The sequence below is a fragment of the Capra hircus genome, chromosome 10 (assembly GCF_001704415.2).
Source record: "Capra hircus breed San Clemente chromosome 10, ASM170441v1, whole genome shotgun sequence".
Classification (NCBI taxonomy): Eukaryota; Metazoa; Chordata; class Mammalia; order Artiodactyla; family Bovidae; genus Capra; species Capra hircus.
Window position 1 is genome coordinate 9,515,192 of NC_030817.1, and position 72,089 is coordinate 9,587,280.

Sequence of the window (72,089 nt, forward strand, 5' to 3'; positions counted from 1 at the left end):
TATTTTACCTAATAATGGCTCCGAAGTAAAAGAATACCAATGCTGGCCATTCAGGTATTTTCTTGTGCCTAGTTTATAAATTTAAACTTTACCACAGGTATGTATGTATAGGCAAAAATGCGGTGTACATAGAGTTCGGTACTGTTCATGGTTTCCAGCATCCACTCTGGAGATCTTGGAACACATTCCCTGGTGGATAAAGTGGGCCTCCTGAGTATCACTTCTCTAAAGAGACTTTCTCATATAAAGACAGAAAGAAAAGAGACAGACTATCACAGCAAAGAGAAGACCATCCAGGAATTTAAAATATTAAACATTGAGCCTAGATTTGGTTTGGATCATAATCTGGCCCACTGACAAGTTTTCACCAAGTACAGAGCTCAAAAGGTGCAAGATGATGATTCAAAGCCTTTTCCTGCACAGAAATCACTTTCTGAGTTGCTCTGTGGGGAGAAGAGCAAGGTGAAGTGAGCCCAAGTGCTTTGCATGCTTGATTCGAAGTGGATCTGACAATGACACACCCAGGAGGCGTCGGCATCAGCAGCCAGAGCGGTGCTGCCGCACAGCAAGCTGGAGGCACGGAATCTATACCGACAGAGAATCAGTCCAAATAGGATTAATTTAAGACTGCCTGTCACTTGTGACTCTTTGAGCTAGCTGTATTCGGAGGACTGACTGGGATTGCAAAATGGCCTTGAACTTGTTTTTTCTTATAACTAGCAGCTGTATGATGCATAGCAGTTGGTGATGGACAGGGAGGCCTGGCGTGCTGCGATTCATGGGGTTGCAAACAGTCTGACACGACTGAGCGACTGAACTGAACTGAACTGGACCGAGCAGCTGTATGAACTCGCCATTCCCCGCCCCCCAAATTTACATGTGTGCTCCCTCACTTTAGCTATGTCTGACTCTTTGCAACCTCATGGGCTGCAGCCTGTCAGGCTGCTCTGTCCATAGGATTCTCCAGGCAAGAATACTGGAGTGGCTTGCCATGTCCTCCTCCAGGGGATGTTTCTGAACCAGGGATCGAACCCGCATCCTTGACATCCCCTGCATTGGCAGCTGGTTTCTTTACCACTGGCACCACCTGGGATTTGCAATATTTAGCACATAGGAGGGTGAAAAATTGAAGGAAAACTAATAGAAGGTAAGTGGACTGTCCACGGAGGTAGACTCCCTCTTACTTAAAGAGGTCCCAAAGGCATGTACTTCAAGCCATATGCTTACAATATTAGTTCGCTTAGGAAAGAAATTTCCATTTTTAGAGTTCATATTGATATGGTAGCTTCTCAACAGCAACTCAGCTGTAATCCCTTGAAAAATGAGAAAGTCAGCTTCATTCCAGGAGTGATGTTGGAAGTGGATTTCTGGCTACTCTTCATGAAAAAAGAAACATATATGTGTTCTATAAGCAATACAGAAAAAAATGAAAACCTATCCCAGAATCACAAAACACTAGAAATAAAAACAATCCTTCAGATTACCTATTTCAGTCTCCTTATTTAGTAAGTGAGGAGCAAAGCTATAGAGACATTAGAGGACAGACCAAGATTACAAAACGAATAGAGGAAGGTATTACGGAGTAGTGGTCTTAGAAGTGTGTTCCAGCGTCAGACATCCTTGGCGGACGTCCTAGCTCCATTCATGACTGGCTGTGTAACTTTGATGGTGCTACTCCAGCTTTCTGCATGTCCGATTTCCTATATATAAAAGAGAGTCATCGTTTCTACTATGCTGAGTAGGAACTATGCATGAAAGGGCTTTCTACTATGAAGCCCCACTGAGGCTCCTATGAAGATTGAATAAAGTACTTGGTATAAAATGGTCTGTACAGTTGCAAGACAGATGGCAATCAGTTACCCCTAAGTATTCACAATAGTCGTAATAATATCACAATGATGATGCCAGCTTCATCATTTTTTTTGTTATGTGATAAAAATAAGAGTTAGTTCAGAGATATACATCTGTGGCCTCTAAAACTCACCAGAAAATTCAGAATCAAAGTTGACCGTAGTCAACTACAACCTAGTGGAAGGCTTTTCTACTGAAAAAGCTAAATGCATTACTGGCAAAATAAACTGCCAAAAGAAAGACTGAAGTACTTTCGGGAGAACTGAAGAGACTGAGGACAATCAAAAGATTAGTAACATGTGGAACAATTAAAAGTAAGTGGACATGGAGTTTTTGACAGATGATAGCCTAACAGAGGGCTCTAGTGAATTGTCACAGAACCCTTTCTTTAGTTTTATTCTAGATAATATATTCATAAATACTTTCAATACAGAAGACAGTGCTTATTAATTAGGACAAGGAAGTTAAATTGATGAGGTCAAGTGTTAGCAGGCTGCTGCCAAAAGATAAGTCTAGAAAGAAAACAAACCCTTAAAAATCAACTGCATTAACAAAAGGAAAAGAAGTTTTAGCAGTAGCACATGTCAGAAACATTTATGGCAGTTTCAGCTACCGTTAAACCTAAAATAATGCAAAACCCAAAAAGCATCAAATTTATAGACAACAAACCCATGCATCTGTTGAAAAGTATGAGTAAATATTTTATGAATTTGAAAAGCTGGATGACTTTTGCCTCTCTAGAATAATATCATAAAGCAGAAATCAGAGTCCCCAGGAAATAAATGTTTAAAAAAGTGGAAGGGATGAAATCAAAGCTGACAGGTCTCAAAGAAGAAAGTAGACAACAAGTAAAACCAACACAGTCTTAACAATGAAAATAAAAGGCACACGAGAGTGGAAAAGAAAAACACTGAAGAAAATATAATGGCAGAGAGGATAAAAATAAATCAAATTTACAAAACGAAATGGAAGAAAGAATAAAAAGAAATCAGCAAGCAAATGACAGAGAATCAGACAAGGGAAATTCACAAGACCAGGGTCTCCAAGAAAGGAAACAACTTACTAGGAAGAAATATAGAGTCATAAGTCAATACATTTTTCCTGAAATAAAAGTGAGTTTGAATTTCCATGGTGAAAATGCATACTGTTGCTGGAGAAACTGACCCATAATAGTGGATAGTAAGACACAACTGGAAGTCAACATACAGAATCCCTTCAGCAGCAGAGAAACAGACTAAAACATGGATGTTAGGGAAATCTACAAGATCATTCAAATTCATAAGATTGTTGATCACCATATAAAATTAACTTATATTAGAAAACAGAAGCCAAGGGAGTTATATTAAGTCAACTGACTATTTAGCTATAAAAGCTACAGGCAAATAGTGTTAAATAAATGAGAGCTGAGTAAAAGTTGTTCCCATGAGTCTTTCTGGGGAAATTATTAGAGGACAAAGTTCAGCCTCCAAAACTGACTAGGGGAAAACCATAGCAACTGGACAAGGGATAGCACTGGATAGTTAACAGCTGGGAGTCAAAGGATATCACTGAAAGCTGACAGATTAAATTATAGAATATAAGAGATTTAACTCTACAATGATAATAATCAAAAAAGACTTTTAAATTGACTAAAATTGAAGGATATAAGGGACAGAGAAGAGAGGAAAGGAAGTGGAAATATGTCAATTAATCATCTCTTTTATAACAGATTGATTTTTTTAAAGAAGTATTTGTTATGAAGCTTTATTTTTAAGGATTGCAATGCTTTCTACATATCAGAGTTACACATGTAATTTTACAGGAAAATGAAGAAAATGGAACACAGAGTAAAACAAACAGAGAAAGCTATGAATACAATGAAAAATCATGAATGATTTTCATAGAACTAATGAAAAAAATCATTATTTCATTAAAATTTTTAAAAGTAGATTACAGAACAAAGTCCAGCGCTTTGCACCACACACATTCATATTTCTATTAATGAAAACAGAAACCTATCAATAACCTGATATCGCTTTTCTTACCCTTCCTTCGCTGACTCTACTAGTGGCCTCCCTGCATTCTGGAAGATGCCAGTTCTCCTATTACCACATCAAGGTCTTCAAACTTGCTGTTTGAGTTGCTTTCTCTGCAATCTTCCCATAATCAGCCACCTCTTATTCATAATCTCCACGTCCTTATGTTCCCTATCCAGAGAAAATATTACTCAGCCAGTGTTCAGAAATAAATGAATAAAGAGAAGAAAATATATTTATTTTTGTGTGTGTGTGTTATATTGGCTTGTATAGAGACATAAAATTTTCCTAGGTTAAAGAAGAACGTAATAATTGTTATGTTCAAGGCAAAACAAAACTAAGAAATTAAGAGGCATTTATGGGTGAAATTCATGTTTTTAAAATCTTTTTATACTGTGGAGATCTGACTCATTTGCCTATATTATCTATTTTTAAAAAAGCATTTTGGCATGATAATGCATTGTGATGAGAACCAAAAGAAGGGCATGGAACCCAAAGCAAAGTTGTTAAGGTTTTCTTGGTGAAAATGTATTCTCATACAAGTTTTAGACTAGAAAAAGGGATTAGCCAGGAGAGATGGAAGTGGTGAATCACCAGGTGGAAGACAGAAATGAAGACAATTTTAAAGTCAAAAGTCAACATTGTATGTGCAAAGGTAAAAGTCATTCGGCATAACTGGAACGGGAAAGAAACAGACTGTGGGAAGATGTGAGCCGGGGGAACAGGTAGGCCAAGGACCCACACTGTGTTAGCAATATCATATCTCATTCTGGGGGCAATAAGAAGCCACTGTTAAGAGTTCTAGGAGAAGGCAATAGCACCCCACTCCAGTACTCTTGCCTGGAGGATCCCATGGACAGAGGAGTCTGGTCGGCTGCAGTCCGTGGGGTCTCTAAGAGTCAGACACAACTGGGCAACTTCACTTTCTCTTTTCACTTACATGCATTGGAGAAGGAATTGGCACCCCACTCCGGTGTTCTTGCCTGGAGGATCCCAGGGACGGGGGAGCCTGGTGGGCTGCCGTCTATGGGGTCGCACAGAGTTGGACACAACTGAAGTGACTTAGCAGTTAGAGTTCTAAGTGAAGCCTTTAAAAATGGGAGGGGGATTCAGGATTGGGAGCTTGTATACATCCGTGGTGGATTCATGTCAATGTATGGTAATACCAATACAGTATAGTAAAGTAAAATAAAGTAAAAATAAAATTTAAAAAAAATGAAAAAAAATAAAAAATAAAAAAAGAAATAAAAGGACTATAAGCTTAAAAAAAATCACCATCTATCAGAAGCTGGCTGATTTTTTATATAATTAATGTCAACTGTTATAACTTTGTTTTAATTCTAATAAATCTTTATTGGAGAATAGTTGCTTTACAGTATTGTGTTACTCTCTGCTTACAGCAAAGTGAATGAGTTATACATATGCACTCTTTTAGAGTCTTTTCTGATATAGGTCATTACAGAGAACTGATGAGAGTTCCCTGCGCTATACAGTAGGTTCTTACTAGTTACCTATTTTATATATAGTACTGTGTATATGTCAGTCCTAATGTCCCAGTTTATCCCTCCCCCACTTTCCTTCTTGGTAACTGTTAAGTTTTTTTTCTACATCTATGACTCTATTTCTGTTTTGTAAATAAGTTCATTTGTGCTCAGTCACTCAGTCATATCTGACTCTTTGTGACCCCACGGACTGTAGCCTGCCGGGCTCCTCTGTTCATGGGGATTCTCCAGGCAAGAATACTGGAGTGGGTTGCCATGCCCTCCTCCAAGGGATCCTCCCAACCCAGGGATTGATCCCAGTTCTCCCACATTGCAGGTGGATTCTTTACCATCTGAGCCACCAGGGAAGGCCAAGTTCATTGGCACACAACTGTTATAATTGATAATACCCATAAGGTCAATTCATCGATTCAGTTAAAACTCTATGACTACTTTGGAGAAATGTATAAACTTAGATCTTCCACCCATTTTTTTATTGGGTTGTTTGCTTGTTTATAGTTTCTTCTGCCATGTAAAAGCTTTTAAATTTAACTAGGTCCCTTGTTTATTTTTGTTTTTACTTTCCATTTCTCTAGGAGATGGATAAAAAAGATCCTGCTAAAATTTATATAAGAGACTATTCTGCCTATATTTTCCTGCAGGAGTTTTATAGTATCTGGCCTTACATTTAGATGTTTAATCCATTTTGAGTTTATTTTTGTGTATGGTGTTAGGGAGTATTCTACTTTCAGTCTTTTACACATAACTGTTCAGTTTTCCCAGCCCCTCTTATTGAAGAAGACTGTCTTTTCTCTATTGAATATTGCTCCTTGTCTTAGGGTTTTCCAAGTGGCTCACTGGTAAAGAATCTTCCTGCCAGTGCAGGAGATGTGAGTTCAATCCCTGGGTCCAAAAGATCCTCTAAAGAAGGATATGGTAACCCACTCCAGTTTTCTTGCCTGGGAAATCCCAAGGACAGAAGAGCTTGGGTGGCTACAGTCCATGGGGTTGCAAAGGATGGGATAAGACTTCAGTTCAGTTCAGTTTAGTTGCTCAGTCATGTCTGACTCTTCGTGACCCCATGAACCACAGTATACCAGGCCTCCCTGTCCATCACCAACTCCCAGAGTCCACCCAAACCTATGTCCATCGAGTCAATGATGCCATCCAACCATCTCATCCTCTGTCATTCCCTTCTCCTCCTGCCCTCAATCTTTCCCAGCATCAGTGTCTTTTCAAATGAGTCACCTCTTCACATCAGTTGGCCAAAGTATTGGAGTTTCAACATCAACATCAGTCCTTCTAATGAAAACCCAGGACTGATCTCCATTAGGATGGACTGATTGGATCTCCTTGTAGTCCAAGGGACTCTCAAGAGTCTTCTCCAACACCACAGTTCAAAAGCATCAATTCTTCGGTACTCAGCTTTCTTCACAGTCCAACTCTCACATCCATACATGACCACTGGAAAAACCATAGCCTTGACTAGATGGACCTTTTTGACAAAGTAATGTCTCTGCTTTTTAATATGCTTTCCTCTTGGTCATACCAAGGAGTGAGCGTCATTTAACTTTATGGCTGCAATCACCATCTGCAGTGATTTTGGAGCCCCCAAAAAATAAAGTCAGCCACTGTTTCCCCATCTATTTCCCATGAAGCGATGGGACTGGATGCCATGATCTTTGTTTTCTGACTGTTGAGCTTTAAGCCAACTTTTTCACTCTCCTCTTTCACTTTCATCAAGAGGCTTTTGAGTTCCTCTTCACTTTCTGCCATAAGGGTGGTGTCATCTGCATATCTGAGGTGATTGATATTTCTCCCAGCAATCTTGATTCCAGCTTGTGCTTCTTCCAGCCCGGCGTTTCTCATGATGTACTCTGCATAAAAGTTAAATAAGCATGATGACAATATACAGCCTTGACGTATTCCTTTTCCTATTTGGAACCAGTCTGTTGTTCCATGTCCAGTTCTAACTGTTGCTTCCTGACCTGCATACAGGTTTCTCAAGAGGCAGGTCAGGAGGTCTGGTATTCCCATCTCTTTCAATTTTCCACAGTTTATTGCGATACACACAGTCAAAGGCTTTGGCATAGTCAATAAAGCACACATAGATGTTTTTCTGGAACTTTCTTTCTCTTTCGATTATCCAGTGGATGTTGGCAATTTGATCTCTGGTTCCTCTGCCTTTTCTAAATCCAGCTTGAACATCTGGAAGTTAACAGTTCACGTATTGCTAAAGCCTGGCTTGGAGAATTTTAAGCATTACTTTACTAGTGTGTGAGATGAGCGCAATTGTATGGTAGTTTGAGCACTCTTTAGCATTGCCTTTCTTTGGGATTGGATTGAAAAGTGACCTTTTCCACTCCGGTGGCCACTGCTGAGTTTTCCAAATTTGCTGGCATATTGAGTGCAGCACTTTCACAGCATCGTCTTTCAGGATTTAAAATAGCTCAGCTGGAATTCCATCACCTCCACTAGCTTTGTTCTCAGTTATGCTTCCTAAGGACCACTTGACTTCACATTCCAGGATGTCTGGCTCTAGGTGAGTTATCACACCATTGTGATTGTCTGGGTTGTGAAGATCTTTTTTGTACAGTTCTTCTGTGTATTCTTGCTACTTCTTCCTAATATCTTCTGCTTCTGTTAGGTCCATATCATTTCTGTCCTTTATCGAGCCCATCTTTGCATGAAATGTTCCCTTGGTATCTCTAATTTTCTTGAAGAGATCTCTAGTCTTTCCCATTCTATTGTTTTCCTCTATTTCTTTGCAATGATCATTGAGGAAGGCTTTCTTATCTCTCCTAGCTATTCTTTGGAACTCTGCATTCAAATAGGTATATCTTTCCTTTTCTCCTTTGTTTTTCACTTCTTTTCTTTTCACAGCTATTTGTAAGGCCTCCTCGGATAGCCATTTTGCTTTTTTGCATTTCTTTTTCTTGGGGATGGTCTTGATTCCTGTCTCCTGTACAGTGTTATGAACCTCCATCCATAGTTCATCAGGCATTTAGTCTATCAGATCTAGCCCTTTAAGTCTATTTCTCACTTCCACTGTATAATCATAAGGGATTTGATTTAGGTCATACCTGAATGGTCTGGTGGTTTTCCCTACTTTCTTCAATTTAAGTCTGAATTTGGCAATAAGGAGTTCATGGTCTGAGCCACAGTCAGCTCCTGGTCTTGTTTTTGCTGACTGTATAGATCTTCTCCAACTTTGGCTGCAAAGAATATAATCAACCTGATTTTGGTGTTGACCTTCTGGTGATGTCCATGTGCAGAGTCTTCTCTTATCTTGTTGGAAGAGAGTGTTTGCTATGACCAGTGCATTCTCTTGGCAGAACTCTATTAGCCTTTGCCATGCTTCATTCTGTACTCCAAGGCCAAATTTGCCTGTTACTCCAGGTGTTTCTTGACTTCCTACTTTTGCATTCCAGTCCCCTATAATGAAAAGGACATCTTTTTGGGGTGTTAGCTCTAGAAGGTCTTGTAGGTCTTCTTAGAACTGTTCAACTTCAGTTTCTTCAGCATTACTGGTCAGGGCATAGACTTGGATTACAGTGATACTGAATGGTTTGCCTTGGAAATGAACAGAGATCATTCTGTCATTTTTGAGGTTGCATCCAATTACTGCATTTTGGACTCTTCTGTTGACTATGATGGCTACTCCATTTCTTCCAAGGGATTCCTGCCCACAGTCATAGATATAATGGTCATCTGATTTAAATTCACCCATTCCAGTCTATCTTAGTTCACTGATGACCATTCTGACAGAATGTGGTCTACTGGAGAAGGGAATGACAAACCACTTCAGTATTCTTGCCTTGAGAACCCTATGAACAGTATGAAAAGGCAAAATGATAGGACACTGAAAGAGGAACTCCCCAGGTCAGTAGGTGCCCAACATGCTCCTAGAGATCAGTGGAGAAATAACTGCAGAAAGAATGAAGGGATGGAGCCAAAGCAAACACAACACTGGGACTGGTGGTAGAAGCAAGGTCCGATGCTGTAAAGAGCAATACTGCATAGGAACCTGGAATGTCAGGTCCATGAATCAAGGCAAACTGGAAGTGGCAAACAGGAGACGACAAGAGTGAACATCAACAGTCTAGGAATCAGTGAACTAAGATGGGCTGGGATAAGACTTAGGGACAAAAAAGGCAACAACAAAAAGTGACCATAGGTGCTTGGGTTTGTCTCTAGACTTTCTCCAAAGAAGACATACAGATGGCCAAGAGGCACATGAAGGATGTTCAGCATCACTAATTATTAGAGAAATGCAACTCAAAACTACAGTGAGGTAGCATCTCAGAATGGTTATAACATAACTAACACAAAAGTGTAAATCAAAGGTACCCCCATAAAAGTTTTAAAAAAAAAAAAACAATCCAGGACTAGTTGTGGCAAGAACGTGGATGAATTCAAACTTTTATACTATTATGCTGTGTAAACTGATCTAGCCACTTTGAATAGCAATTTAACATTATGTATTTGATTTTATTTGAAAATGGAAAGTTCATACATCCACATAATTTTATGTCTAAGTTTATGCCCAAAGAAAGTACTCACATAAAAATAAAAGTAAAATACATATAAAAAAAAGCAAGTAAAATACACGTAACAAAAGCAAGTAAAGGAGGTCATTATAGGATGATTGTAATAGCAGGCTATGGAAAACATCTGTCTCCATGAACAGAGGCATAGATAAATCCACTATAATGAAATATAAGAATTGACACTTTTGAACTGTGTTGTTGGAGAAGAGTCTTGAGAGTCCCTTGGATAGCAAGGAGATCAAACCCGTCAATCCTAATGGAAATCAACCCTGAATATACATTAGAAGGATTGATGCTAAAGCTGAAGCTCCAACACTTTGGCCACCTGATGTAAAGAGCCAACTCATTGGAAAGGACCCTGATGCTGGGAAAGACTGAAGGCAGCAGGAGAAGGGGATGACAGAGGATGAGATGCTTGGATGGCATCACCCACTTCATGTACATGAGTTTGAGCAAGCTCCAGAAGTTGGTGATGGATAGGGAAGCCTGGCGTGCTGCAGTCCATGGAGTTGTGAAGAGTCAGACACGACTGAATGACAGAGCAACAGCAACAAATAATGAAATGCACTGTGGTTGATTTATAAAATATTACTCACAGGTAAAAAGGATAAATGAAAAGTCACCTTAAAGATTGTTCTCTCTCTCCCTCTCGTGTGTGTGTGTACACACACACATATACAATACTTACATCAGTCTAGGTGAGTGGAGTCCAAATATCCTGCATTGCTCTTGTTGCTGTAACAAACTATCACACACTTATTAGCTCAAAATAACAAAAATTTACTGTTCTATAGTTGCAGAGGTCAGAAGTCTAAACATGGTCTCAGTGGGCTAAAATCAAGGTATTGGCAAACTGCCTTTCTTCTGGAAGATCTAGAATAGAATCTGTTCTCTGGCCTCTTCCATTTCTAGGCTGCCCACATTCCTCGGCTTGTGGTCCCTTCTTGTTTTTACAAAGCCAATACCAGCTGGTCAAGTCTTTCTCACATGGCATCACTGACTCTGACTCCTCTGTTTGTCTTTAAAAGATCCATGTGATTACCTAGATAATTCAGAATAATCCCCATACTTTAAGGTTATTTGATTACTAACTTTAGTTCCATCTGCAATGTTAGTTCTACTTTCCATGTATTAATAATATAACATACGGTTCTGGGAGAATAGGATGTAGACATGTTTAAGGGGTCCTATCTGTACCTACCAAATGCTTCTGACAATGAATACTTTATTGCACTATGATTCATCATCATGAGATGAGACATGTTCAGTACAACAGTAGGTAATTGGGAAATGCTCATTTATTTAGATATTACACAAAGTAACTCTGGAAATCAGACAACACAGAGTCAATAGCAACCTCATCATCACTATCCGTTACCTACTTGAAATTCAGGGTTTTGAATCCAAGGTTTATAGCACTTAACTAGGCTCAGCGAAGACCCAAGATGACCTTTTCAGGGACTTGCAACTGAATTGTAGATGTGGTCAAGTAAAGCCAAAATAACATCCACAGACATGAGCAAATTGCATTGATCCGTGCAGATGAGACTGAAAACAGCACAAAACACCTTTCTTTCCTGACTTTTCAGGCAATTGAAATGCAATTGCTAAAATCGAGTAGGCAAAGAAATCAATGCTTGCTGTTGATTTTTCAGGCTCCTAATACTCTGGGAAGATTTGGAGAGTTGCTGTTCTATCAAACCATTCATAAATTAATGACTGTGCACTCATTTCCATTTAGAATGTCTGTTTAAATACTAATTTGACCTCTGAGTGTTTGGGGGGTTGGTTGAGTAATGTACGTAAAATTGTCATTAAAATTGCATATGAAACCAAGTTAAAACGAAGCTCTTATATCTTGTTGGCTGATTTTCTTCGCTGAAATCATGAGAGGAAAGAAAGAAACGGCAGTCAATCATCAATAAGAAGAGACAGAACAAGGAAATTTTAATGTTTGTTATAAAAATATCTGAGCCTTTCAATTCAGCTGAGACAATTACTCCCCTCCTGCTAAAAACCCTTTATGATATATTTTTAAATATCATAGAAAATAACCCTCTTAAAAAAATGAGGCTTCTGACTGCCTTTCTGTTTTTGCACCATGAATTAAGGGTGTGGAGTGTGTAATATAAATGTCTTCAGAGTTTCACAAGAAACACTCAGTAGAGATCCTTTCAAATTTGTTGGGTGGTTTACCTCCCACCCTGAGGGGCTGAAAATCTCAAGCCTAGGAAGCAGTTACTGGTTTACTGGTTAATCCACAGCCTTTAGATTCAGAGAGAGCTCATTTGACCCATTTCATTTCTCAAAATTGTTTTTTAATTTCCTGAGGACAGAAGCATTGTTGTAGTGTGTTGAGAGCATCATACACTTCAAAATGCTGAACCCTCTCATTGTATTCAGTAATTCATCTCTGTTGGAAAGGCAGATCTCCTTTAGAGGGGCATCAGTGGAGGTTTGAAGGGTCAAAAGTCCCAAGTTGAGCCCCTGTTCTGTTGTTTGCCAGTCATGTGACCCTGGAGACCTCAATCCCCATCTCTGGGCCTCAGCTACTAGTACCTATTTAAATAAGAGATTGAACTCTATTTTCAAAGATCCTGTCTGTTACAAACTGCTATACCATTTTTAAGTTATCACTGTGGGTGGTTAACACTAGTAAAAATATGCATTATCATTTATTATACAATGAAAAGGTGGCTTTGCTAATTAGAGGAACATTAGTTCGTTCATTCATGAAAATTTTGAACAAAACAACATGTTTGGTCCTTAACAGCAAATACTCAAGAGGGTTTTACAAAGACATATGGCTTGTCTTTTAACCTGCTTATTGTATAGCACTCTATTCTCAAGAGAAGATTCACTTAGACTAAGATTTTGGGAGGAAGCCTACCCAGATACATGTTATAAAATGCAAAAGCTGAGACCATTGATTTTTCTTTTCCAAACTCCGAAACTTTCTTCAGGCTGTCACACTTCATAAATTTTTCTCCTCTCCCTAGTTATCTTTTCAAACCTTATTCATCCTTGTAGGCCTAGATGGAGTCCAATCTAATCAATAAGACTCTGGATGAATAGCAATGTTTCCTGCATTACTACAGAATTTGATCATAGCAATGCCAATCAAAACCACAGTGGTTATCACTTGTATGGGTACAAATTAGAAGGTGTAGGGGAAACATAAAAGAATAAAACATACACACTGCTTTCAAAGAACATATAATATAATTAACATAAGACATGGGCACATATGACTTAAGTGAATACGTGAGACCTGAAAATCATTTTATGGATACTTATTGTTAATTATAAAATTAACAATAAATGGTTCAGAAATTTTAAAATATTTTTTTATTATTGAAGTAGTTTCCTTTTGCAAATAAAATAGCTTTACCAATAGATATCAAATAAAGTTAGAGAGGTTGAAATGAAAAGGAAAAACCTAAGTTTTCTCTCTAGGTAGTTTGCCAAGCACATCCTTATAAACTGAGCACTCTAAAGAAAATGATTTTAAAACCACAAGGCAACAGGGGTTTGACACTTTAGGAATAAAAAAGGAATACAACTTACATGGTAAACAGAGGAAAAGTCTTCTTAGAAGCAATGATATTGAATTCAGATTTTAAAACATGCATGGATGATGGGTAGATTAAAAGAACTGTGTGGAAGCTTTATTGGTGAATAAAGAGAACATGAAAAAAGCATTGAGGGAGGCAACTCAAGGAGATTTGGAAATAAACAATTATACTGAAAGGAATATTTTGTAAAATACATTATCTTTCTCTTGGCATTTTCATGCCCAAGACTGTCTTTAGTCATTTTGGGGCTACTTTGCTACTTTAAGGGGTAGAATCAATGATAGACGAAAACAGAATTAAAACTGTTCACACATAAATACAAATAAGAAGAGTCTTTCATGTTTTTAAAACAAAAATGTTAGTTGTGAATCAAGATAATAGTCTTTAAAGCTAAACTTTGAGGGGGAAAAGTATTTACATTCCCTTAACCACCATTAGCAGATAAAATATTTAGATCATAGACTTGGGTCTGTGCGTGCGTGTGTTTATGTGTATTTCTCTTGTCTAAGACAAGCTATTCCTTTTCCCCTTGTTAATAATAGATTAGGTCATGGGGTATGCAGTGGTAGGGGGAGTTGCCTGTTGGGTAAAAGCAGTAAATAAGATATCTGTGTGAGTTTTGATAGACCAAAAACAATCAGAGGTCGTGGCTATCCCCTGGGTATAACATGAGAGGTTGAGCACCTAACATCAGCTCACAAAATCGAATAAGAGAAATCGAACAAAAGAATCCAAGCAGATGAGCCTGAAGGTGTTTCTCATACCCTAGAGGTCTACATATAGATGCTCAGAGAACCCAGAAAATCCTGGAGACAAGGATCAGACACGGTGTGTTCAGCAAAGGTCCTTCACTGTGCAGGACTGACCGCTATTGGCCAAGACACAGACTTAAGAGCTGTTTATCCAAAGGAGACATATGGATGGCCAAATAAACACATGAAAAGATGCTCAATGTTGCTCATTATTAGAGAAATGTCAATCAAATCTACCGTGAGATATCACTTCACACAGGTCAGAATGGCCATCATCAAAAAATCTATGAACGATAAATGCTGGAGAGGATGTGGAGAAAAGGGAGCCCTTTTGCACTGTTGGTGGAAACTTAAATTGATACAGCCACTATGATGAACAGTACGGAGATTGCTTAAAAACCTAGGAATAAAACTACCATATGACCCAGCAATTCCACTAGTGGGCATATACCCTGGGAAAACCATAATTCAGAAAGATACATGTACCTCAGTGATTTTTTTTTTTTGGTGGCACTGTTAACAATAGCCAGGATATGGAAGCAACCTAGATGCCCATTGACAGATGAATGGATAAAGAAGCAGCGGCACATATATACAGTGGTATATTACTCAGCCATAAAAAAAAATGAATTTGAGTCAATTTTATTGAGGTTGATGAACCTAGAGCCTGTTATACTGAGTAAAGTAAGTCAGAAAGAGAAAAGCAAATATCATAGATTAATGCATATATATGGAATCTAGAAAAATGGTACTGATAAACCTATTTGTGGGCAGGAATAGAGATGCAGACATAGAGACTGGACTTGTGAACACAGCAGGGAAAGAAGAGTGGGACAAATTGAGAGAATATCATTGAAACATCTACTTTACTATATATAAAATAGAAAGCTAGTAGAAAGTTACTATAGAACACAGGGAGCTCAACCCTGTGCTTTGTTATAAACTAGACGGATGGGTTTGGAGGTGGGTGGGAGGGACGTTCAAGAGGGAGGGGACATGTTATAATTATGGCTGATTCACTTTGGTATGGCAGAAACCAACACAACATTGTAAAGCAACCTGTTGTTGTTCAGTCCCTCAGACATGTACAACTTTGTGACCCCATGGACTGCAGCACGCCAGGCTTCTCTGTCCTTCACCATCTCCCAGAGTTTGTTCAGACTCATGTCCATTGAGCCAATGATGCCATCCAACCATCTCATCCTCTGTCAACCACTCTCCTGTCCTCAATCTTTCCCAGCATTGGAGTCTTTTCCATTGAGTTGGCTCTTTGTGAAGCAATTATCTTCCAATTAAAAATAAATGTTAAGAAAAAGAGCTGTGTGCCAGTATAACACACACAAAAAGCCAGATAGGACCAGTTTAACTTAGGAGGGACCAAATCAGCCTTTGGACAGCAAAGAACAGCAAGATCAGGAGAAACTGTGTAGACACCAATAATTTGTGAATTCACACCTCCTTCTCCAGAACAATAATGCACTTTACGAACCTAGGTGTCACCAAAAGGATACAGAGAGGAAGGAGCAAGCACTTCTCTGAAGCTTCTGAGTCATAAAAAGAACTTGGATTTACTGAATCAAATAAAATTAAACCTAGTCTTCACTAGCAGAAGACTTCCATGTAATTACATGCTCTGATGCCCCCAGAGATGGTACAGGGACTGGGCCAAGGACTGGGGCAAGTATGGGGAAAGGAAGATGAATTATAAAATAATGAAGAATCAATAATTTTAAAAAAAAATAAGCAGTTAGTCACTCAGTCGTGACCAACTTTTTGACTCCATGGACTGTAGCCCGCCAGGCTCCTCTGTCCATGGGATTCTCCAGGCAAGAATACTGGAGTGGGTTGCCACGCCCTCCTCCAGGGATCTTCCCCACCCAGGGATCAAACCCAGGTCTCCTTCATTGCAGGTGGATTCTTTACCATCTGAGCCACCAGAAAAGCTATTGACAGTGAAGACAGGAAAGATGGGCTGAGTTGTGGAAAATCCAAAAGTAGATGTTACCCATTTAAAATGACGTCCATTTTCTGCAGCCCTCTGGTTCTTCCATCTTCTCTATCCTCCGTGTCACAACCTGTCACTTAGAAAGGGTAATTTTTCTATTACTCTGATTATCTTTCCAAGAATCCACCAAGTAATTTTTTGTCCCTTCCCTCATCAGGTAAATAAACAATCAAATGAAGATTTTTTTAAAAAAAAGTGAAAAGGGAAAGATGTAAAAAGCCGTGAAGGATCTGAGTGAACAAGTTACCTGTCCCAGTTTCTTGGGTACAGGTGTAAGACTTGGGACCTCTGGGCCGGTGAACAAGGACTTTATTAATAGCAGCCAGAGGATCAGCATTTTTACTGCTCCTCTTCACCCAAGTTCCAGCAGAGCAAAGAAGAGGGCCAGGTTGACACCTACTCTCATAGATTGCATTACAGGAGAGGAAGCTCCCAAGCTCATGGAACTCAGACCTTTTATACAGGACAATATCATGCCTGCCTTTTGTCCCAAAGGAAGTTAACATGTTTATTATATTACATAGTAAACAAACTTTCATTGTCTCTGAAAGGAGACCCTATCTCTACTGTTCATTGTTCACTTCATAAATATTCTTGGAAAGGTAGTCTGGAACAAAGATAGTCTGCTCTAAAGATGTGTGGAAAAATGAGAGATCTATGGAAAATTGTTTCCCAATGTAAGGCTGTGACCCTCTCCCCGCTAATTATTTATTATATATGATGAAGGTTATCCTCTCCCTGGGCTTTCCAGGTGGCTCTGTGGTAAAGAATCTGCTTGCCAATGCTGGAGATGTTGGTTCAATCCCTGGGTCAGACAGAACCCCTGAAGAAGGAAATGCCCCCCACCCCTCAACAGCATTCTTGCCTGGGAAATCCCACAGGCTTTCCAGATCCCACAGAGGAAACTGGTGGCCTACAGCCGATCGGGCCATGAAAGAGTCGAACACAACCTAGTGATCAAACAACAACAACATCCTTTACCTGCCAGAGGTAGGAGTTGTTAAACAACACTTGAGGAGGAGTTATTTTTTCAAACCACAAAGTGTAACATCACTGGTCTGAGTCAGTTTGGGCAGTTATATCAAGATAACATAGACTGGGTGACTTCACAACACACACTTATTTCTCATAGTTCTGGACATTGAGGAGTCCAAAATCAAGACCCTAGTAGATCCAGTGTCTGGTAAAGATGCTTTTCCTCGTTGCAGACACGATTGCTCTACCGTTACATGGCAAAGAGAGACAGGAAGCAAGAAAGCTTGCTGGTGCTTGCTCTCTCTCACTCATGAGCGGGCACACCACTCTCACCCTCTCTCTCTCTCTCTCTCTCTCTCACTCTCTCTCTCTCACACACACACACACAATCTTTCTCTCTCCCCCACTGTTTCTCTCTTGCTCTCTCTCTCTCTCTCACACACACACACACTCTCACTCACTCTCTCTCTCTCTCTCACTCTCTCACCCACTCTCTCTCTCTCTCACTCTCTTTCTCACACGGGCACACACACACACACACTCTTTCTCTCTCTCTCTCCCACTGTTTCTCTCTCTCACTTGGTCTCACACTCTCTCTCTCTTGCTCTCTCTCTCTCTCTTGCTCTCTCACTCACTCTCTCTCTCACTCACTCTCTCTCTCTCTCACCCTCTCTCTCTCTCTCTCCCTCTCTCTCTCACTCTCTCACACCCCCACACACACACTTTCTCTCTCTCTCCCACTGTTTCTCTCTCACACACACACTCTCTCTCTCTCTTGCTCTCTCACTCTCTCTCTCTCTCACACACGCTCTCTCTCTCATTTCTTCTTATAAGCGGGGGGGGGGGGCCTTAATCCTGTCATGAGGGCTCCAGTCTCATGAGTCAATTACTTAATTACTTTCCAAAGGCTTCACCTGCCAATATTATCCTATTGGGGTTTAGGGTCTCAGCATATGAATTTTAGGGGGACACAAACATACGATCCGTAATATCTCTGAAATTCGACAACTGGTTGAAAAGGAGACTAGGGAAAAAGTGATATTTCATCCATGCGAGAAAAGTGAAAGAAAGTGAAAGCGACGTCTCTGAGTCGCGTCCGACTCCCTGCGGCCCCATGGACTGAAACCCACCAGGCTCCTCCATCCACGGGGTTTTCCAGGCAAGAGTACGGGAGTGGGTTGCCATTTCCTGCTCCAGGGGATCTTCCCAACCTAGGGATTGAACCTGGGTCTCCTGCATTGTAGGCAGACGCTTTACCGTCTGAGCCACCAGAGAAGTGGAAATGATATTTAAACTTTGTTTGTTATATGACATATTTATCTTAACTGCTTAACTGGATTTTTTTGGTTCTCTTTAAATCCAGACTACATATTCAAGTAGCAATTTCCCACATCCCTCTCCCAGGGCTGAGTGCATAGAAGGTAATAAATACCCTTGCTGGTACAGTGACTTAATTTGAGCCTGGTAGGGGCACAGCATTGCTGGGAACCATGGATAGTGCTTTTAATGTCTGGCTGCAGGAGCAGAGTGTAGAAGACCTGAATTTGCACACACTTCTTCATCACTTATCTCATTCCCCAAGAAAAGTAATCATCTCTTTAACTGCACTGTCCTTTTGGGCAATTTTGTTCATATGCAAGTTACATTTATAAAGATCAATATCTAAACTGTTTAGGCACATAATGCTTAAAAGTTAACCTATAAGGGGATTAAGCTTTAAGTGTGCAGCAGCGCTCTCTGCTTTTCAGGAACTTGGAAGCTGTACTTTATTTTTATAACTTGTATTTTTATATCAACAGTAGCTAAACTGCATAGCTGCTTTATAACTGCACACAGTAATTGTTAGAAATTGAATTCCAATACTGATGTTTCCCATTCTTAATGTTAGTCATGTTTTCTTTTAATTAATTAGATAAATAATGTTTGTAACAGGAAAAAGCCTAAAGCAAAATCTGATTTCAGGTACCAATCAAAGGGAGAGACAAAACATTCAATGCTCATTGTGTGCACAATCTTTCTTTTTAAGGTCAAGGCAGCAGATGAAACTACAGTGTTTTTTGTTGTTGCTTTGCTTACTAGAGTCAGCGTTTTCACTTCCAAGCAGGCAGCATCCCTTATTTAACAGAAAAGTTAACCTTTGCCAAATGATGGTAGAAATAACAATATAATCTTAGTTAATTTAACTAATTCTGCTTCTTTATGATCTCCTTTGATTCCTTCAAGGAGTTTGAACTTCAGGAAAAAAGGAATATCAGGGACTGACATTGCATAGCAAAGTTAAGGTGAAGGACTGAATAACTCCAGTAGAATAAGTTCTGTGTATTTCATGGTGACTTATTACTTTATTTGTTATGATACCCAGTACTTTATGAATATAATCAACTCTTCAGCACTGAACTGATGCTGTGGCAAGTGGGATTTGTTTTTGTTTTTCTCTGACATTCCCCCTTCTGAAATTAGCTATTCATATTCTAGCTCTCATTCAGCTTTATCTCATTAAATTATTTAGCAAGTCATTACTTTTAAGGTTTCACCTCCTCCTTACATAACAAGCCATTATGATTTCTCTAAGCCCTGTTTTTACTAAAACACACTGGCCCTTTTGTGGTAAACACAGCAGAGTGAAGACTGAATTATTACAACTCAGACATTTATTTAAAACTCCATTTCCTTGACAATGTATCATTCTTTACCAACAAAGACAATGAAAATAAATTCTAAAAGGTTGTAAAATCCCAGTCCTGGAAAGCCATTCTGCTAGAAATGGATAAGCCTTTCCCATGTCATCAGGATACTGTGCAAATATATGTGTATGTTTGTGTGTAATTTCTATAACTTGGCACATAAGAAACAATAAAACTTTGTGCAAATGAATTTACTCATAATGAGATCTTATATAATGTGCTTTCTGCAGTACTGTTTTTTTTTCTCCATATCAATGTCACTATGAATTCTTGAAGCTCTGCTCTATTCTGAATGTTATTATGTTCTGACTATCACTGCTCCATTTTTCCCTGGTGAGAGAGGCAAGAGGTCCAAGAAGGAGTGTCCCCTTCCTTCTCTTGCTCTCAGCGCATGAAATGCTTGCCATTGTCAACTCAATCCGGTGCCCCAGCCACTGTCATATTCACAGGCATTGCGGTGTGCGATTTACGAGGTTTACATAAAGGTTATGTGGAATAAATCACTGGCCTTTATCTTTGCCTGGTACCCTCTTTGCATTATTTATGAGCAAAGAACAATGCATCACGCTGGACTCCATGTTAGGCTGCTATAAATCACCTCGTAAAACATCCTTTTCCTGGAGATCCTGACATTAGAGTGAAGAGGCAACTCCCTCTTTTTGAGAAGAGCCATGCGGCATGTTTCAGATAATACATCAGAAAGACACTGATGGTACCTATTAATAATCATCAATCTTAGGAAGCAGTACAACCCACAGAGAAATAAATGCTCTTAATTCTGCATCCTACAAGGACTGGCACATGTCCATCCTCTAGACACCATTCAGTCATTTACTCAATAGCCTTTTGTTGAATGCTTACGACATTCCAGGCTGCACCGTTTCAAATGTTTGGAACTCTTCAGTGAGCAGAGAAACAAAACGTATGGTTTGGGCCTCGGTTCCTCCACAAAACGTCCCAAGGTAATAGCTTAAAGGTATGAAGTTTAATTTCACAAATGAACCTACAATAACTGGCATAGGGAACTGGAGGAGAAACACAGATCAGGAGGAAAGTTAATTCTAAATTGCATCATTGAACTGATTTCCCCCCATCATTGAACTGTACCCAGTGAACAACTGGAACACAATTCCCCCAGGCATCTTCTGAGGAGCCCTGTGTGGGCACCTCAGAACTGTTCACCTGAGACAGAGACGAGCAGTTCTCATCCCTAATCTCTGAGGGTTATGCATGCCATGGAAATTTAATTCACTTCTGTGGTGTCACATGGCTGAGCAGATTCCCATAGGAAGCCCATTTGGAAGCAATAGAGAAAATCCAGAGCCAAAAGCAAGAGATTGAGAGTGTTGGTAAGGCAAGGTGCCATCATGTTATACCTGCAAGCACCCGTGTGCTATAGTACTGGCTGGAGCGAAAATATGAATCAAAGAGGTGGGATGCAAGAGGTGGCTGATGCAGTCCATGCCCTTGGGGAGCCTGTATTCAAGTCATTTGCATTTTATCCAATCCAGGTGCTTTATTCGGGGCTTTCCAAAGCAAATAATGGAAATTTAAAAAAAAAAAAAACCATGGCTGCACTCATACAATAGATCTAGACCAATATATATTAAGTCTTGTTAATTTAACTTAAATTCTGTTCATTTAAGAATTGCCATGTGGGAAAAACTACAAATATAAAAAAGTTCATGCTATTTATTACAAAGTTTTATCACAGAGAAAGATTGAAGATTTTAGAATAGATATATGTCTAAGAAAGCCATCTATGGTGTGTTCATGTCTGAATAGCTCTTGTTTTATTTTATAGGTTCTACAGGATCTGAGAACAGGCTTACTTAAAAACAATCTCAACTGAGATCCTAGGTCATAGGTACTAATTGCTACCAAATTCTAAAATGCAAGCCTTCAAGTAACAGAGTAAAAAGCGAATTTTAACCCTTTCCTGAACATTTACATCTATCTACCCTTTAGAGTCTGAAAAAGCAAGAGATAACCTTAAGGAAAGAATTTTTTTGGAGAGAGTTGTCAGAGTGTTAGGACTCCTTCCCTGCTGTGGGAGGGAAATCAGAAAAGACTTTAATTTTTCAAAACCAAGGAAAGAGGCTTCATTGGTATGCCTTAGAGAACTTTAACTGTTCTCTGTGGATCTTGGAGACACAGTAGACCCTAACATTCCTGAGAAACCTAAGGAGATAGAGACCATGGTTGCCTACCTTCCCTGATTATGAAGATAAAGACAGTGGGGAAAAAAGTTGGAGATCTGGGTACAGGCTCTAGTCCCAGAATTTTCAGGTATAGTCAGAGACCTGGTAAAGGTTTTATTTTGATTCTACCCAAGAGGGTTGCCTGAATTGGGAAGGTGTCCTCAATCAAAATAATGTCTTGAGTCTCAGGAGAAGTAAAATTTTAGACCAAAAACAAAAAAGCATTTACCACACCAAGGAAAATACATTTAAAACATCCCCATCAATGGGAACAGAAAAAAGAGTCTTTAGAAACTCTACAAAATCACTTTGAGGAAGAAAAAGCGTTTTAAATATTTACCAAATGTATAGGTTCTCCATGTGGAAGACCCTTAAAGACCTAAAGTCTAAAAAGTATGTGGCCACTGTAATCATTTACAAATGGAACCAAGATGGGTTATCTTCCATAGCTGGATCATGTGGTACTAGCAGGATGAATCATGGACCCTACAGACAATGAAGGGGAGAAGGAAGAGAAAGAAAGAAAGAAAGACAGAAAAGAAAAACTAAAAGTTGGAAGCATGTTCATGGACTGACAGTATACCTGGAATGGAAGGCAAGCACTAATCAGAGAACTTCTCTTCTGTTCCTGACATTAATATCATGAACTTTTCATAATAAATGTCTCATAATAAACTATACTTGCAAACCTTCCAGATATCATAGAACATGACATCAAGATCACACATAATGAAAAGCAAAGATGGAAGATGAAGATAAACAAGCATAACGATGCTTAAAGCTGGAGGAGGCTGACAGGCTACCTGACTATATCATCCTAGGACCAGCCACCCAAGAAAGGGAGACCTCAGATTATGGACCTAGGTACATGTTCTCTAGCAAACAGTCAACTTACCTTTGTACTCAAGGATGAGTAAAGTGATCAAATATAAGCCCTTAAATGCTATTTTATATCAATCTTTCTGCAGAGTTTCTAAATTCTTAATGGATGAAATGTAGTAAGATTGAACTATCTTCCTAAACATGAAAATTGTGGGAGGAGGCAGCAATTTCAACTGACTTCAGTTGTTTCAAGTGAGTTTATATCACCTCCCTCATTTGCTGTCTGATCATAACTCTTTAATACCATGAAAAACTGGTGACCCAAGTGGATGACACACCATATTATCGATAAATGAAACCAAAGCAACCAGCTGAAAAATGAGAACTTAGGAAATCAACAATTTGCTTTTGCTTTGTGACATCAAGTGACTAATTTGAATGATTTTCTCTTAAAGAGCAGAGTAGAAACTGTGAGGGTGAGAGTGCTATACTGAAAACACACAAGGCCAACAAGGGTCAACTGCAACCTGTTGTACAAAGACAATCAAATGACCAGATAGTCTGTCTTTGGAGAGAGAATTAGCTTCTGTTTTATCCTTGAAAATTTACTCAGACTTTGCAGATATATCAGACACTCCCAAGTGCCAGATTAATCATGCTAAGAGATTTTGCTAAAATAAACAATCTCTGTAAAGAAAACATTAGCAAAGTTTAGGAAGGAGAGAATTTCCGTTCGCTCTGAGAAGTCTCTGTTCTGGTGTTCAGACTGTGATGGATGATGACCAGCCCCTTAAGTGAGCAGAGCCCAACCAACTTTGTGATTTGTCTTCCTTTTTCTAGAAAGGACTTAGCAAAGAGAAACTGATGGAAGTTGTGCTTTTACCTGGATTTAGAGTAGGAACTAGATTGGATTTTTCTTTTAGGATCAAAAAAAAAAATTCCAGAAACCACAGATTAGGACTTTGTTTATATTTGTTTATTTGAATTCTAACCTACTACTATACTCAGTAAATAGCTTTCTTTAAATTGATGGAGTCCCGCAGCAGTTTAACATTCTAGGTAAATATGATGTATAACAGAGTCAATTAATTACTACAGTTTCATTTTACCTTAATTACCAAATCTCTGGTGTGAAATATCAACAATTTATGATCAGCATAGACTAAACTTAGGTCATTGTAACTATTACCAACCCCTAAATTTAATTTTACAGACGAGAAAGAGATCATTAAAGTTTGTGCCTTAATTTTAATATCTTATTATGTGATGTGTATAGTGTTTTATCATTTTGCTTTCTTCTCAGTTAATGTTTTCCCTAATATGATTAACTCATTTTATAGACTTTTAGAATTAAAATCTATGTGGCCAACATCATGAGCCATTGTTCACAGCATCTGGGCTTCTGGCCCTTGTTTTCTATTATATTTCAGTAAAGATGAAGTTAGTCCTGAAAAGCTACAATTTTTTAAGGCACAGACAATTGGACTCTCATCCTCCTACCATCCTTTCAAAAGTATAAGATTACAGTTTCAGAAGTCATGTCCTTTAAAAAAGCAATTCCTGATAGAAAGGGAGAAGAAAAAATCATTTGTAGTATCTTTCCAAGGTTCTAAACAGGGATGGGGGGAGCATCCTAATGATGTAAGTCACAAAGAGCAGTAAACAAGAACCACATCTAATGTGTATTTTTTATCTCCAGCACTGACATAATGATTGAAACAAGCCAGACCACAAGGGTGGCAAAAATGATGACTTTGATTCAAAGAGGCTATTTTCACTTCAGTTTACTGTAAATCAGAAAGCAAGCAGTGTAAGAAGTATAACTAGATAAAGACACAGATGAGTAGAGAGCTCATTCGGTCTTCCCAAAATCTTCAACTGCGTAGAACATCGGTGTCCAATGCAGTCCTGATAGAGGGAAAAAAAAGAAATCCCCGTTCAAAGCCATGGGCTTTCGCCTTTTATGTGGTGGAGATGAGCAAAGGGCTCCAACTTCTGCTTCTCCAAAGCAGTTCCAACTTTTCATTCAATGTCTTTCCACCAGGAAATTCTTGCTGTGACCCAAGTACATACTCCAAAACCTGCAGCAGGCCTAGTCAGGGTGCACTACACCAGCCCTTTCATATGCCTTTTTTAAAAAAAATATAAACTTATTTATTTTATTTTCTTTTTTTTTATTTTTTAAATTTTAAAATCTTTAATTCTTACATGCGTTCCCAAACATGAACCCCCCTCCCACCTCCCTCCCCACAACATCTCTCTGGGTCATCCCCATGCACCAGCCCCAAGCATGCTGCACCCTACATCAGACATGGACTGGCGATTCAATTCTTACATGACAGTATACATGTTAGAATTCCCATTCTCCCAAATCATCCCACCCTCTCCCTCTCCCTCTGAGTCCAAAAGTCTGTTATACACATCTGTGTCTTTTTTCCTGTCTTGCATACAGGGTCGTCATTGCCATCTTCCTAAATTCCATATATATGTGTTAGTATACTGTATTGGTGTTTTTCTTTCTGGCTTACTTCACTCTGTATAATTGGCTCGTTTCATCCATCTCATCAGAACTGATTCAAATGACTTCTTTTTAACAGCTGAGTAATACTCCATTGTGTCTATGTACCACAGCTTTCTTATCCATTCATCTGCTGATGGACATCTAGGTTGTTTCCATGTCCTGGCTATTATAAACAGTGCTGCGATGAACATTGGGGTACATGTGTCTCTTTCAATTCTGGTTTCCTTAGTGTGTATGCCCAGCAATGGGATTGCTGGGTCATAAGGTAGTTCTATTTGCAATATTTTAAGGAATCTCCAGACTGTTCTCCATAGTGGCTGTACTAGTTTGCATTCCCACCAACAGTGTAGGAGGGTTCCCTTTTCTCCACACCCTCTCCAGCATTTATTGCTTGCAGATTTTTGGATCGCAGCCATTCTGACTGGTGTGAAGTGGTACCTCATTGCGGTTTTGATTTGCATTTCTCTAATAATGAGTGATGTTGAGCATCTTTTCATGTGTTTGTTAGCCATCCGTATGTCTTCTTTGGAGAAATGTCTATTTAGTTCTTTGGCCCATTTTTTGATTGGGTCGTTTATTTTTCTGGAATTGAGCTGCATAAGTTGCTTGTATATTTTTGAGATTAGTTGTTTGTCAGTTGCTTCATTAGCTATTATTTTCTCCCATTCAGAAGGCTGTCTTTTCACCTTGCTTATATTTTCCTTTGTTGTGCAGAAGCTTTTAATTTTAATTAGATCCCATTTGTTTATTTTTGCTTTTATTTCCAGAATTCTGGGAGGTGGATCATAGAGGATCCTGCTGTGATTTATGTCGGAGAGTGTTTTGCCTATGTTCTCCTCTAGGAGTTTTATAGTTTCTGGTCTTACATTTAGATCTTTAATCCATTTTGAGTTTATTTTTGTGTACGGTGTTAGAAAGTGATCTAGTTTCATTCTTTTACAAGTGGTTGACCAGTTTTCCCAGCACCACTTGTTAAAGAGATTGTCTTTACTCCATTGTATATTCTTGCCTCACTTTCACCGCTACTATTCAACATAGTTCTGGAAGTTTTGGCCACAGCAATTAGAGCAGAAAAAGAAATAAAAGGAATCCAAATTGGAAAAGAAGAAGTAAAACTCTCACTGTTTGCAGATGACATGATCCTCTACATGGAAAACCCTAAAGACTCCAACAGAAAATTACTAGAGCTAATCAATGAATATAGTAAAGTTGCAGGATATAAAATCAACACACAGAAATCCCTTGCATTCCTATACACGAATAATGAGAAAGTAGAAAAAGAAATTAAGGAAACAATTCCATTCACCATTGCAACGAAAAGAATAAAATACTTAGGAATATATCTACCTAAAGAAACTAAAGACCTATATATAGAAAACTATAAAACACTGATGAAAGAAATCAAAGAGGACACTAATAGATGGAGAAATATACCATGTTCATGGATCGGAAGAATCAATATAGTGAAAATGAGTATACTACCCAAAGCAATTTACAAATTCAATGCAATCCCGGTCAAGCTACCAGCCACATTTTTCACAGAACTAGAACAAATAATTTCAAGATTTGTATGGAAATACAAAAAACCTCGAATAGCCAAAGCAATCTTGAGAAAGAAGAATGGAACTGGAGGAATCAACTTGCCTGACTTCAGGCTCTACTACAAAGCCACAGTCATCAAGACAGTATGGTACTGGCACAAAGACAGACATATAGATCAATGGAACAAAACAGAAAGCCCAGAGATAAATCCACACACATATCGACACCTTATCTTAAACTTATTTATTTTAATTGAAGGTTAATTACTTTACAATATTGTATTGGTTTTTCCATACATCAACATGAATCCACCACAGGTGTACACGTGTTCCCCATCCTGAACCCCCCTCCCTCCTCCCTCCCCGTACCATCCCTCTGCGTTTTGAATTCAGTTTATAACTCGCTATTCTCAGCAGACACAGAGTTTTTACGTCTCCACCCTTGCTCATACTGCTCTAATGCTGTTATAAAACTCCTGCTCATTTTAATTTACATTTCTCACCATTCAACACACAGTTTATTCACCCCTATTTCTAATCGAAACAATTGTTCCTTCCTCTCTCTTGCAGCTTCAAATGAAGCTTGCATTTCCTTGGCATCAATTTAATCTACCTTATAAAACACATATTAAATTAACATTAAAATGCATTCCAGTATACACTGCTGCTGCTGCGTCGCTTCAGTCGTGTCCGACTCTGTGCGACCCCAGAGATGGCAGCCCGCCAGGCTCCCCATCCCTGGGATTCTCCAGGCAAGAACACTGGAGTTGGCTGCCATTTCCTTCTCCAATGCATGAAAGTGAGAAGGGAAAGTGAAATCGCTCATTCATGTCCGACTCTCAGCAACTCCATGCACTGCAGCCCACCAGGCTTCTCCATCCATGGGATTTTCCAGGCAAGAGTACTGGAGTGGGGTGCCATTGCCTTCTCCACCAGTATACACTAGATAAAGACAAATACTGTTTGATTCTAATTATACGAGGTACCTAGAATAGTCGAATTCATAGAGTCAGAAGATACATCAGTAGATGCCAGGGTCTGGGGTGGGGGGGAGGGGAAATGGGGAGTTGATATTTAAAGGGGACAGAGTTTCAGTTTGTTCTGTGTTGAGTCGCTCACTCGTGTCTGACTCTTTGTGACCCCATGGACTGCAGCACACCAGGTTTCTCTGTTCATGGGGATTCTCCAGGCAAGAATACTGTAGTGGGTTGCCATGCCCTCCTCCAGGGCATCTTCCCAACCCAGGGATCGAACCCAGGTCTCCCTCATTGCAGGCAAATTCTTTACTGTTTGAGCCACCAGGGAAGCCTCAGAGTTTCAGTTTAGGCAGGTGAAAAATTCAGGCGATGGATTATGGTGAGCATTTCACAACAATGTGAACGTACTTAGTGCCACTGAACTGTATAGTTAAATATGGTTAAAATATAATATTTTATATTATGGGACTTTTACCCCAATAAAAACATTTAAAAATAAAAATAAATAAAGCATTTATATGATTATATCTTTCCTTCTATGTACACAATAGAAGATCCCTAACAGCACTAATCTCTGTAAACAAGACTGTGCCTACATAAAAGAGATGTTCTTAAATACAAATAAATTAATGAGTTCATTCACCCCTTACCATCAGAAAGGTTTGGAATAGGGTCTGATGGAAGCAGCAGGAGCAATAAAGGAACTTAATAGCATCTTAACCTTTCTTCATGGTGAATCTAGGTTCCAGTCCTGGGAACCAGGCCTCAGACACTATCTTTAAAGCTCCACGCTTCTTTGAGTACTTGTTCCTCCACATTTCTGTCAATGACACACTGAAAATGTAAGTATGGGTAGTAATGCTTAACAAAGACCTCCAATTGATGTGTATGTGTTCGTTTTCCCCCACTTTTAAAAAAAATTTTTTTATTGAAATATAGTTGATTTACAGTATTGTTAGTTTCCAAAGTATAGGAAAGTGGTTCGGTTATACACATATATTTTTACATTCTCTTCCATTACTGGTTATGACAAGATATGGGGTACAGCTCCCTGTGCTTATACAGCAGGTCCTGGTTGGCTATCTGTTTGTTTTTGTTTTGTTTTGTTTTGTTTTATGTTGTAGTACATATATTTTAATTCTAAACTCCTAAGTTATCGCTCCCCCTTTTCCTTTTGGTAACCATAAGTTTGCTTTCTAAGTCTGTGAGTCTGATTTATAAATAAGTTCATCTACATCAATTCTTTTAGATTTCACATATAAGTGATATCATATGGTGTTTGTCTTTGTCTGACTTATTTCACTAAGTCTGATAATCTCCAAGTCCATCCATGTTGCTCCAAATGGCATTCTTTGTTTTGATAAATTTCTAACATAGAGAAAAGTTAAAAGAAAACCACAGTGATTGCGCTATATTTTCAGAGACCAGATTTACCATATATTAACATTGTGCTATACTTTTCTTTCTGGAGAAGGAAATGGCAACCCACTCCAGTACTCTTGCCTGGAAAATCCCATGGATGAAGGAGGCTGGTGGGCTACAGTCCATGGCATAAGAAACAGTCAGACACGACTGAGCAGCTTCACTTTCACTTTTCATATTTTTCCTTTCTTCCCTCCTTCTTTCCTTCCTTTCCCGATTTCTTCCTTTCCTTCATTACTTCAATTTATCTCTCTACCTTTCTTTTTGAACACATTTTAAAGTAAATTGCATATATCATACTTCACTCCTAAATGATTCAATATGTCCTAAAAACAGGTTTATTATTCTCAATAACTACAATAATCTGTCATATGCAAAACAATGTATAACATACTGAAATGTGTACATTTTCCTCATTGTATTTTCCCCAAAATGTACTTTACGGCTTCTAGCTTTCTTTTATTATTTTTTTTAATCCAGGATTCAAACATGAATTGTGCATAGCATTAAACTGCCATGTTTCTTTAGCCTTCTTTAACCTAGAACACTCCCTAATCTTTTTTCCTAATTTAACATTAATATTGAGGAGTTCAGGTCCATTTTCCTATAGAATTCTACAATCTAGATTTATCCAGGTTTTCCACACGAGGAAATTGAAGTTAAAGAGTTTGCATGAGAATAGTTCAAAAGTATTTCCATCACTGTCATGAGATATTTGATGTCAGACTGAACAGTCATTTGATTGACTCTGAGTTTGATCACTGGAATGACGTTTGCCAGAATTCTGTATTGTAGAGTTACTTATCTCTATCTTGGATGAATTACAAATTTGTTGTTTGGTACATTGAGACCATGTGAATATTCTGTCCCACAATTACTTTTACACAGTAGTTTCAGATCTGTTTAGGATCCTTGCCTGAAACAATTATTAGAGTGCTGTTTTTAAAATGGTGGTTTTTAAATTCTATCATTTCTTCTACCTTCATTAGCTGTTATTCTTCTTTGAAGAAGAGATATTGTCTCCTCTTTTTTAGCATCACTATGACTCCTGGATTCTTTTTCTCTGATTGTTTTTATTGTTGTTGCTGCTTGGTTTATTTTACTGAAGTATAGTTGATTTACAATGTTGTGTTAATTTTTGCTGTATACCAAAGTGACTCAGTTATACATATATATACATTCTTTTCCATTACGGTTTATCATAGAATATTGAATATCATTCCCCGTGCTATACAATGAGGTGAAGTTGCTCAGTCGTGTCCGACTCTTTGCAACCCCGTGGGCTGTAGCCTACCAGGCTCCTCCATCCATGGGATTCTCCAGGCAAGAATACTGAGTGGGTTGCCATTTCCTTCTCCAGGGGATCTTCCCGACCCAGGGATCGGACCCAGGTCTCCCGCATTGGAGGCAGATGCTTTAACGTCTGAGCCACCAGGGAAGCCATGTCCTACAATAGGACTATATTGTTTATCCATCTGGATTCATTTTTTATTTAATAAGTTATAATCTATTTACAATCTATTGCCATCATTATACTTCTCAATGCTCAAATTATTCTAAATTCGATCAGTGATTTCCCCTTCAAGTTGGATGTTATGTGTGTATTTTTTTTCACTAGTCCTTGAGCATTTCCTTGATATTCATGTTTATTATATAATGAGCTTATACCAATTTTACCAGTTCAAATTCAAGACCACAGAGTTCTTTCACTCTTTCTCCTATTTTATATTTGTAACTTTCTTTACCAAATGAGACACCTAATTCCAAAGAATATCAACATATTTCCTTATTTGTTCTATCCAATACAAACAAAACGTTTTCATAATTAAACATCAATCTCATCATAAAAACTAAGACGAATAAAGAGGTTTCAAGAGCTGTTTGTAATTCTTTATATCTTCAGGCACTAATTATCAGAGGTAAAAATACTATGATCAAAAGTTACTTGCATTATTTTTGCTAAGTGGTTATATATCAATCAGATATAGTTAGATTTATTTGTTTTTTTTTAATATTCACTTTCAGGTACTTTTTTCACTTTTTAGTTTAATTATTAAGTATATATTTACATGTTTCAAGTGTCAAAACTATCTAAAAACATATGATCAAGGACATCTCACCACCATCCTTATCCCTTTTATCCTAGTCCTACCCACTCCCCATAGATGCCATTTTCAACAGTTTACCTTTACTAAGTTTTTCTTTTCTAAATAAGCAATATTGGTGTTTCACCTTTCACATGCAAAAAGTAACATGGACTCTTGAATTCTGATTTTTTTAAACTTAACAATGGATTTGAGAAATCAAAATCACTCCATATTAGTTTATACAGAATGTCTAATATTTTTCAGCGGAGAAGTTCTCCATTGTATAGCTCTAACTTAGATTATTATTCAGTGAATAATGTATGTCTCCTCTGCTTGAACAGTTGTTTCCAATATTTTGCTATCACAAATAATACAAATACTGCCAAATGAGCAATATTGCGCATAACTATGGGAGAGCATCTTCAAGGAACATTCCTAGATCTGGCATTCGGAGTCACAAAATAAATTCATTTATAATTTTTGGTAGATGTTTCCAAATTCTCTTCTATAGATGCTGTACCATTTTACATTCTTATCAGCAATATACAAGTATCATTCTCCAAAGACTCACCAGTAGACTATGTTATTGAACATTTGAATTTTTGCCATGAGAAATGAGAAATAATTATTTCAGTATAGCTTTAATTCGTGTTTCACTTATTATGAGTGAAGTTGAGCATCTTCTCAAATTTTTCAAAGACCATTTTTATTGACTTTTTGTGTGACCTAAAATAGTTTGTTTTCCATAGTTCCTGAAATTAATAAAAATGTGGGGTATTTTTACTATATCTACTCTGGATTTCTTAACATGGCTTCAGAGAAGTTCCAATTTCCCTAGTAATATTGTATGTGTTGAAGCATTGTTTCAGAAATTCTCATGATGTCTCAGAGAAAAATTATATTCACTGGAACCATATGGAGAAGTTTCCACTAGACCTTATGGCACACTGATTCTTTTGCTCACATAGAAATCATTCTTTTAAGTACACTGATAAAGGTGCTGTGGGAAGCATTTGGAGAACTGGATCGATGCAGAGAGGATGTTCAGTTCAGTTCAGTTCAGTTCAGTCTTCAGTCGTGTCCGACTCTTTGCGACCCCATGAATCGCAGCACGCCAGGCCTCCCTGTCCATCACCAACTCCCGGAGTTCACTCAGACCCACGTCCATCAAGTCGGTGATGCCATCTAGCCATCTCATCCTCTGTCGTCCCCTTCTCCTCCTGCCCCCAATCCCTCCCAGCATCAGAGTCTTTTCCAATGAGTCAACTTTTCGCATGAGGTGGCCAAAGTACTGGTGTTTCAGCTTTAGCATCATTCCTTCCAAAGAAATCCCAGGGCTGATCTTAGTGTCCCCTTTATCAGCTGATTCTTTGAAGCCAGCTTCATATCACCACTGCCAGTTTGATCATAATGAGCTCTCTCTCTCCCTACATGATCTGATGGAAAATCACATATACATTAACCTCAGTCCATTTCCTTATTTATTCAAATAGGTGTTGAATCTTTATAGAGTGTGTGTCACTAGCTCTTAAAATATCATTATTCTATATTATATATTGTGATCACCTACATTTGAGATTGCCTCTCTAGTCTGCCAAGGGTGAGTACAGACGTCAGTCTTGTGAAAGGTCTGCAGTATGTCAGTTTCCCCTCCACTTCCTGCTCCACCTCATTAGTTTGAATCATTTAAAGGTCATTGACTTGTCACTGAAGGTCACATAAGCGTACACCATTAGTTAGACTCTAGCACAATTATTCTGCTTTTATCACAACCCATCAAGGGACAAGAAGTCTGAAGATTTTATCTTTATGAAAACCATCCTGCCAGGCAACAAGAACCAGACAAGCTTATGAGGTCACTTAGAACAGCTTGGAGACCAGTGAGGAGTAATGATATTAAGATATAACACTTGAATTATTTATTGAAGCAAATTTTATGTGCAAAGTATTCCTCTCCTTAAAGCAAATGCTCTGACTACTGAAGAATCTTCTTAAACCAAATGTCCTAACAACTGAAATGCCATTTTCTCAGGTTACAAAAAGAGCAAGAAATGTTGCTATGTTAGATAACTATTGTTTAGGTTGTCAATTCCATTCTCCACTTCCTTCTACCTGCCCTGTGTCCCGCATGCTTGTGTTTATGCCCTCTTCCCCACAGGATCTTGGCTGGAATCAGTAAAAGCAGATGATTGGCAGGAGCTCTGGGTGGGAGGCAGAGAATGTGGTAGGGATCGTGATTCCCCTGGACCTAACCCTAGAAGCTCACAAGGGGCCAGGTAGGGCCCTGGAACAAGGTCATAGCCCTATCAGTGGGCCCTCTATGCCCAGTAACTGCTTTTTCCACTTAGGTTTCAGATGTAGAAGTAGCAATAATTCCTGCTGTTATCAGCTCCAGGGTGAGTTCACCATTCCTGTAGGTGACCCTCGTTTGGTGAAAACTCCCTGCATTTCGCTCCCTGCAAATTAATCAGCTGGAGGGTACCACCTGTTTCCTAGAAGGACCCTGACTATCCTTGTTACCTGTGTCATTCTGCTATTCTTTTCATACCCAACAGGACGTTAACCGAAAGCCACATTAACCCTGACCTTGCATTACTTGAAGCAGAGTAATTTGTGATTAATGTTTTCTCTTAAAAAGAATTAAGTTTTCCAGTGAAAACATATCAGGGCTTTTGTGTCATTAAGCTGGATGCTTTTCAGTGACAGGAGACCTATATGGATGTACAGAAATGTGATGCATTGTGATTGCAGCATCCCAGTCTGCTTTCTCAATAAGAATTCTCTGAATATAAGTCCATACACCGACTTTCTGAAAATGAAGTATCTCTCTCCATTGGTTGACTTTCAGGATTTTAGTTCCCCAACCAGGGACTGAACCAGGGCCCTTGGCGATGAAAGCATGGAGGGAATGCTGCCAGGGAATTCCCTCTCCATGCGTCTTCAAGGACTCTTCTCAAAACCTGTTTGTGTTCTCTCTACCATATAAATAAAGTCAAATGTGTAGTTGAAAATGGATTTTTTAAAAGTCAGGTAATCATTCCTATATCTTGTTAAACTTAACATCAGGACATGAGAGAACACCATCGCTGAAAAGAGTATACAGAATAATATTTCACATTACACTGCTGTTTCAGGTCATCATTATAAGTGCTAATTATTATATGCTGTTGTACTGAATAAAAACTACTGCAATGAACAGATTTTTCTCTACATTAAATGACCCAGCATACATGAACCATGTTCCATCACTTCTCATGTCTTTTTTTTTTAAGTGTGTAATGTCCTTTCATTGTCAGTATTATGGTTTTCTCCCAACACTACACTAATGTCTCTTTTGAAAAGCAGTCATGTGGTTTAGAAGAAGGGGCTGACTTTGACCTTTCCTGCAGTTTCAGGGGGATGTCTAGTCAGGGTAATTCCACAGCCCTTGTTTCGGCATGACAGAGTCAGGACTTGCCAATACAGGTGTTCAGTCAGTCGTGTCCAACTCTTTGTGACCCCATGAATGTAGCCTGCCAGGGTCCTCTGTCCATGGGATTGTCCAGGCAAGAATACTGGAGTGAGTTGCCATTTCCTTCTCCAAGGACTTGCCAATATCCTGACCAAAACCACTGACTGATTCAGATGTAGCAAAATCAGAAACAAGTTCCTCATAGGCACTGAATGTGAATGAAGAAACACACCATTGACACCAAATTTCTGAACTCTGAAAAGCAAAGCTGAGGATGAAACCAAATACAGTATCATGGCACTAGTAGGGCTATAGAATTGACATCTGATTGAACGTGACTGAAGACTACCCTACCAGAGGGTCTCTCCAATTACACAATTCAGTAAATTGTTTTATCTGGTTTGAGTTGGCTTTTTGGTGTTTACTTTCAAAATCACTGAAAGACCTTTCTCTCAATTAACTGCAGCTCTTTCCACTGTCTTGCTTGTCATTGTGTTAGACTCTAGCATCATTTTCTCACTGCATTTCATTCTCCAATTGGCCTTCTTTTTGCTGTGAATTATAAAGTGGGACCATAAAGAAAGCTGAATGCCAAAGAATTGATGCTTTTGAACTGTGGTGTTGGAAAAGACCCTTGAGAGTCCCTTGGACTGCAAGAAGATCCAACCAGTCCATTCTAAAGGAGATCAGTCCTGGAAGCACTTGGAAGGACTGATGCTGAAGCTGAAACTCCAATACTTTGGCACCCGATGGGGAGAACTGACTCCTTAGAAAAGAGCCTGATGCTGGAAAGATTGAAGGCAGGAGAAGGGGACGACAGAGGATGAGATGGTTAGCTGGCATCTCTGATTCAATGGACATGGGTTTGAGCAAGCTCTGGTGATGGACAGGGAGACCTGGCATGCTGCAGTCCATGGATTCGTAAAGCATTGGACATAACTTAGTGAGTGAACTGAACTGTAGAAAGGACTAGTCAAACTTGAAAATGAAAGTTTACTTTATATGTAGCTTCCAAGATTATAGGAGAAACTCCAGGACTTACTCTACAGAGCACCATGGAATAGTATGTGAGCTTGTGATAACTAATACCTAAGATAACTAATGACCTCACCACTTGGAGGTCATTTCTACACACTTCATACATATGCTCAAGACTGCTGAACCACTGGACACTTAATTCCTAGCTACATGGGAAGTAACTGTACTTATTGACTCTTTCAAGAGCACATGTATGTGTGTGGTCTGTGGAGAAATTTCTCCCTGCCACATTCAGAAAACTGGAATAAATATAATGGATTATTCCTTAAATGGTAGGCACTTTTCTTTCTTAGCATTTATTTGTTATTCATTGGATTCATTAAGAAGTCTAATGCTAAAGCATTTGTAATAGCAAAAATTGCAAATTCACAGCATACTGCTTGAATGTTGATGCAGTGATACATCTTTCAGGGTTCATGCATTTTGTCAGAACATTGTTTTAATAAATTAACAACACCAGAAAAAATAATAAGAGAAAAAAATCTTGTCATCTTGGGCATTGTAATTCTTGATTCCCTCAAAGCCTGACATCTTAAGCATTAACAATAGGGAAAGTTTGAATTTTAATGTCACCAATTCAGAGATGACCCAAGAAAAGAATTTTTCTTTCTTATGAGTTGAGAGGTCAGAGTTCATCAATATCAGCTTTGCTCATGAACCAAAAGTGCCAACCTCATTGATACAGTTCAATTTTCCAAAAAAATATTCTATTCAATTTCTTCTGTGATTTCTCCTGTAATATATATTCACTCTGTACTTTATTCTTTTTCTTGTTGTTTTTGTAATCCTCAACTGCTAACTTTGGTAGTATCCATTTTGGTGTACGTATTCTCTTAGGTAGATATCTTGAGAGTGGGAACAACAACCCCTTTTGTTTCTAGCAACACTTTTTAGGACTTCTAATGTATAATATATCAGCTATTCTCTTTTCTGGGAACGCTGGAGGGTTACAGTTCCATAAACCTTTGCAGTTGTGGCTGCTCATGTGAATATTTATAACTAATAAAATGTGATCAGAAGTGATACTGTCACTTCTTGGCTGAGACAATGAAGACCATCTATGTGCAATTCTCCAGTTCCTCTTTCCTCACTGCCCTGAGCCAGGAAGCTGTGTGTCCAGCTGATGTTGTAACTGAAAGATAACAGAGTTGCCATACCCTGGGATCTCTGACTAAGCCTCTTTATCTGGTATAGTATGAATGTGAAGTAAATCTCTCCCATCAAACCATGTTCAGAGTTACCTTCACAGCATAAGAATAAATTATCCTTATGAATACAACCGTGCATATGAGAAATCATTACCAATTTATAGTTGAATTGACTTTTAATTAAGTCAGTCCTATCTACTATATTTCATTTTGAGCAAAGTAATCAGGCCAGCATATTTGATTTTCCCCTTTTCTTTAGTACAGGCATAGCTGTTTGTCCTGGGTGAAAGAATTCTTTGAAAAGCTCTATCAGAAGCTCTCAACCTGGAATCAAATAACATTTCAGAAACCTTGAGACCTAAGCCTGTTGTTGTCTATGGGCTTCTTCATCTATTCTTCCTAATACAGTAGCAGACCATGCTTTCATCATGTTTCTAAGAGTCCAGAACCATAAACAGAGGAGAACTTCTAGGTCAGGTGAAACCTAAAATTTCTACAGAAAAGGACCTTAAAATCTTAACTTATGTAGAACAACAGAAAATTTGAAACTGCTTTTAGTCTAACACTCTACTATAAATACATTAAATAGTTAATTAAACTAATCAAACATTTGCTTACTTCTCAAAATTTTGTTTGAAGTAGGTATATATGAATGATTACTTCTAAAACGTTTCAAAAACATGTTTTGACCTCATTGATAAAAGAAAAAATATCAACATATTGATACAAGAAAACATACAGATCCTAAGAAAAATCCTTAAATCATTCATTTTGAAATAACCAAAAACTCACTCTACCTTGTCAGATAGGTATAGCATTGAACCTGTTTTTGTATTCATTCATACAGTCTTGATGGACTAGCTTATCATGTTAATGCATAATCATTAGGAGATTGATACCCACCTTCAACCTCCTAAATTTTTACACCAATAGGAGTCCCCTGGTAATCCATTTCAACTCTTTCTAATCAGCATTCAATGGCAGATAAGTTGTTGATTCACATAACTCAATGAATTTAGTCCTTAGCACAACTTCCAAAGATATTTGAAAATAATAATTCTGCTACAAGACACTCAAAGGCAGTGGTACTGAAGCTACTCTCTTTCACCTGAAAATTTCAAGGAATAAATATATCAGACTAAGTCACTTTCTCTTTTTGTTTCCTACTTTTAATCTCTACTAAGGGCATGGTTTATAAACAAAAACAATAACAAAAATCTGTTTCCTGGTTATCTGGCTCCAGTATATACGCCCTTGCCTAATTTCATAATGAATATTTTGAATAGTGCTATGACTTTAACTTTGCCTATTTCCACCCACTTCTGTGGATTCAAACTGGTCTCACGTCCATGATGGTCAGCCTAGAATCATACCCTTTTCCAAACGAGCTCTGAGACCAGCAACACTTTTGAGGTCCTCTACTGTGTACTTCCTATCCAGTTTTTCCTTTCTTTAGACTTTATAAACTAGATGAGCAATTACTTAGTCAAAAACGTTGTGCTATGCAAAGTATGTACTTTTTTTCTTTTCATATCAATGAATTCATTTATTGACCCACACAGTGAATTAATATATCAAGATTTGCGATAATGTTACTCATATGTGTCTGCTTTTGATTAGATGCAGTTGCAAAGTCATTAAGAATAAACATCTTGTTATACTTATATCTGTCCCTTACAAGCTCTAGTACATTACCTTGCATTCAGCATATCTTTGATAAACATGCCCTGAATTTTAGTTACAGATTGGATGGCTAGATACATAAATGTTACCAAATCAATGGAAGTAAGAATACAGTGTGTGATTACTGAAAGGATGTTTGAATTTAGGAAGTTTGCTTCAGATTTGCCACTAACTAGCATTAATGGCACCCCACTCCAGTACTCTTGCCTGGAGAATCCCAGGGACAGGGGAGCCTGGTGGGCTGCCATCTGTGGGGTGGCACAGAGTGGGACACGACTGAAGCAACACAGCAGAAGCAGCAGCAGCAGCAGCATTAACTAGCCCAGAAATCTTATTTAAGTTTGTTTCTCCCTCTGGACTTCAGATTCATCATTTATAAAACAAGGTGCTAAGGTTACATGATCTTTCGTTACCCTTCTGGTATTAAAATCAGTGATGTATAATTATTCATTATATTTAGTACTATAATATTTCAATTACCTCTCTTTCTTTTCATTGTTTGCCTTAAATGTCTTTAAGTAACTGATAATTTTTCTTTCACCAATAACCCTACTCAGGCTGAAACAGAAACTCTACAGAGGAAGATCAAGGAACAGTCCATAACTTTGATCTTTAGTCTCTAGGTATAACACAGCCCAAGGATAAGAAGCAAAGAAAGGCAATGTCAGACTAGGCAGCCTTGAGAAAATGGATGATCTGCAGGGGGTAGAATCTGGAGTTAGCTACTTTGCAGAGAGTTTCTGAACAAAAAGTTGGGCCTTTGAAGTGAAGAAAGTTGTAAGGAAGAGGAAGTAGATGATTCACCAAATGACAGAAATGTGGTGAGGAAATGGATTAGATGGGTCTGTATGTTGGAGAATCTATCACTGGAATGAGACATTCTGAAAGGCCATGAGTAGAATACATTAAATTGTCTTCATTCTTATTTAGAATGAAGGAGTTTTATTTTCTGATACTACAGTCATGATGGAGGCAGTAATGAGTGGTAGTTAACAGCACAGGTTTGGGATTCAGTTTAATCTGAATCCGAGTCTTGACTCTGACACATACCACTTAGATGACTTTCTAGCAAGTATCCCAGGCATCATTTTCCTCATCAGTAGTAAACACGGTCACCTCATGGGACAGTGACAGGAATTAAATGAAGTAAAACTAGTATAGTTCTTAGCTCCGTGTCTGGCACATTAAGTGCTCAATCATTATTAACTACTACTAGACATGACGAAGAAATTAATGATTCCTGTAGTTTAAGGGCCTTTTGTACCTAGGTGACTATAGCCAAGTCAGATTGAGTCTGGATACAAATGTACCAAAACCAGCCCAGGAGAGCTAGCTTCAAGGTCTAAGGAGCAAGACTGCAGATGTTCCTTGGGCTGAATTTGCATTAAAACTAGGAATGAAGCCCTCATGGTTCAGTGGAAAACAATCTGCCTACAATGCAGGAGACGTGGGTTCGATCCTTGGGTCGGTTGGGAAGACCCCCTGGAAAAGGGAATGACAACTAACATTTTCACACTTAGGAATTAAAAGCAGCTTAACTAGTGAATGACACCTGGGTCTAAACTGGGGAATTTGCTATAAGAAACCTCCCTTTTGTGTTAGCTCATTATTCTTCTATTAAGCAATAAGTAATACATTGCTCTATTCAACCCAGTTTTAGATACGGTAGACAAAGTCATCAATAGCTTGTGTTAGTTTTTATAGGTTAAGCATGGAGAACATTTGGTCCCATCTCTCAGTTCTCTTTTTTAGCTGTCAGAGGATTAAGAAAGAAAGGGTGTGTGTGTGTGTGCGCGTGTGTGCGTGTGAGAGAGAGAGAGACAGAAACAGAGACAGACACAGAGAGAAAGAGAAAGGGTTGGGGTGAGGGCAAGGTGGCAGTTTTGAAAGCCACTAGAAACGGAAACACAAATCTAGTTGATGATTTTATTATCCTTTCCCCTCCCCCCACCAAAATATTTTTAAGAGTGTATTGAAAAATATTTCATTATATTCTAACTAAGGCAGTGATTTACATGTTAATGACCAGGTGGATATCCAGAAATTTAAAAACTCCTGTGGTACATTTTAAATGCTTTAAAGCTATATATATTTAAATTTGCAACATTAGGTAATGTAATTTAATTCCACTTAGAATGTGGTGAGGGAAGAGACAAAGTAAATATATAAGCAATAACACATCTAATTAAGATATCTTTTCTCCACAAATGGCACATTTTTAGACATAGATGTGATATTAGATTTGAAGATGTTCCTTTATGTGTCTATAGGAGGAAAATTATACATTTTTAAGATCTGTGGAGAAGTCCCTAAAGAGTGAGTTGGTTTCTAAAGTACATTTATATCTCATTTACTTTTTTTCCTACTATAGCCTTATGCTTCAAAATGCACGCCTGACTCCAAATCATGTCACTCAAGTGCCAGATTCAAAAAGGAACAATGAATCATTCAACATATAAGAAAACTTGAAGAATGATGTTCTATTTTCAGGATGCTAAATCCTGGTTTCACTACAGATAATGCAGAAAAACTCAGAAATGAAATGTCTTCATTTTTATTTTTTAAATCTTTCTTCGGTTCAGTTCAGTCACAAGATTGTGTCCTACTCTTTGTGACCCCACGGACTGCAGTATGCCAGGCCTCCCTGTCCATCACCAACTCCCAGAGTTTACTCAAACTCATGTCCATTGACTCAGAGATGCCATCCAATCATCTCATCCTCTGCCGTCCCCTTCTCCTGCCTTCAATCTTTCCCAGCATCAGGGTCTTTTCAAATGAGTCAGCTCTCTGCATCAGATGGCCAAAGTATTGGAGTTTCAACTTAAACATTAGTCCTTCCAAAGAACACTCAGGACTGATCTTCTTTAGGATGGACTGGTTGGATCTCCTTGCAGTCCAAGAGACTCTCAAGAGTCTTCTCCAACATCACAGTTCAAAAGCATCCATTCTTTGGTGCTCAGCTTTCTTTATTATTCAACTCGCACATCCACATATGACTACTGGAAAAATCACAGCCTTGAATAGATGGACTTTTGTTGGCAAAGTAATGTCTCTTCTTTTTAATATACTGTCTAGGTTGGTCATAACTTTCCTTCCAAGGAGTAAGTGTCTTAATTTCATGGCTGCAGTAACCATATGCAGTGATTTTGGAGCCCCACAAAATAAAGTCTGTCACTATTTCCACTGTTTCCCCATCTATTTGCCATCAAGTGATGGGACCGGATGCCATGATCTTAGTTTTCTGAATGTTGAGCCAACTTTTTCACTCTCTTCTTTCACTTTCATCAAGAGGCTCTTTAGTTCTTCTTCACTTTTTGCCATAAGGGTGGTGTCATCTGCATATCTGAGGTTATTGATATTTCTCCTGGCAATCTTGATTCCAGCTTGTGATTCCTCCAGCCCAGCGTTTTTCATGATGTATTCTGCATATAAGTTAAATAAGCAGGGTGACAATATACAGACTTGACGTACTCCTTTTCTTCTGTGGAACCAGTCTGTTGTTCCATATCCAGTTCTAACTGTTGCTTCCTGACCTGCATGCAGGTTTCTCAGGAGGCAGGTCAGGTGGCCTGGTATTCCCATCTCTCTCAAAATTTTCCACAGTTTATTGTGATCCACACAGTCAAAGGCTTTGGTATAGTCAATAAAGCAGAAGTAGATGTTTTTCTGGAACTCTCATGCTTTTTCAATGATCCAGCAGATGTTGGCAATTTGATCTCTGGTTCCTCTGCCTTTTCTAAATCCAGCTTGAACATCTGGAAATTCACAGTTCACATATTGCTGAAGCCTGGCTTGGAGAATTTTAAGCGTTATTTTACTAGCATGTGAGATGAGTGCAATTGTGCGGTAGTTTGAGCATTTTTTGGCATTGCCTTTCTTAGGGATTCAGATGAAAACTGACCTTTTCCAGTTCTGTGGCCATTGCTAAGTTTTCCACATTTGCTGACATTTTGAGTGTAGCACTTTCACAGCATCATCTTTTAGGATTTGAAATACCTCAGCTGGAATTCCATCACCTCCACTAGCTTTGTTTGTAGTGGTGCTTCCTAAAGCCCACTTGACTTCACATTCCAGGACGTCTAGACATTCCAGACATCGTAGGTGAGTGATCACACCATCGTGATTATCTGGGTCATGAAGATGTTTTTGGTACAGTTCTTCTGTATATTCTTGCCACCTCTTCTCAATATCTTCTGCTTCTGTTAGGTCCATATCATTCCTGTCCTTTATTTTTATTTATTTATTTATTTATTTATTTTGCCTCATAGAATATGTTTTATTGAAACTGTGCTTGTGATTTGCATACTAGCTCAAAAATCCAACCCGGGAACACTAATAATCTTTGCATCCAATAATTATTATAACCTACATAGGGAAACAGTATCTCCAGCTGCTCAGTAATTGGTCAGAATGAAATTTAACATTGGATGTCAATCTACTTTTTAAAACACGTTTATTTGAAATAAATGAGCTTTGTTCACAGCTCTTCTGTTCCTTTTCTCATAAAGGCTGTCACTTCTGTTTCCTTTACATTCTGTCCTGTTTTCTTCATGATAGGTTATTTTAGAGGGATGACCATTTCCCCCCCACCACCCACAGAAATCCCCACATCCACCTCACACAAATGCAGGTGACCAAATTCTAAAGAAGAGGGACTGCAGATCGGATTTCCAACCTCTTAGTCGAGACAGCACAGTCTGAAACAGAGGATATGACAGAAAAATGTCTCCAAAGATGAAGAAGGGCACTGTTGGTTTCCAGAACAGAGCAGACTTGTTCAGGAGGCCCCCAAGCCTCGGCCGATCACCAGGATCCACTTGAGCTTCCTGCTTGGGAGGACTGTCGCCCCGTCTAGGACATCAATTCCTGTCCTTTATTGAGCCCATCTTTGCATGAAATGTTCCCTTGGTATCTCTAATTTTCTTGAAGAGATCTCTAGTCTTTCCCATTCTGTTCTTTTCCTCTATTTCTTTGCATTTATTGCTGAGGAAGGCTTTCTTATCTCTCCTTGCTCTTCTTTGGAACTCTGCATTCAGATGCTTATATATTTCCTTTTCTGCTTTGCTTTTTACTTCTCTTCTTTTCCCAGCTGTTTGTAAGGCCTCCTCAGATAGCCATTTTGCTTCTTTGCATTTCTTTTCCATGGAGATGGTCTTGATCCTTGTCTCTTTTACAATGTCATGAACCTCCATCCATAGTTCATTAGGCACTCTGTCTATCAGATCTAGTCCCTTAAATCTATTTCTCACTTCCACTATATAATCATAAGGGATTTGATTTAGGTCATACCTGAATGGTCTAGTGGTTTTCCCTACTTTCTACAATTTAAGTCTGAATTTGTAAATAAGGAGTTCATGATCTGAGCCACAGTCAGCTCCTGGTATTGTTTTTGCTGACTGTATAGAGCTTCTCCATTTTTGAATACAAAGAATATAATCAATCTGATTTCAGTATTGACTTTCTGGTGATGTCCATGTGTAGAGTTTTCTCTCGAGTCGTTGGATAAGGGTGTTTGCTATGATAAGTGCATTTTCTTGGCAAAACTCTATTAGCCTTTGCCCTGCTTCATTCTCTACTACCAAGGCTAAATGTGCCTGTTATTCCAGGTGTTTCTTGACTTCCTACTTTTGTATTCCTGTCCCCTATAATGAAAAAGACATCTTTTTTGGGTGTTAGTTCTAAAAGGTCTTGTAGGTCTTCACAGAACTGTTCAACTTCAGCTTCTTCAGCGTTACTGGTTGGGGCACAGACTTGGATCACCATGATACTGAATGGCTTGCCTTGGAAATGGACAGAGATCAATCTGTCGTTTTAGAGACTGCATTCAAGCACTGCATTTTGGACTCTTTTGTTGACTATGATGGCTTCTCCATTTCTTCTAAGGGATTCCTGCCCGCAGTAGTAAATATGCTGGTCATCTCAGTTAGATTCACCCATTCACGTCCATTTTAGTTTGGTGAGTCCTAGAGTTACTTGTGCTTTATCACATACTGCTTGTAAGAAAACTTCATCCATATTCAAAACAAATCTTCATATTTAATATGTTGATGGAGAATTCCGTTTTCCTAAAACTACTTTTATGACTTTTTTAAAAAATTAAGCCCTGAGCAAATATGCTAACTGACAATGTAAATTGTTTTTTTTTGTTGTTTTCAGAATTTTTGTTTCTTGTGTGTAACAAACAAAAAGTTTAACCAAATGGATCTTATTTTTATTAATACCTGTAGATGATTTAGATGAATTGTCTTTTTCAAATTTCCAGATTTAGGAACAGTTGGAGCAATATATTTATAATGTTGGAGGAAATCATTGGCTCTGGCTTTAGAAAAACAAGGAAAGATGAAAACTTGAAACAATAAACTCAAGTTTCACAGAATTGTAAAATTTTTCATCAATAACGTTGCCACCCAGGAAGCACTAATTAAAGATCATTATAAGGACAGACAACAAATGCACAAAATTATGCTAAAAAAAGATGCATAGGAACACTACTGAGAAAGCAATCTCAGAAACAAATTAATTAGAACTATGGAAAGTGATAGGGATTTTATTAATAATAACATTATTGTCAGATAATGTTATAATTAAAGTCATTCATTATATTTTTTTCATAAAACATTCTGCACTTCAGCTTACCTTATCTGTTTGAGTTAATATAAAAATAAAATGTTGCAGAAGAAAAAATAACAGATTGGAAGGTATAATTTTTTAAAAGAATTTTCTTAAGAGGAGATTGTTTTTCTTACTTTATGCTGAGTTTTTTATTACATTACAATTTTGCCAGGTAAAAAATAATTTAAATACTATTTTCATATTCATTTGCCTCTTTCTATTCCCATTGATCATTCTCTTTCTCTTTTCCTTCTCTGTCTCTCTCCAGGCACTTTCTGCTTCATTTCAGAATTTTTTTAATAAATTGAACTAGTCATTGACATGACCAAATATATAAAAGTAAATTTTTAATGGTTTTAATGGTCAACAATAATGCCCAACTGGGAAATATTGGCAAAATTGCAAGGTTTGATCACCCTACATGATTTTTTAGCCAGCATTTGCATTATTCTGAAATTTAACCATTATAGAAGACATCTTGCATATTAATTTTTCTCTCTGCTACTAAGAAGATGGTAAGAACAGATGATTCTGAAGGATGATACTTTTACACTATGCAAGTTACTTAATTTTATAAATAGAATTTGTCTCAGTGGCCACTTAAGGCAGTAATATGAGACATTTCTGTTGTTTTCTTCATCTTCTTTTTTAATCTTTAATGACTTTTGTTAATTCATATGTTTCTTTGGCTGAAATTTCTGTCTTAAGTATCTTAATGCCCTTTGTGTAAGTAATTTGTTCCTAAGGACCCCTCGGTTTTAATTTGCTTTGTGTCTTACTGAATAATAAGTATTTTGTAATACTGAATAGAAAATGTTTCAGAGACTCAGAATCTTCAGAAACAAAATCTTCTTAAAGTTTGGCTACACAAGTAACAATGTCTTAAAATTCAGCACAACTTCATTCTCAGGAATAGGACATCATATTCAAAAGAGGTTAATTAAGTTCCACTTCATAAATTATATAGAGTTGGCCAAAGAGCAGGACTATAAAATAACAGAAAATTTCACTAGAATTTTTGTCACTGATGTATCAACAAATAACTTTTGGCAACACCCACTTTAGTAAACATTTTGAGGATATTTGATCAGTTGCTTTCTCCTTATTAAAAAATCCAAGGCTTTTTTGATGGCAGCATTCCATTACTTATCTCCAAAATAGCAGTGTTATACCTTTGTTCCTTATCTGAAAGTTGTCTGTTTTTAACCATATAGCCATATTCAGTGCTTCCTGTTAAAATTAAAGGCGTTACCATTAATTAAAACCCTGCTACCTGGGAGGCTACAGTCGATGGGTCACAAAGTGTTGGCCATGACTAAGCAACTAAGTGTACATATGCCCAGCACTGACTAGCTCCTTTTAAAATGGTATAATATTAAATAGCAAAATGAGAACTCTCCTTCCAGCAATGAAATCATGAAAGAATCAGCTCATTCCTTTCAGCAGAAAACAAGTATAAAATGGATTGAAATTATTCAAAATAATCACTTCAAGAACTAAAAATGACCAAAGGCAGGCCACAAATGGAGAGGTGTTTATTCATGAAAAATGACTATTTCATTGGTTAAGAAAGGTGAATTTATGATCTTTCCATGCTAGATTGTTCCCATCTCCAACTCAGAGGACGAAAGCTATAGCCTCACTTGCCCAGAGGTAGCAATTTGGTTTAAGGCTAAAGCACAGCAACCAGAAACCAAAGAGGAGTTTGGGATCAAGATAATCATAGGAAAGCTGAGATAAGCTCTACACATACCCCTGGGTGACTTCTAAACTATGCATGCAAGCCTTGGAGAAATGTGAAAATTTGCTGTGTCTTAAATGTATTCCTCACTCCACAGCTCATGAGGGCACAGGATAAAAGATGTATTGGCTTTTGGTGTCTGAGAATAGTCTCTGTCTAAATCACTGGCTAACTGCTGAACTACACAGACACAGATTAGACCTGTATGGACAAAAGCTAAAGAAAATTGAGCAAAGACCACAGTGTAAATCCATCATAGAGGTAAAGGATTTTACATTTGGAGACCAGGAAATTTAATCGACTACTGAAACATGCATTCATTGAAAGGACCGATGCTGAAGTTGAAGCTCCAATAATTTGGACACCAGATGGGAAGAGCTGACTCACTGGAAAAGACCCTGATGCTGGGAAAGACAGTAGGTTTGAGGAGAAGGGGATGACAGAGAATGAGATGGTTGGACATCATCGACTCAATGGACATGAGTTTGAGCAAACTCCAAGAGACAGTGAAGGACAGGGAAGAGTGGTGCACTGTAATCATGGGGTCGCAAAGAGTTGGATACGACTGAGTGACTGAACAACAGCAGCAAAAACAAGCATAAAAACAGCAACTCTCAGAAGAATAAGACAGAAGTAAGAGTCACCACAATGTATCATCTAATCTCAAGCTTTCAACCAAAAATCACTAGATGTGTGGATAAATTAATAATTGTGATACACAGTCAGAAAAAATCACATGTGCTAGCTAAAACAAATATTTCAAAGCAGTCACTATAAATATGTTCCAGAATTTTTCTTAAAATGTCCAAGGAATTGAAGAAAATGAACTAATAATAAGAAACAAATAGGGATCTCAAGAGAAAATTTAAAAAGAGCCAAGGAGAAAAAAAAAAAAAAAAAAAGAGCCAAGTAGGAATTGTAAAGCTGAAAATACAATAACAAAAGGTAAAAATTCACTAGATAAATTTAATAGCAGAATTCAGATGACCAAAAAAAAAAAAAAAGTGAACTTGAAGTATGGAAAAGAAAGGATTAAAGATAAAATAAGTCATTTAAAGTGGAAGCTAAATCTTTCAGAAGATCACTAACACTGAGAAATCTTTAGCTAGAATAAATATTTATCTAGCTAAAGTTTAGCTAGAAGAAGAAGAAATGAATTAAATACACATTACAAATATTAGGAATGAAAAAGAGGATATCAGTATAGAGATTCCAGATATTAAAAAGAAAGGGAATATTATAAACACTTCATGCCAAAAAAAAAAGTTTTACTTTATGGGAAAATAAGTTCTTTTCAATACACTATTACAAATATTAACTCAAAAGGAAAAAAAAGAAAAAAGTTGAATCCTACTCTATCAATTAAATGAATAGCATTGGCTATTTAAAATCTTCTCCCCCCAAAATAAAGGTTCAGAGACCTTCACTGGTGAAGTCTTTTACTTAAAGAAGAAACTCTGCCAATCCTGACAAAGCTTCTATAGAAACTAATTTGTGATATTTATGTTATGAAGCCAGTATTACACTGATAACCAGGCCAGGCAAAGACAACATACGAAGACTACAGACTGATATTCTTCATAAATATAGATGCAAAAATTCTTAACAAAATAATAGCAAATAAAATCCAGCCATATATAAAAAGAATAATGCATTATGATCTAAAAGGTTTATCCTAGGAATACAAGTTCACGTCAAATTAAGAATCAATCAATGTCATCTATCACATCAAAAGATAGTTATCTATGAATTACTTTCTCCCCTGGCACATACTTTAGTTTGTTTTCAATCACCTATGTAATTCTGTTTATTCTTATTTTATATTTGAGGAATCAGAGATCAAGAAGAGTTCAGTAACTGGTAAAATTTCACATATCATATAAAAGGCATCAAGAATTGTAGCATGGGTCTGCCTCATCTTAAATTCTTCTTTCTATCGTGAATCTTCCACTGAAGACCTTCAATAGTATGAAAAAGGAATCTTTTTAATGAATTGCTTGTGTTCCCTCAGGTAGTAACTTTGCCAGTATCTTTTATATTCTGGATAATAAGCATTTTATACAAAGCAGTATGTTCCATGCTGTTGGACACATAATAACTGTTCTACTTCCCTTCAGTTGAGTTGAGTTCAGTTCAGTTGCTCAGTCGTGTCTGACTTTTTGCAACCCCACGAATCGCAGGACGCCAGGCCTTCCTGTCCATCACCAACTCCTGGAGTTCACCCACACTCATGTGCATCGAGTCGGTGATGCCATCTAGCCATTTCATCCTCTGTTGTCCCCTTCTCCTCCTGCCCCAAATCCCTCCCAGCATCAAGGTCTTATCCAATGAGTCAACTCTTTGCATGAGGTGGCCAAAGTATTGGAGTTTCAGCTTTAGCATCAGACCTTCCAAGGAACACCCAGGACTGATCTCCTTTAGGATGGACTGGTTGGATCTCCTTGCAGTCCAAGGGACTCTCAAGAGTCTTCTCCAGCACCACAGTTCAAAAGCATCAATTCTTCAGTGCTCAGTTTTTTTCACAGTCCAAATCTCACATCCATACATGACCACTGGAAAAACCATAGCCTTGACTAGACGGACCTTTGTTGACAAAGTAATATCTCTGATTTTTAATATGCTGTCTAGGTTGGTCATAATGTTCCTTCCAAGGAATAAGAGTGTTTTAATTTCATGGCTGCAATCACCATTTGCAGTGATATTGGAGCCCCAAAAATAAAGTCTGACACTGTCTCCACTGTTTCCCCATCTATTTCCCATGAAGTGATGGGACCAGATGCCATGATCTTCGTTTTCTGAATGTTGAGCTTTAAGCCAACTTTTTCAGTCTCCTCTTTCACTTTCATCAAGAGGCTTTTTAGTTCCTCTTCACTTTCTGCCATAAGAGTGGTGTCATCTGCATATCTGAGGTTATTGATATTTCTCCCAGCAATCTTAATTCCAGCTTGTGCTTCTTCCAGCCCAGTGTTTCTCATGATGTACTTTGCATAGCACCAAATGCCCAGAATCCAGTCTCAAAAATAGTTCTGAAACCTATGAATTTGAATCATTAGATGCGCAAAAGTTTCCCATGTTCCATTTGGTTAAAAAAAAGTCTGCTACCCTATGTGAGGTCCAAGGGAAAAATGAAAATGCAAAGGGCTTGAGTCCTGCTTCAGAGGATGCCTTCTTTATCCCCAAAATAATTATGGCAGTTCATGTGAGTATGTACGTGTAATTAAAATCCATCACATGAGAAAAAAAAAATAATCTTTTATACATAAAAACCCATGAATGCTCTTGCATTAGATCTATTGTATAAGATCTTTTGAAGGATTAAATAAAAGTATCATGAAGCAAAAAAAAATTCTCAACACGAGCACATTTGGGACATAGGAGTAAACCTTGCAGAAAATTCAGATTAAGTATATTGTTTAGAAATGTTTTCAAAAGCCCTTTTTAAAAAATACCAATATGCAAATGCATGAAAGTATTCTTTAATATTTAAAAAAATATATTAACACCAAACCTTCAGATTTAGACATCCATACCCTAAATCAGCTTCCCTGGTGGCTCAGAGGCTAAAGCGCCTGCCTGCAATGTGGAAGACCTGGGTTCGATCTCTGGGTCGGGAAGATCCCCTGGAGAAGGAAATGGCAACACACTCCAGTACTCTTGCCTGGAGAATGTCATGGAGGGAAGAGCCTGGTAGGCTACAGTCCACGGGGTCGCAAAGAGTCGGACACGACTGAGTGACTAAACTAAACTAAACTACCCTAAATCATCCCCTAGAGGAGGAAATGGCAGCTGACTCCAGTATTCTTGCCTGGATAATCTCATGAACGGAGGAGCCTGGCAGGCTGCAGTCCGTGGAGTCGCAAAAGAGTCTATCACGACTGAGCAACTAAGCCATGAGCACACTAAACCAGACGGCTCCTTTCTCTAGCACCCATTTCAATCTTGTTCTTGCTTCCCAGATTCCACATGGGCTGTAAATCTCATCATGTAGTTAATATCTGGAAATGCAGAAGAATATAACTACCATAGCTGTCTGTTCAGAAGATCAAACCCATGTATTTATACACTATTGATGTTAGCACACACCCATATATGTATATGTGTGTGTGTATATATATGCAATTTCATTATTTCCTTTATGGGTATTTTCTATTGTTGAATATTTCTGTTCCTGGGTTTCTGCACAGACTTTCTGCAACTTCTTTACTCCTCCTTAACAAATACCACATTATTATACCTAGGAAGGAGCCCATGTAGTGATGAAAGCTGTGTAAAGAGTTTCTGTAGGTAATGATGTCTCAGATCTAAGAATTAATCTCTAAATTGTGGCTGGAAATACAGTTGGATTCTTAAGAACCATGGACTTCTTGCTAAAAATATGAGTTATCTGTCTCTATCAATGAATGGATTCCTAGAGGAATCTACATTTTTAACAAGAATACCTGATGATTTAAATACATAGATTATGACATTCTTTGGCACTGAACTATAATATGGAGAAGGATTCAGACTTTTATAGGGGTTAGACTTTTCTTAGGTGTTTTTAGAGAGACTATAATTGCTGGTCATGAAGCAGTGACTCTATAAAAGATATGGTCTTGTGGAAGGCAACTGTCAGGATATAGGAATTTCCAAAAAGAAATCTCAGAAGGACAGTTTAGTATTATTTAGATTACACATTACCAAAATACAACTATTGGAACTCTCTCTCCAGGCATGGCTTCCCTAGAGGAAAAAAAACATCTTCCTTGCTTATACACATTTCCTTCAACCAACAATGATACCCTGCAGCAACTCCACCCTCAGAAAACTTCTCAGAAAGTTAAATACATTTGTATAATTATTTTAAATCCCAGCTCAAGAGTTACCTATCATAAAAAGTCTTCTTTAAACAGAGTACATTGGTGGATTCCTGTATTACAATGCCTTAAAATGGAAGTTACGGAAGTCCCAACTCGAATGGTTCAAACAATGAAAAGAAAACAGGCACCAAGCAAATCAAAATAAAAGACAAGGAGTAAAAGAAAACGGTATTAATCTGGCTTCCTTGACTTTGTATTTTCTATGGCCAAACAGAGGAAGGGAAAAAAACTGGTTATTCTTTGTATTTATAATACATTCACAGAAATGTGGAACTGAATGTTTGCACTTAATTACCCCAGCTTCTATCATTTCTTTCTTTAGTCATCATGTTCTGTCTAGTATTACTCTCATCTCACACCAATGATTCCCCTGCATTCATTTTTGTTAGCTAATGTTAACGTGTGGCTTGAGATGATACTAACCAAGTTCCCTCTATACTGTATGGCTTCAAATCTGTTGTGAATAAAGAGAGGATGGAAGTACATGGGCCAACTGTATGAGTCAGACAGGCTCATCTCAAGAGTCAAGTGGTTTCCCATTCAGTTAATGGTCACATTGAGTCTAGCAGTTACCAGATCCTCAGGTGCCATATCACATCAATGCAGAAAACCTCCCTCTGGTCTGAAGCATGTTGTCATATTTCATGTAAGCCATTCCTTTCTAGTTTGCTAATATTCCAATATAGGTGTCAGACTCAGTTATGGAAATCAAGCATAAGCATATATCATCAATGCAAATATAAAACCAAATCAGTGTTAGGTCTTCACTACAGTAATCCCCTGTCGAGTCTAATTACAGCTCCCTCAAACATCCTTTCATTGGAGAACACTTTGGGTTGTTGGAAAGGCAACAGGGATCTTGCATTAGACAATGTAATTCTGAAGGGCAAAGAGCAGGTATTTTTGACAATGGTGTATGTAATGGTAGCATCTGCTTCTTAAGCAAGTCCATTCAGTTAATTAAGACCTTTCTTAATATTTAGACCCATTTAATTCTTCAAATGGAGAAGGCAATGGCAACCCACTCCAGTACCTTTGCCTGGAAAATCCCACAGATGGAGGAGCCTGGTAGGCTGCAGTCCATGGGGTCGTGAAGAGTCGGACACGACTGAGCGACTTCACTTCACTAATGCTTCGAAACTATTAGTGCTAAGCATTTTAATATGACTTAAGCAGAACAATAGAAATGACTGTCCAAATAACTGCTGCTGCTGCTACTACTAAGTCGCTTCAGTCGTGTCCAACTCTGTGTGACCCCATAGATGGCCTCCTACCAAGCTCCTCTGTCCCTGGGATTATCCAGGCAAGAACAATGGAGTGGGTTGCCATTTCCTTCTCCACCAAATTACTACTTTGCTTCTACTGGTCTGCCCTTCAAATATATCAAAGCCAAGGACTAAAATTCAGTTTAATTACTTTTGAAAGACTTCCTGGTGATATCATCCTATCCTTAATCATTTGGAGTCCTAAACTTCTTATACTCAGTTTGACTGATTCCAATATTGGCATAGAGACATAGTGTCCATTGCTCAGTCACAGCTGACTCTTTGTGATCCCATGGGCTGTAACTCACCAGGCTCCTCTGTCCATGGGATTATCCAGGCAAGAATATTAGAGTGAGTCGCCATTTCCTGCTCCAGAGGATCTTCCCAACCTAAGGACTGAACTTGTGTCTCTTACATCTCCTGCATTGGCAGGCATGTTCTTTATCACTAGTGCCACCTGGGAAGTCTTACCTTGGCATAAGTGGTATTTAATTTCCCTTCTCACTCTCTTTTATTTTCCTTTTTTTCTTTCAAACCAACCTACTGATTTATCACAGGTTCTTATATTGGTGACAAGTTGATGCTGGAAACTTCTGGCTTACAAGAGCTCATTGTTAAAAATTTAGGATTTTTTAAGCCAGAGACCTGGGTTCAATCCCTGGGTTGGGAAGATTCCCTGGAGAAGAGAAAAGCTACCCACTCCAGTATTCTGGCCTGGAGAATTCTATGGACTGTACAGTCCATGGAGTTGCAAGTAGTCGGACACGACTGAGCAACTTTCACTTTCAAGCCAGTTTTAAAACTAGAGGAAGTTGACATTAGCTAAGGTGAGAGTATTTACACATGGAAATTGGCAAGCACTACAAATTAGAATTCTTTCTTTTCCCAGAGAGTGGGTCTATCAGCACATTCATAACTGTAATCAAGAAATGTCATGCTAGCCAAAACCATGTTACCTTCTAATCTTTAGGAAGCTTCTAATTCACAGTTTCTACTGTCAGATCTTGTAGGCTCTTCTTTAAAACCTGGAGGACAAATTCTGTTTTACATGACATTATCGATGGGCTCAATAAAGGACAGAAATGGCAGGGACCTAACAGAAGCAGAAGATATTAAGAAGAGGTGGCAAGAATACACGGAAGAACTGTACAAAAAAGATCTTCACGACCCAGATAATCATGATGGTGTGATCACTCACCTAGAGCCAGACATCCTGGAATGTGAAGTCAAGTGCTCCTTAGGAAGCATCACTACGAACAAACCTAGTGGAGGTGATGGAATTCCAGTTGAGCTATTTCAAATCCTGAAAGATGATGCTGTGAAAGTGCTATACTCAATATGCCAGCAAATTTGGAAAACGCAGCAGTGGCCACTGGAGTGGAAAAGGTCACTTTTCATTCCAATCCCAAAGAAAAGCAATGCCAAAGAATGCTCAAACTACCACACAATTGCACTCATCTCACACACTAGTAAAGTAATGCTTAAAATTCTCCAAGCCAGGCTTCAGCAATACGTGAACTGTGAACTTCCAGATATTCAAGCTGGTTTTAGAAAAGCCAAAGGAACCAGAGATCAAATTGCCAACATCCGCTGGATTATCGAAAAAGCAAGAGAGTTCCAGAAAAACATCTATTTCTGCTTTATTGACTATGCCAAAGCCTTTGACTGTGTGGATCACAATAAACTGCAGAAAATTCTGAAAGAGATGGGAATACCAGACCACCTGACCTGCCTCTTGAGAAACCTGTATGCAGGTCAGGAAGCAACAGTTAGAACTGGACATGGAACAACAGACTGGTTCCAAATTGGGAAAGGAGTACGTCAAGACTGTATATTGTCACCCTGCTTATTTAACTTATATGCAGAGTACATCATGAGAAATGCTGGGCTAGAAGAAGCACAAGATGGAATCAAGATTGCCTGGAGAAATATCAGTAACCCCAGATATGAAGATGACACCACCCTTATGGCAGAAAGTGAAGAGGAACTAAAAAGCCTCTTGATGAAAGTGAAAGAGGAGAGTGAAAAGGTTGGCTTAAAGCTCAACATTCAGAAAACGAAGATCATGGCATCTGGTCCCATCACTTCATGGCAGATAGATGGGGAAACAGTGGCTGACTCTATTTTTCTGGGCTCCAAAATCACTGCAGATGGTGATCGTAGCCATGAAATTAAAACACTCTTACTCCTTGGAAGGAAAGTTATGGCCAACCTAGACAGCATATTTAAAAGCAGAGACATTACTTTGCCGACAAAGGTCCATCTAGTCAAGGCTATGGTTTTTCCAGTGGTCATGTATGGATGTGAGAGTTGGACTGTGAAGAAAGCTGAGTGCTGAAGAATTGATGCTTTTGAACTGTGGTGTTGGAGAAGACTCTTGAGAGTCCCTTGGACTGCAAGGAGATCCAACCAGTCCATCCTAAAGGAGATCAGTCCTGGGTGTTCATTGGAAGGTCTGATATTGAAGCTGAAACTCCAATACTTTGGCCACCTAATGCGAAGAGCTGACTCATTTGAAAAGACCCTGATGTTGGGAAAGATTGAGGGTAGTAGGAAAAAGGAATGACAGAGGATGAGATGGTTGGATGGCATCATCGACTCGATGGACATGGGTTTGGGTGGATTCGGAGTTCATCATGGACAGGGAAGCCTGGTGTGCTATGGTTCATGGGGTCGCAAAGAGTCGGACACAACTGAGTGACTGAACTGAACTGATCGCCTTCTCTCCAAAGTTTCAGATATTTGTACTACCACAGTACCACCTATTCAACTACAATCAAAATTTAAACAGCACAACAACCTTTGTGATGGTTTAGTATGAAAAAATGTCCAGAGTCTACAACTATAAACAACTAGATGGACCAAATGCTCTTTTGCTTAACAAAGGCAGAACTATCGCATTAGTAGAAGGAAGAGAATTTGACTGAAGTTGAGCCAAACAGACAAATGGAGGATAAAGGAGTGACATCATGATGTACTACAGCTTAAGAGAGACAGGAAAAAAAAAATGCTTTATTTCTAAACAGAAGCACTATAATTTGCATTTCAGCTGCCTCGAATTCAGAACAAATTTCTAACACATGACACCACAAGACCCGCTGTCATCTCTGAGATTTCAGCCTCCATTAAGGCCATCTATATCCTTACTGTCAATCCTCAGAACTTTCATTCCCTTTCATGAGGATTTATTCTTCAACTCTCAGAACTTTCATTCTCTTTTATGAGTATTTCTTCCTTGCAAGCGAAAGGCCCAATTAACAATAATAACAGCAAAACTCTATTCATAGTCTATAATCCATACTGAATAACAGAGCATAAATTACTCAATAAGGGTAACAGATTACAGACTTTTTTTTTTAATATATAATTCCAGAATCTGCATGGGCTTCCCTAGTGTTCAGTTGGTAAAGAATCTGCCTGCAATGCTGAGACCTGGGTTTGATCCTTGGGTAGGGAAGATCCCTTGGAGAAGGAAATGGCAACCCACTCCAGTATTCTTGCCTGGAGAATTCCATGGACAGAGGAGCCTGGTGGACCACAGTCCATGGGGTTGCAAACAGCTGGACATGACTGGGTGACTAACTTTCACTTTCAGAATCTGGATACTGATCCTGTAGGTCTCCCAACTCTACCACCAGTGGTCGGGCATCCTGCCTGATAACTAAATTCCATGGAAGCTGGTTACCCCAGAACTTCATCTCTCAATGGTAAAAATCTCTAATACATAGTCTGAAACATCCTATGCTAGTTGGCTTTTCCCTATGACCCCTAGTGATCATTTGCTCCACGGCTGAACTTTAAGATTCTTTAGAATAGTTAAATATCTTTAACATCCAGGCATGTACTTTATAAGTTTCAGGAAATTATTTGCAAAAATGCTACATGAATATTGAATGGAAGCACTTTAAGGAAAAAGTTTTCATAACTTTCAAAAGGTTCTTAGGATTCATGACTCTATAAAGTTTACGAATGAGTTCATTCTTATTCTATATTGTTCCTAGACTCTGTTTTCATCAAGGTAAAGCTAACACCCTTAACAAATAGTGTCAGCCAATAGGATATTATTTATTGTTCATGTGAAAATATGGGGCAAGTAAATAGGTTGTCAGAAAAATTTTTATTAATGACATCATCCAAAGATACAAGTTGATGGAAGTTTTGCCATCTTCAACATGTCTTCCAAAGTTTTCCTATAGTTTTTCTCTATTCCAGTCAGTCATAATGAAAATAAGTAAGGAGGCGTTCATATGGATGATTATAAATCAAGACTGTTAATGGTGCAGGGTATTTACATACCACAGTCTAGAACTCAGTCATATGCCATCTGGGTTTTGATGGACACTTAATTCCTAACTCAGCTTGAAGAATGCTATTTGTGCTTTCTCTGAACTTTTACATTTTGATGGTTTAACTAGTTTCATGTCTTCTTTAAGGGATCAATTCACTGTATCCCGTACAATAAAAGATTTCTTGGTCTTGGATGATGTTTCTTTCTTCAGACTTTGTCAAATTATGCTGACACGCTTCAATTCCTAATGTAGACATTCCTCAAATCCCTTCTTACCATTGCATGGATTCTTCTAAGAGATAAATTAGCACCTCACTTTGGGCAACTAGTTCTACTTGACTCAAAACATAGTTAATGTTGATTTTAGACCCATAAAACAATAATTACAGCCCTCCTAAATTTGAATTCTATACATTCATAAATAAGATGATTAGATAAGTATGAAGTCCAAATCAGTGAACTCTGGACAAGACATGCTTCAACCCCACACATGATTCACCGGTATTTCATATAGACAACAATAGAAACAACAACAACAGCATTCTCTTTACACTGCTCAAGAAAGCATGCAACAATCCTTTTATCTCCATTGAGACCCATTAGATGACTTATAACTCTTGGCCTGTCAGTCAGGTACAAGAGTTCAGAAAAAGAGCAGAATTACAAAGTCCTAGACACAGGCCACTGAACTATGCCTTACATAGAAAAGAGCAATGTTATGAACGAATATCTGGGACATAATTATTCTGAGGACTGGAACACACAAAATAGTCTTGTGGAAAACTGTGTAAAATAACATGTATTTAAGGTTCACTAATTTTCATGCATTTTATTAATGTATATGTTGCATATTAACTGGGTGTATTGAAGTGAAGAGTAGATAAATAATAATATATCTGGAAAAATACTCTGGCAATATTTTTAAACCTAATGTATGTTTCTGTAAGAAAGATGCAGTAGTAACATGATAATCCTTTTAAAAATACCTCCTAACTCAGACTTTTCACAAATTCAGATTACCTCCTTTCAGCACAGTTACAAACAATAGGTTGATTTGAAGCATTTCTCTATGAAGTGGCTGACATCTGACTTGAACAATATTCTGTGATTCATCAATAAATTTCATCACTAAGCATGCTCAGTTAGTGACTGAAGCTTGCATCCATTAAATTAAAAGACACTTGTTTCTTGGAATAAAGACGATGACAAATATAGCCAGTGTATTCAAAAACAGAGACATCGCTTTGCTGACAAATGTCCATATAGTCAAACTATGGTTTTTCCAGTTGTCAAGTATGGATATGAGAGGAGGACTATAAGGAAGGCTGAGTGCTGAGGAAATGATGCTTTTGAATTGTGATGCTGGAGAATACTCTTGAAAGTCCCTTGGACAGCAAAGAGATCAAACCAATCAATCCTAAAGGAAATTAGTCCTGAATATTCAATGGAACGACTGATGCTGAAGCTGAAGCTCCTATACTTTGGCCACCTGATGCGAAGAGCTGACTCCCTGGAAAAGACCCTAATGCTGGACAGATTGATGATAGGAAGAGAAGGGGGCAACAGAGGATGAGATGGTTAAAGGGTATCATCGACTCAATAGATATGAGTTTGAGCAAACTCTGGGAGATAGTGAGGGACCAGGAAGCCTAGTGTGCTATAGTCCATAGGGTCACAAAGAGTCAGACATGACTGAAACAACTGAACAACAACAACAACAATGTTCATTTGCTATTAACTGAAATTAGTCCCACCTTTTCATGGCTAATGACAACATCAGACTCAGAATATTAAAACTGAAAAATTGTATAAATTCATCTCTTGAAGTGAGGTTAAGAGAATGGTCCAAGTTCAAGGAGCAAATTTACCGGTGGCATCGGGATGGTAACCCAGCAGTCTTTCCACCTTGTCACTTTGAACTCTCATTTGGAACACTATACTGTCCATGGAATTCTTCAGGCCAGAATACTAAAGTGGGTAGCCTTTCCCTTCTCCAGGGGATCTTCCCAACCCAGGGATCAAACCCAAGTCTCCCACATTGCAGGCAGATTCTCTACCAACTGAGCTATCAGGGAAGCCCTATACTTGTTTAATTTCAGGCTCTATGCAATTGTGTGGACCACAGATTGGAGTGTACTATAAAGTGTGCATTATTCTTTGCACGATAAGATGATGCCAGCATCAGGAGGGTTTGCCAGAAAAGAACCAATGTTTGACTAAGAATAAAAATGCACTACATAAACCATAAGGACAGTTGTTTTAGCCTGCAAACATGTTTTTAAATTTTTATCATATTTTTAAGTCTCCCGAAAGAAAAAAAAAAAAGAATCCTGTATTAACTTTTTCATTTCCTTTTCCTTTTAAGAGAACAAGGTGAGCAAAGGGCACAATATGGCTCCTTTTCCGGAACCTGAAAGTCCCCTTTGAATTCAACAGAATATAAGTGGCATTATTTACTGAAATTTCTTTGAGGCTAAAAGTTGGCATTTCTTCCAAATATAGTTTTATATGGCTATAAAAATGAGCACAAACAGCATCTATATTCATTAGCTGCCCAGAGTATGAGCACCTATGATGAGTTTAAGGCCATCTCACCACAGAAGTCAGAAAATGGAATTAAAGAGAAAAAAAAATAACGAGTGTGGGGTTCAAAAGGTTCTCTCTAATGTGCATCAAGCAGTTTTGCGTAATGCAAGTAACGGCAGGAATTTGCCATTTAGCGGTGATGGGTCATGCACGAACCGGGTTTCTCCCGGTCCCCTGTTGGGCTGGCAGCATGTGCTCTGCACCAGTCATCTGCCAACATGTAAAGGATGCTAACAGATTTCCCTGTAATGAGCTCGGTGGACTGGAGCGCTAGTTAAAGGAGAAGGTCAAAGATTCATGTTTCTTTAGTTTCATCCAGCAGGTCCATGTCTTCCTCAGATATGCACAAGTTAGCTTTATCTTGCTTGCTTACTGTTCCATGCTAAATTAGCCAACCTGTCAGATGGGATCAAGGTAAAAAGATTGGAGAAGATAAAAAATTACCAAAAAATTAGAACAACATACAGAAAAGTCTATCACCTACATACATTAGCACACATCTTCATTTTTCAGTCTTTAATGAAGTTTGGGTAAGCCTTAAAGATACAGAATTCTGAGAAAGTGAACTATATATATATATATATTCCCCAAAGGCATAACACTAGTGTTCAGCCTAAAAGCACATCAAACTCTTAAGCACATCATTATTTTTCACTAGTAAATACATGTGAGGTGAGCTCATGAACATGTCCAAAGTGGCAACATTTTTGTTGAACTGAAAGATTCGAAAATGAAAAGACACAAAAGTAAAAGTCCAAATGACTATGCCATGTCAGGTTGAATTCTGTTAAGTCTTCATCTAACATACTCTAATTCCAGTTATTAATGACCTACCTCAAATAATCTTTCTCAGCAGCCCTAACCCCATCATTGCATATACAAAAAAAAAAAAATCTTTCTAAAAATGTCAGTGCAGAATTCCACTTTCCTGATAATCCTCCATTTTTCTGCTATATTATATAAGGTTCTCCTATAATAGTCAGAGTCTCAGCAGACACAGACTGGTACTCAAATGGCTCAAGGGACCTAACAATACATTTGCAAAGATGTGGGAAGGGTTAATGAAACCAGAAATAGATAATGAGGACACAGAGATTAGTCACAGGGAAACATCACCAGCACCCAAAGACACGAAAGAGCAAGGAAGGCAGAGACCTTTACTGTAGGATGGAGAGCTGGGCAGTGGAAAGGGGTTGTGCTAGAAGAGCTGTAGTTATGGAGGAAACACACATTACCAGAAAGCATAGGCCAGATCTGGAGGGAGTAGAAATGAGAAGGCCTGACCTCTCTCTCCCCACCTTCCAGTCTTCTACTGCTGTCTCACTTTGGCCAAGCCCAATCCTGAGACAAAAGGCCAGATGACTCAGGGAGCCCAGGGAGAACCTGTGAGTGAGGAAGTAGGGCAGACATAGCAAGGTAAATAACCACATGGCCTATCTCCTTTGTGGCTCCCTGAGATCAAACTGTGTTTTCTTTTCTTTGATGCTCAGCATTTAGCTCTAATGCACAGTATTTGCTCAAGAACCACTGAACAGCCAGCTGAGCCTGAAAGGATAAAGATTTTGATTCCAATGACAATTATGCTATCCCACTATGTCACTGTGACCCAGGCTTACTTGTTCAACTTCTCAGTCCATCTGTTAGAAAAGATGATATGGGGAGAGAGGTGGGAGGGGGGGTCAAGATTGGGAACTCATGTACACCCGTGGCGGATTCATGTCAAAGTATGGCAAAACCAATACAGTATTGTAAAGTAAAATAAAATATACCAAAAAAAAAAAAAAAAAAGATGGACCGTTTATGAAACCTTGAGCCTTAGGTTCATGTTATCTTACAAACTAGCCCAGAGCTGATCTACTTCATCTTCAAGGCATCTCCCTGATCGTACAAGCAAGACCAGGCTCAGTTCAGTTCAGTCGCTCAGTCGTGTCTGACTCTTTGCGACCCCATGAATCGCAGCATGCCAGGCCTCCCTGTCCATTACCAACTCCCAGAGTTCACTCAGATTCACATCCATCGAGTCAGTGATGCCATCCAGCCATCTCATCCTCTAGCTGGGTATTGTTTTTGCTTTGGCTCCATCCCTTCATTATTTCTAGAGTTATTTCTCCACTGATCTCCAGTAGCATATTGGGCACCTACTGACCTGGGGAGTTCCTCTTTCAGTATCCTATCATTTTGCCTTTTCATACTGTTCATGGGGTTCTCAAGGCAAGGATACTGAGGTGGTTTGCCATTCCCTTCTCCAGTGGACCACATTCTGTCAGACCTCTCCACCATAACCTGCCCATCTTGGGTTGCCCCGCAGGCATGGCTTAGTTTCATTGAGTAAGACAAGGCTGTGGTCCTAGTGTGATTAGATTGACTAGTTTTCTGTGATTATGGTTTCAGTGTGTCTGCCCTCTGATGCTCTCTTGCAACACCTACCATCTTACTTGGGTTTTTCTTACCTTGGGCGTGGGGTATCTCTTCACGGCTGCTCCAGCAAAGTGCAGCCACTGCTCCTTACCTGGGATGAGGGGTATCTCTTCACCGCCACCCTCCCTGACCTTCAAGGTGGGATGACTCCTGTAGGCCCTCCTGCGCCCGCGCAGCCACCGCTCCTTGGACATGGTGTTGCTCCTCCCGGCCACCACCCCTGGCCTCGGGCGTGGGGTAGCTCCTCCCGGCCACCGACCCAGACCTCGGACACGGGGTAGCTCCTCTCAGCTATTCCTGTGCCATCGCAGCCTGGCACTCTCGGCCACTGCCCCTGACCTCGGACGTGGGGTAACTCCTTTTGGCCGCTGCCCTTCAAGCATGGGGTCCTCCCAGCTTCTGCCGCTGACCTCAGACATGGGGTAGCTCCTCTCGGCCACGCTTAGTGCTCTGGTCACAGCCTCATGCATTTAAAGACCAGGCTACCTTCATGTAATTCTCAGTGTTCTGTATGATACCTGAGATAGAAAGAATAGAATATCAGTGATACATCATCATTCACTGAAAACTGTTCTCCAAATCAGGGGTCCCCAACCTCCAGGATCTAATGCCTGATGATCTGAGGTAGAGCTGATGTAATAATAGTAGAAATAAAGATCACAACAAATATAATGTGCTTGAATTATCCAAAACCATCCCCCTCTCAGGGTCTATGGAAAATTTTTCTTCCACAAAACCAGTCCCTAGTGCCACAAAGGTTGGGGACCTCTGCTCTATACAATATCTGATATTGTTTATATCATATAGAATGAGTCATCACTTCTCTTGCCCTAAACAAGAGATCCCTACTGTATCAGTCAGTAAGTCAGTTCAGTGGCTCAGTCGTGTCCAACTATTTGTGACCCCAGGGATTGCAGCACTCCAGGCCTCCCCGTCCTTCACCAACTCCTGGAGTTTACTCAGACTCATGTCCATTGAGTCAGTGATGCCATCCACCATCTCATCCTCTGTCATCCCCTTCTCCTCCCACCTTCAATCTTTCCTAGCACCAGGATCTTTTCAAATGATTCAGTTCTCCACATCAGGTGGCCAAAATCTGGAGTGTCAACTTCAACATCAGTCTATTGTATAGTTACTCTGTAAGTATGTGATAGGTAAGCTATCACAAAACTCTTTTTTCATCTCTTCCTTCTTTCTTCAACAGTGTCATGATTCTTGTAATTTAATCAATTGTCTTTTAGAGGCTGAACTACAGACTGGTTCAATTTTTCAAATTGTAAGCCATTAGCAGATAGTGAAATCAATTAAGTTGACCATGACTAGAAATCTTTAATGAGAAAGTATAGACTAGGACAAAAACAAATAGAATAAAACAAAGTGGACAAAACAGAATGTATTACAGATAATAAAGTAGCTGTGGTTGTTCTGAGCTATATGTTTGTGTTTGTGTATGTACATATGTATTGCATTGTGGTATAAAATGTATTTATTATTATATGCAATCATAAAAAGATGTTTGAAAGTCACTGTACTACATAGCTCAACTGGAATTTCATCACCTCCACTAGCTTTGTTCATAGTGATGCTTTCTAAGGCCCACTTGATTTCACATTCCAAGATGTCTGGCTCTAGATTAGTGATCACATCATCATGATTATCTGGGCCGTGAAGATATTTTGTGTACAGTTCTTCCGTGTATTCTTGCCACCTCTTCTTAATATCTTCTGCTTCTGTTAGGTCCAGACCATTTCTGTCCTTTATCGAGCCCATCTTTGCATGAAATGTTCCCTTGGGATCTCTAATTTTCTTGAAGAGACCTCTAGTCTTTCCCATTCTGTTCTTTTCCTCTGTTTCTTTGCACTGATCACTGAAGAAGGCATTCTTATCTCTTCTTGCTATTCTTTGGAACTCTGCATTCAGATGCTTATATCTTTCCTTTCCTCCTTTGCTTTCGCCTCTCTTCTTTTCACAGCTAATTGTAAGGCCTCTCCAGACAGCCATTTTGCTTTTTTGCATTTCTTTTCCATGGGGAAGGTCTTGATCCCTGTCTCCTGTACAATGTCACAAACCTCATTCCATAGTTCAACAGGCACTCTATCTATCAGATCTAGACCCTTAAATCTATTTCTCACTTTCACTGTATAATCATAAGGGAATTGATTTAGGTCATACCTGAATGGTCTAGCAGTTTTCCCTACTTTCTTCAATTTAAGTCTGAATTTGGCAATAAGGAGTTCATGATCTGAGCCACACTCAGCTCCTGGTCTTGTTTTTGTTGACTGTATAGAGCTTCTCCATCTTTGGCTGCAAAGAATGTAATCAATCTGATTTCGGTGTTGACCATCTGGTGATGTCCACGTGTAGAGTCTTCTCTTAAATCCTGAAAGATGATGCTGTGAAAGTGCTACACTCAATATGCCAGCAAATTTGGAAAACTCAGCAGTGGCCACAGGACTGGAAAAGGTCAGTTTTCAGTCCAATTCCAAAGAAAGGCAATGCAAAAGAATGCTCAAACTACCACACAATTGCAGTCATCTCACATGCTAGTAAAGGAATGCTCAAAATTCTCCAAGCCAGGCTTCAGCAATACGTGAACTACGAACTCCCTGATGTTCAAGCTGGTTTCAGAAAAGGCAGAGGAACCAGAGATCAAATAGTCAACATCTGCTGGATCATCGAAAAAGCAAGAGAGTTCCAGAAAAAACATCTATGTCTGCTTTATTGACTATGCCCAAGCCTTTGACTGTGTGGATCACAATAAACTGCGGAAAATTCTGAAAGAGATGGGAATGCCAGACCACCTGACCTGCCTCTTGAGAAATCTGTATGCAGGTCAGGAAGCAACAGTTAGAACTGGACATGGAACAACAGACTGGTTCCAAATAGGAAAAGAAGTACGTCAAGGCTGTATGTTGTCACCCTGCTTATTTAACTTCTATGCAGAGTACATCATGAGAAACGCTGGGCTGGAAGAAACACAGCTAGAATCAAGATTGCCGGGAGAAATACCAATCACCTCAGATATGCAGATGCCACCACCCTTATGGCAGAAACTGAAGAGGAGCTAAAAAGCCTCTTGATGAAAGTGAAAGAGGAGACTGAAAAAGTTGGCTTAAAGCTCAACATTCAGAAAACGAAGATCATGGCATCCGGTCCCATCACTTCATGGGAAATAGATGGGGAAACAGTAGAAACAGTGTCAGACTTCATTTTTGGGGGCTCCAAAATCACTGCAGATGGTGACTGCAGCCATGAAATTAAAAGACACTTACTCCTTGGAAGAAAGGTTATGACCAACCTAGATAGTATATTCAAAAGCAGAGACGTTACTTTGCCGACTGAGGTCCATCTAGGCAAGGCTATGGTTTTTCCTGTGGTCATGTATGGATGTGAGAGTTGGACTATGAAGAAGGCTGAGCGCTGAAGAATTGATGCCTTTGAACTGTGGTGTTGGAGAAGACTCTTGAGAGTCCCTTGGACTGCAAGGAAATCCAACCAGTCCATTCTGAAGGAGATCAGCCCTGGGATTTCTTTGGAAGGAATGATGCTAAAGCTGAAGCTCCAGTACTTTGGCCACCTCATGGGAAGAGCTGACTCATTGGAAAAGACCCTGATGCTGGGAGGGATTGGGGGCAGGAGGAGAAGGGGACGACCGAGGATATGATGGCTGGATGGCACCTTGGACTCGATGGACGTGAGTCTGAGTGAACTCCAGGAGATGGTGATGGACAGGGAGACCTGGTGTGCTGCGATTCATGGGGTCGCAAAGAGTCAGACACGACTGAGCGACTGAACTGAACTGAAGTGTACCACATAGACATTCTTTGAAAAGTATCTGTACTACAAAGGGGTTATTTCTGACCCATCCTTCTGAAATGGAAGTATCAATAACATATCTTGCTTGTATCTTCCTTCTCATTTTACACATTTACATTCAGGATATACATAATTCATTTGATTAATAAGCATGAAAAGGAGTTCTTCCTTATAATTAACCTAAGCCTTCCTGCTGAAAATAAACTCTGTTCTTATGATACCATCATCAATATACAATTTTCCATATAATTCCCTTTTATGTTGAAGATACATTTTAAGTCTTTGGTTTTGTCACCTTATTTTCCTTAAATGTTAGGTTGAGTTTTGTTTCCTACCTCGTTTTACGTACTGCTTTGTCTCATTCAAGTACACTTCTGGAAAGCAAGATGGAAAGAAACAGAAATAATTTCTCACAGACCAGGAAAGAGGACTTTGTCACAAAGAGACTAACCTTTTTCTCAAATTCCATATTTTCTTCTCCAAAAGCATTGCGGGGCTTCCTGGGTGGTGCTAGTGGTAAAGAACCCCATTGTCAATGCTGTAAGAGAGGTGAGTTTAACACCTGAGCCGGGAAGATCCCTAGAGGAGGAAATGGCAGCCCATTCCAATATTAGAGAATCCCATGGACAGAGCAGCTTGGTGGGCTACAGTCCATGGCGCCCCAGAGTCTGACCCAACTGACATGACTCAGCAGGCACACACAGGTATTGTGATCTCAAAGTCATTGATTGAGACACTGGTAATGTTGAGATTCATATGAAGAAACTCATCCTTAAAAATTAAAAAAAAGCATTAAAAGTTATATTTGTGTTTCTAGATAAATGGGCAAGTTACTCAGTTTTTGAAACTATGAAGTTGAATATCATAATACTTTGCTGTGAATTAATTAATGTGAATTGCTTGGTGCCATATCTAGCTTCGAGTAGGTACTAACAAAGAGACGTTATCCAAACATTGACAGACTCCTCAGGACATCGAGATTTGGACTCCTTTCAGTACTTACACCTGGGCTCTGGCTCATTTTAAGTCATTATCTTCAGATTAAATCAGAGGCATTGATTTGCTAATCACCTTGTAAGAATCAGGTGTCTGATTATAACGGCCACTTTCCCTTAAGCCAGGATTTCATCCTGGGGTCCACAACTGCGAGGGCTACGAGAATGTATCTCTCTAAACTGCAGCTGCAGCTGAAACTCCAGTACTTTGGCCACCTCATGCGAAGAGTTGACTCATTGGAAAAGACTTTGATGCTGGGAGGGATTGGGGGAATAGAAGGGGACGACCGAGGATGAGATGGCTGGATGGCATCACTGACTCAGTGGACGCGAGTCTGAGTGAACTCCAGGAGTTGGTGATGGACAGGGAGGCCTGGCGTGCTGCAATTCATGGGGTCACAAAGAGCCGGACACGACTGAGCGACTGAAATGAACTGAACTGAACTGATAGCACCAGCTGCTACCCTGTGACATCCATTCTTTTCTTGCTGAGGATAAAGAGTGATTGATCAAGATGGCAAAATAGGACTTGGAACTCCTCTACCCCCACAAATGCATCGAAAAAATATATCTACATGTGGAAGAATTTTCACTAAAAACTAACTGGGGACTGGCTGAAGGACTCCCATACAATGAAAACCTTATGAAATATGCAGACAGAATCGGGTAGGGAGGGAAGAGGTGTGATCAGGTCAGAACCTGTGTCCCTCGGAGGCGACTCGGGGAAAAGGGAGCGTGCCCGGGTGATGACCTGCTCTGGGGAGTGAGCGGATTAAGCCACACATTGGATGCCCTCGTCCTGGGTTCTGACAAAGGGGAAATGGGGCCTCCTGGCCGGTTGGAGGGCCAATAGGACCCACAGGAGAACTGCAGAAAGCCTGGACTTCACCATCTGCTGGCTTGCTCCCGAAGCCGGGCAGAGTGGGCGGATGGAAAACTGTTGGGGCGGCTGCCTGCTTTCCAGCTCCTGTCCCAGCACGTGGCCCAGTCACTGCTCCAAAGCCAAAAGGATCAGCATAAATTATACTATATGTCTAAGTGCTCATTTGACATCATTTTTATATTTTAGGGTTCTATCTTTATTGGCAACACAAAATTAGGTTGAATTAATTTATTTATACTATTGATATCTGCTTTTGCTTTGGTTTCCTATGCCCAGAACATCCAAAGCTTTTGTGTCCTGTTAATCTAGAATCATTTGATTATCTTGTTACTCTGAACTTAACTTTGCTTCTCTCAGTTGAAATCCACTAATTTGGTACTTGTGCAGTTAACCTTCTGAATCTCTCAAGGTGGCATTTAGAAAACATTCACTTTCCTTAATAAAAACAAAAACATATATATATATATGTTTTTGTTATATATATATTATATATAATTATATATATTATATGCTATATATAATATATATATCACTCTAGGGTCCCTTCCTTTGATTCATTGGATTACATTGGAAAAATCATTAAAATTTGAAGGCAAATAAAATTAATTTTTTACAAGTTAAAGCATACACAAAAGCATTCAAAACTTAAAATTGTAAAAACTTTTAAGTGCATATTTTGCATTCTTAATGCTACTAGAATCTCAAAGGTTTGGAACTTACAAAATCAGGACTTGCAGTCAATTATACTGTATTTTCTATTTCAAATCACAAATAGAATATTTACCAGAATGAAGGGCTGCCTTCAAAACTATCCCTCTCTCTTCATTTCTTACACTTGCAATTTATTTTTCCAGCTTTATTGGAATGTAATTGGCATACAACAGTTATAAATTAAAGGTTTACAACCTATGGATTTGAATCACTAAGATCACCCAGTTTTAGCTAACACTACCATCATGTTACAGAATTACCATTTCTTCTGTGTGGTGAGAACATTCAGATCTAGAGGGGTGGGATGGAGGGTGGGAGGGAGACCCAAGAGGAAGGTCATATATGTATACATATAGCTGATTCGCTTCACTATGAAGAAGAAACTAACACAGCATTGTAAGGTAATTACACTGTAGTTTAAAAAAAAAAAGTCTACTCTGTTAGCAGCATTCAAGTATATAGCACAGACTCTTTTTTAACTTATTTAAACTAAAAGTATAATGCCCTTGATTCCATCCTTGTTGTCACATGGATGTTTTTGTTAAATGGCTACATCGTGGCCCAGTCTTCTGTAAATCCAAGAACGGTAGCCTGCCAGGCTCTTCTGTCCATGGGACTTCCCAGGCAAGAATACTGGATTGGGTTGCCATTTTCTGCTCCAGGGATCACCCCTATTCAGGGATCAAAGCTGCATCTGCTGTACTGGCAGATACTTTACCACTGAGTGGCATGCGAAGCCCAGCACACACACATACATACAAACACACAGATCACATTTTCTTTATCCATTCATCTATCAGTGCATGTTTAGGTTGTTTCCATATCTTGGTAATTGTAAATAATGCTGTGCTAAACATAAGGGTGCATGTATCTTTTTGAGTTAGTGGTTTTGCTTTCTTTGAATAAATACCTAGAAGTGGGATTGCTGGATCATATTTAATTCTGTTTTTAATTTTGAAGGGAAAATTCATTTTGTTTCCCATAGCGGCTGCACCAATTTACATTCCCATCAACAAAGCACAAGCTTTCCCTTTCCTGCATATGCTGCTAATGCTTGCTGTTTCTCAGTTTTTAATACTAGCCATGCTAACAAGTGTGTGGGTGACATCTCACAGTGGTTTTGATTCCCATTTTCCTATTGATTAGTGATGTTGAACATATTTTCATGTACCGGTTAGTCATCTGCATGTCTTTTCTGGAAAAAAAAAAAATCTCTATTCAGAACGTCTTTCCTTTTTTTTAAATCAGACTGTTTGGTTTTTTGCTGTTGGATTGTATGAGTTATTTATATATTTTGGATATTAGTCCTTTATCAGATATATGATTTGCAAATATGTTAGGATGCCTTTTCATTTTGTTGATAGTTTCCTTTGCTATGTAGAAGTTTTTTCAGTTTCCTGTAGCCCTATAATATAGCATCATTGGCAATAATCATCACACTTACATTAGGTCCCCAGATCTTGTTAATCTGAAGTTTGCACCCTTTGACCAATATTGGTGATTTATATTGTAATGCATTTTCTTAAACAGAGAGTCTTTGATCCTCCCCTTTGAATAAAATAGGTACCTTTTCATCTCTTCCTGTTCACAGTACTTAAGCACAGTTTGGGCTCTTCTGATTGTTTGTAAACCCAATCAATATCTGGCTCCTTAAGATTCTGTGATCAAAGCCTTGAGATTCCACATTAATCTCTTTTACCTACAAACAGACCCTGGTAATTCTGTCTCTCTAATTGCTATGAGAACTTTACTTGTATGGTATTATACTTTCTATCAGGCCTGGTTTGGGGCCCCCATCTCCCAAATTAATCACACAACTAACACTCATTTAACCTGGTACAATTGTTTTTTTTCTTTAAGTTCTGTCTCATTTTCTAGGGAAACTCGCTTTTAGCTTCCCACTATGCTTCTAGCCTTGATATAGGGCCTTGACTCCAGGTAAATGGTAAAAAGCTATTTCAATCCCTTAGGTCAAATGAATATTTGCATAGAGCTTTCTGGAGGTGTTCCCCCTGCAAGTCTGTCTCCACCAGTCCTTAGTTCTAACATATAGAATGTGCAATTTAGGTAATAGAAATGAACTTTCAGTTCAAGAAAGTAGTCTAAACAACAAGTACTAAACTCTCATCTTGATTGCTATGTTCAGTTCAGTTCAGTTGCTCAGTCGTGTCCGACTCTTTGCGACCCCATGGACTGCAGCACACCAGAGCTCCCTGTCCAACACCAACTCCCGGAGCCTATGCAAACTCATGTCCATTGAGTGCGTGATGCCATTCAACCATCTCATCCTCCGTGGTCCCCTTCTTCTCCTGCCCCCAATCCCCTCCAGCATCAGGGTCTTTTCCAATGAGTCAACTCTTCCCATGAGGTGGCCAAAGTACTGGAGTTTCAGCTTTAGCATCATTCCTTCCAAAGAAATCCCAGGGCTGATCTCCTTCAGAATGGACTGGTTGGGTCTTCTTGCAGTCCAAGGGACTCTCAAGAGTCTTCTTCAACACCACAGTTCAAAAGCATCAGTTCTTCAGTGCTCAGCTATCTTTATAGTCCAACTTTCCCATCCATAAATGACTACTGGAAAAACCATAGCCTTGACTAGACGGACCTTTGTCGGCAAAGTAATGTCTCTGCTTTTGAATATGCTATCTAGGTTGGTCATAACTTTTCTTCCAAGGAGTAAGCATCTTTTAATTTCATGGCTTCAATCACCATCTGCAGTAATTTTGGAGCCCAAAAAAATAAAGTCTGACACTGCTTCCACTGTTTCCCCATCTATTTCCCATGAAGTGATGGGACCGGACGCCATGATCTTAGTTGTCTGAATGTTGAGCTTTAAGCCAACTTTTTCACTCTTCAGTTCTTCTTCACTTTCTGCCATAAGGGTGGTGTCATCTGCATATCTGAGGTTATTGATATTTCTCCCAGCAATCTTAATTCCAGCTTGTGCTTCCTCCAGCCCAGCGTTTCTCATGATGTACTCTGCATATAAGTTAAATAAGCAGGGTGACAATATACAGCCTTGACGTACTCCTTTTCCTATTTGGAACCAGTCTGTCGTTCCATGTCCAGTTCTAACCGTTGCTTCTTGACCTGCATACAGGTTTCTCAAGAGGCAGGTCAGGTGGTCTGATATTCCCAT